The sequence below is a fragment of the Cupressus sempervirens genome, chromosome 3 (genome assembly GCF_028749045.1).
Source record: "Cupressus sempervirens isolate cs-2001-9-10 chromosome 3, ASM2874904v1, whole genome shotgun sequence".
Taxonomy (NCBI): Eukaryota; Viridiplantae; Streptophyta; class Pinopsida; order Cupressales; family Cupressaceae; genus Cupressus; species Cupressus sempervirens.
The window spans coordinates 280,937,627-281,009,715 of record NC_143120.1 but is presented as its reverse complement, the minus strand read 5'-3'; positions in this window follow the sequence as shown (position 1 = coordinate 281,009,715).

Sequence of the window (72,089 nt, the reverse complement as noted above, 5' to 3'; positions counted from 1 at the left end):
ACAAAAGAAAAAAAAATTGATTAGTAATAAGAAATATTTTTTTGTGAACTGTGTACTTATGCAATTAATGTAGATACCGATTTGGTGAGATATAAGCTATGCAAGCTAGATTGTATGAATTATTCAACCATGTGAAGGTTTAAGAAGAAATTAAGAGAAATTTGATCATGAAATTCAAGGAGAATTGAAGTTTCTCATGTGTGAAGATAAAAAAGCCCTAAGTTACACATCAAAGTGAGGTATTTTACTCTTAAGAAAAGACTTGATCAATAAATTGTGCTGAGAATTCAAGTGTTGGAATGGATAAGCCATTGATTCACAATGTTGAGGAGGTAGCTCAACCTAAGATGAAGAGAAATTCTTTGAAAGAAATATTTGATGACTGCAGCACCACATTATTGAAATGGCCTAAGAACATTATTAACCTAGAAGATGTGGGTAGTTACCTAAGAATCAAGTTTGAAACTGTAGGAGAAGAAAACATTTCTAATAAATTTAGCCAGATTTACAATTAGGACATGAGTTATCAACAAGGATTTGAATACCTAGAGGATAATTACCTGATCAAGTTCCTATTTTACTATGAGTTTGACAATGAGGAATGGACTAAAGTAACATTGAGTAGAATGTGTAATGGAAAGTTCTAGTTAGGAGATAGTGTGATTGAAATCTCAACTAACCTTATACATGAAGTTAATGGATTATGCAATGAAGTCAATATGCCAATAAATGAAAAGAATGGTAAAATATTAGTGTACTTGATAACACTAAATATATAATGGTAGAGGATTAGTCATTAGTAAGATAAAGCAAGATGATGTTATATTTCTATTGAGAATTATTTTGGCAAGGATATGCTATAGCTCTATAGTGGATGATATGGTTGTTGGATTTATTCAACTAGCTTACAAGATTTGTATTGACAAAGAAAGGGTCAATTTTTAAGAGACCCTTAGAGAACAATTGATAGAGAACCTCTAAATGATCAAGAAATTCAAGAATAACTAATTTAGATTTTTTTCCTTGATCAATCATATGTTCTTCAATTTGATCAAGAGAATTACATTTATGCGGAGCTTAAAATTTGATGAGTAGTGAGATGAGTACTATGGAAAAGATCTTAGAGGTATACAATATACATCCTACTGAGAAAGTCAATAATAATGCAAATTTGATTTTGAAGACCTATCATAATGAGAAGAGTGAATATTTAGAACCCCACCCTCCATGACAAAAAAGTATAAACATGACACTTTCTTTATGGTGGAAATAGACTTCTCATATATTGAGGTAGTAGAGCCTAGAATTTTTTATGTTGAACCATTAGGGTATGAAATCACTAAGGAAGAGATTGAAGGCTATCTAAAGGCTATCCTTGAGTTAGACAAGCATGAAGAATTTGAAAGATTAGGAACTTATGAAGACTTGGTTTAATCAACTAGCCAAGCATAATTGGAAAAGAGAGCTAAGAAGAAAGTGAAATCAGTTATGAAAAACATTATGAAATAAGTTGGGGTGATAATAGAAGAAGCAAGTTTAGTGTGTAAAATAATCACTAGAATGAGATAGATTGGTCAACAAGGGATGATGTACATTCCACCCTTAGCATATGCTAGACCATCAAAAGGAGTGACAGTGACTATACCAACTACCATACCACCAATTTCTCCATATACAATAGTGTCCCAACAACAAGCACTTATCACATCTATAATTCCATTGATAAAGGAATCATAAGTAGAAAAAGAAGTAGAAATAGTTGATGTAAAGAGAACATCAGTCAAATTGGCTGAGGTGAAGCAAGAGTCACATGACTTTCTCAAGAAGAAAAGAATGAAGGCAATGGCAATAGGACATTAAAAGAAGCAAAATGAATTAATTCCTAGTATGCCTAGCAAGAAGATGGTAGGTCAAGTAGAGATTGAGAAGAAGGTAGAGGATCAACCAAAATTTGCACCCTCAAGAAGAAAGGCATGGAAGCCTAAAATTTAAAAGGTAAATAGTGTAATCATTAATGAAGACAATTTTGTTTAGTTGAATAATTATTATCATTTATATATAGGAATTGACATATTAGAGTTAGAGAATGCTATTATTAGACACATAATACTATTTCATAAGAAGTTTGACGATATTAAAGATGAGATCCCAAAAGATCTATATGAGAGGTTAATAAATAGAAGGAAAATGGTAGTTGATGAGGAGAAGCGCATCAAACATAATTAAATAAGGAAACTATGCCAAATATAAAGTGATGAACATATGACTAACCTGATGAAGAATCTTGAACCTTATCTTAAGAACAAGACAAGGGTCATATTAATAATGGGAAGTAATTATCAAGAAGTTAATGAGGAAACAGAAAAGACTCTTATGTAAATGATGGTAGATATGAATAAGGTAGTAGTTGCAGCACCTTGGATCACAATTGGAATAGAAACAATAAAAATTGGTGGCACAAAACTCACAGTTGATACAACTAAAAATCCTTTTAAGGATTATGGTACAAACATTATTACCAATATTACTAGTTACTAAAGTTCAAAGGATGAAGAAGAGAAAGAAGAGGGGGGAAAGGAGGAAGAAAAGAAGAGAAAGAAGGAAGAAAAGAAAAAGAAGGAAGAAAAAGAGAAGAGAAAGAAGGAAGAGGACACAAAGAAGGAGGGAGAGGAGAAAAGGAAGAAAGAAGAAGAAAACAAGAGAAAATAAAATGATGTAAATGAAAAGAAAAAAGACAAGGAGAAGAAGAGAGAAGAAGATGAGAAGAAGAAGGAAAAAGAAGATGAGAAGAAGAATGAAGAAGAAGAGAAAAAGAAGAAAGAAGAAGAAGAAGAGAAAAGAAGAAGAAGAGTAACAATAAAACTTTTAAGTCAATTCAGAATAACCATATACAACATTCACTCGTCTAGCCTACTGCATAAAAGAACTATTAAACATTTAAACCATATATGCATAGAGATTTGGTGACCCAGAAACCTTCCAAAATAGAAAGTAAAACTGGGGTGCGGATGATACCCACAAAGCTTCGTTACTATAGTATGAAGTTGGCTGGTTAAGCCTTACAATGATCACTTCTAGTGATCTACCCTGTTAGGAGCATAGAGGATTGCTAGATCCACCTTGTTAGAGGATTTACAAACATACTTTACAAGTATGCATTATGTTAGGAGATTTGAATAAAGACAGTTAAGTCTACCTTGTTAAAGGATTTACAAGAATGATTCACCTATTAGGATGAACCAACATATCAACTTACAACTTTACTAGATTCTTTATTGTAGATCACCTTCTGTGATTGATGAAATCATTTTTGCTCCTTGTAGACGTTGCTAAGTATTCTTTACTGCTGATGAATTTGCATTATCATAATTCCATATATTTCACTTCTCATATCATATCTTATGTCCCTTTTTTGTGTAGTATTCTATCTCTTGTATATCTATTGAATGATATAATACATTACATATATATACCATTCCAGTTATTCATGCAAGGTCGGCCAAACATAAGTAAACAAAATATAACTGAGTCAGAAAAATAGTAAAATAAACTCGGGTTCTTTAGACAAACTTGATGACCTTCTGATGCATGACATCCACTATGTTACTCGGCATCATCATACACTCGGTAGAGGTAGGGGCTCAGTTCATACTAGTCATACAACGTTGCCTAGAACTCAATAACCATTGGTGACTTAGTAGATATAGTGTCACTCGGTAGAAACTAACTTCTTCATTAACCTCCTGAGCTTGGTTATCACTGAGTCCTTCACTCGGTCATCACTGAGTGCTTCCTCACTCGGTTAATACTGAGTACATCTTTATGTGGTTAACACTAAGTGCTTCTTCACTTGGTTAACACTAAGTGCATCTTCACTCAGTTAACACTAAGTGCTTCTTCACTCGATTAGAACTATGTCTTCGACGCTTAGTTTGGACTGTATCTTCGACGCTCAATTTGAACTGTGTCTTCAGTGCTTAGTTTGAACTGTGTCTTCAGTGCTCAGTTTGAACTGAGTTGCCATCCCTCAGTCTAAACTGTATTACTCGATGCTCAGTTAGAACTGTGAGATGAGTGTTGTCACTAATGGAAAATAACTTTATGCCAACAATCTCCCCCTTTGGCATTAGTGAAAAAAACAATTATGATTCAAAGTTTATGTGCAAAAATTGAAATACAGTTCTGAATTTTCAAAATTTATCTTTGCAAGTCTTATTACACATATCTTTCTTACATGTATCTCCCCCATACAATATGCACAGTTTACACATATCTCTTGCATAATTATCTCTTGGAGTGTGCTATCTCCCCCTTTTTGACAATAATGCCAAATTAAACAATATATATTTACAAAGAGATTCCAAAATGAGAGATAAACTCAGAATGTACCTTGAGAATAAGAGCCAATGTCTTATCCAAATTTTCTTGCAAAATTTTTCTGGTGGAGAGTGCTATTTGAACTTTTGCAAAGAGTTCAATCATATGATATGCAATTGAAAAGTTTTTGTCATGAATCAATGTTTTGGAATGGACAATATGCTTCTGCATTGTGTCCATGATAGGAAGGATATATTTTGGATGTCAATCAGAGTACACCCGATCCTTGCTTCCTCTCTCAACAATTTTGCCTATTTCTCTAACAAAAATCTTATTCTGAGATGATGGGATGAACTTGAACTGTGGTCAAGCTACAACATTTGGGCACTAAACTTCATATCCTCATTAATTTTATTCAACTTTTCTTTGATTTCCTTAGTATACTCGGTAACATCACAAAGGTTTCCAAAAAGTGAAGTTACATTATTAAAAGAATGTTCAAAAGTACTCAAAATTTTAGACAATTCTACCTATTTTAATGCAATATGCTGAGCAATGTGCTCAAGCACCTTATTTTCAAATTTCTTCTCTACCTTTTCAATCAATTTTTCTTGGCCGGAGGTATCCTCATTGAATTTATATACAACCTCTTCTAACTGAGTCAAAATGTGTTGAGTAGAATCTACTTCAACACCTATAGCCTCTATTAGAATATTCTTAGCACTTTCAATAATACTATATTCCTGGTCTCTCTAATGCCTCAGTTGTTTTTGCCTTGCCTTTTGCTCTAATAGCTAACTGATCATTCTCATTTCATTGACTAATGTAGTATCTAGATCTATCTTTGGAATGAAAATATCCTTATCCAAGTCTATTTCCTTATCCACTACCTTGCTGGAAAACATGTATCTCTTTGCTTTTCCTGTAGTGACTTCACATTTTCCCTTTGAAACTGAAACAATAGTTGATGAGGCTGGACTGGCTAACAAAACTGGAATAAGACTAACTAGAGGAAGACTAAGAGAAGTGCTAATAGTATCAAAAATTGATGTTCCTCCCAAGATTGATGTACAAGTTGGAATGGGAGAACTAGCAGATGCAAAAATTGGAGCAGATGAAATTGTCAAAATTGAAGTACCAGTGGGTACATTTACTATACACTCTGTAGTAGAAGTTGATATGCTTGATGAACTTACTACTGTAGCTGATGATACATCAGTCAATGAAGATGGCTACAACTCAGTTGATGAAGTGGTAGACACTTGTATAGATGGAACCCAGAGCTAAGAGGAGATAGGTGAAGATTGAGTAATTGATAAAGCTGTTGTGCACACAATCTCACCAGTAGAAGCTATCTCCATAGTTGATGTAGCTGCTTTAGGTGGAGAGTGAGGAAGAGATGCAATGACTTTGGTTGCAATTTTTATAGGACCATCTTCCTCCTTAGCTTTTTTAACTTCTTCTTCCTCCATTTCATCTTCCTTGTCTTCTTTCTCAACATTTATCATCATTGAATGAAGATCCCCTGGAATATCTTCAATATCATCATCATCACTGCTGTCATTGTCCTTGATTTCAACAATTTCCTCACTGGATTTATGTATATGATAGATATTTTTCCACCTGTTTGTTGCATTATTTACAACATGCTCAATGTCTTTGATTAGTATCAAACAAGTGTGGAATCTAATCATCATATTACCTTCATGATCTTTCAGTGATTTCTTCACTTCTGCATCAGTGAGACTCAGTAGGAGATTCTTTAGGGTTTTCTCAAAGCTATCCTTGATAGTCTTGATTGCAATTTCCCATCTTGGTTGCAACCTCTCCAATAGCTCTTTAGGGATCTAAGAGGCAATCTCGTCCAGAGAGTATTTCCATCTTCCCAATTTACTCAATACCAGTTCCTCAATCTGCATTTTCTCCTGTTTTGTTCTTGTTTCAAACTTCAATGCTTTGAAGTTTGTAAAGCTAGCACCTGCTTCTAATTGCTTCAACCTTGCCTCAAATTGAGTGGAGGCTTGACAAGTATAGGTTCCTTCTTCCCCTGTCTTGTTCTCCTAGAGAAAATTGCAGTAGCTTTCTTTTTAGGTTTGGTGATAATCACCTTACCTTTCTTCCGTTGAGGCTCCTCTTCTTTTTTTGACTCAGTTTCCTCTTCTTCTTCATCATCTTCTCCTTTGCCTTTAGTAATCATCAGAGGACCAACTTTTGTTTTTATCTTTGCAATCTTCCTCTTTCCTTTGCTAATGACTTGAGGGATTTTGATTTGAAGCTCAATTCTGGCCTTAGCTTCATCATAAGTTCCAAAGACTGGTTGCTTTGGGTCTACTGGTTCATTCACCAGTGCTTCTATGATATCTCTAGTTTCATCAATATTGACCTCATAAGGAAGAGGTTTCACCCATGCAACTCGGAGCCTGACTGCATGCATGTATACTTTGTCACAATCTACCATAAAGCATACATCTTCTTTGTATTCCTCAACCAATTTAGGTGGAATCCAGAACCTATTGTTCATTCTTTCCTTAAAATCTTCAAAGTAATTATCCAAAATACTATCAAAATTTTCACCTAACTCTGCAATGAACTCATTTATTTGATAAAGAACGGGAATATCTTTTCCCTATACTACTGATCCTTTTGATGGAAAAGACTTTTGAACATAGAAAAATAAACAGATCAAAAGTGAACCGAATTTGCAGGAGTTGTTCTTTGAAGTCCTTATGCTTTCCATATTTTTATTAAATTGAGACAAAAGCAATTCAAACAGATCAAACTCAACATTCTTCTTTACTACCTTATATGCTAAATCTACTACTTCACAAGGTACACTGTTTGGATGGCTCGAACTGTAAATTTTATTAGCAAAGACGTGAATACCAAATCTTAATTCAGCATCAGCTACTGTACTGAGCTTAAGTCCTCTACCATCCCATTCTGCTTGGGTTAGCCTTTGCAATTCTTCCTGACCTAGGGTTTTGGTAGACTTAGCTTTGCTCAACATGGGAAGGCCAGTAATCTTGTTAATCATTTTCTTTGTGATAAGCACTGGTTGCTCTAACCACAATTTCCCATTGTGAACCTGACTGAGTACATACCTAACCCATTTAACTTGAAAATTCCTTGGCAAATGTGAAATGTGGGTTAACCCTTTTTTTTCAAGATGCTTATGCTCGAGTTTCAAATTTCCATCTACGCTCATTTCTCCTAGGGCATTATCAATTTCTAGGTTTCCATGTTCTTGAATGGAACATTTGAAATGAGAGCGAATGTCATTTATAAGGAGTACCTTTGGAGGAATTTGAGACTGGTCACCGTTAGGATCAAGTGATTCTACAATTGTTGGTGCCAATTTGAAGTTTGACACTTTCCATTCCACACCTTTAACCAGCATTTTTGAGCCTCTCTTTGCCTTGGAGCTGCTACTTTTGGATGCCATTGCTTCTCGGTAACTGAAGAGAAATTTTGAACAGATTCTTCACCCTTTAAAATTTGTCAAAATTTCTTTAAGCTTGCTTTGGAATTGTAGAAGATAACTTAGCTCTAAGTTCATAGTGAAGAATGAGATCAAATTTTGCCCTTTTTGACGAAAAATTCCTCATAAATGCTTGGTACGACGGTAGATGAAATGACAGGTTGTCATCCACTTGCTCGGTAGATACTATCAACTCAGTGATCAAAAGAAAACATTGATGTACTGACCTAACTCGATAAGGTCATGAACTGACCTTGCTTAGTTGATATAAATTAGTAAGTGAAACTTTATTTCACCCGACCGAACTCGGTTAAGTCTAGGATCAAAGTTTATCTGAATACTATTCTGATCATCTTTCTTCTTGTGGAACTATTTAGGATAATTCTTGGAAGATGTAGTTCCATACTTTCTTTTATGAATATTAATTGGAAATGGTGGAGTCACTCATTTCTTAAGTGATATTGCCATTGCTTGACTTATCTTGTTCGGTAGATTTTGGAATCCATTGTTGCTTCATTTGCTTCTGAATGTTGTCTACTTTGATTTTCTTCTCATCTTCAATTCTTTCTATATTCATGCAATTTCTAGCTATATGACCAAGTTTTGTACATGTATAGCACCTTACAGTAGTGTCCTTCTTCTTTAGGTGATGTCTTGCACAATTTATGCCAGTATGTCCATATTCTCCACAATAATGACATCTGCACCAGGTGTTGTAGTCCTATCCAAATATGGCTTTGACAAGTTGTTCAGCTAGATTGAATGATTTGGATCTGCATTGGAGTGCCTTGTGACCATGTTTTTTGCATTTGTGACAATTGCCTTCAAATTTTGGTTTATCTTTGCACTCATTTGCTTTGTGACCATGCTGACATTTACCATTGAATTTTTCTTTTCCATTGTTCCAGCATTTGTTTGATGTATGACCTAACTTTCCATAGTGATTACAAGTGGGTTTTTGATTCCTTTGTTCACCTTGTTTGGAGGATTCACCTTCTTCCTTGTAACCAAGACTAGCTTTACCTTTATGTCTATAAAGATTTTCCTCATTTTGTTGATTTAATTGATTCATATCTGCTTGGGATTTCATCATTCTTTCATTGACTTTCCTTTCAGAGATTAGATCATTTTCCAAGCTCTCATTGATTTGTCTATCAGTTCTTAAATCATTCTATAGACTTTCATTGATTTGCTTTTCAGTGTTTAAATCATTCCTTATTCTTTCATTTTGTACTCTGAGAATCCTAATTTCTTCATTTGCATTAGAGAGTTGGTCTATAAGGTCTTCATGCTGATGGGATTGATTATGAATTTTATGGCTTTTATCTTCCAATTCTTCTTGTGCTTTTTTCCTTTGTTCCAAAACTTCACATAGCCTAACTGACTATATTTCTTGCTCTCTTTTAAGCTTTCTTACCTCTTCTTGCAGAGATCCATTCTTTTCTAGAAGTTCTTTGATTGCCTTGTCAGCTTCTTCTAAACTACTTGATGGTAACAAATCTTCAATCTTTTCTTCAACATAGTGATTGTCATTCATTTTTCTTGCAAGTTCCTTTCTTCTTTTTAGGGATTGAGAAAGATGCTCCTTTACTTCTTTGAGTTGAACCATGGCCATTTCTAGATCTAACTTTTCATTTTCAATAACTTTCTCCAGTCTGAATATCTCCATATTTTAGATCTTTCCTCAAGATATCAAACTTTGTCCTAAGAACCAAAATGCTCTGATACCAATTGTTGGAAATATTCAAGATATAATAGGTTATTGAGAGGGGAGGGGTGAATCAGTAACAATAAAACTTTTAAATCAATTCTAAATAACCATATACAACATTCACTCATCTAGCCTGCTGCATAAAAGAACTATTAAACATTTAAACCATATATGCATAGAGATTTGGTGACCCAGAAACCTACCAAAATAGAAAGTAAAATTGGGGTGGGGATGATACCCACAAAGCTTTGTTATTTTAGTATGAAGTTGGTCGGTTAAGGCTTACAATGATCACTTCTAGTGATCTACCCTGTTAGGAGCACAGAGGATTGCTAGATCCACCTTGTTAGAGGATTTACAAACATACTTTACAAGTATGCACTCTATTAGGAGATTTGAATAAAGACGGTTAAGTCTACCTTGTTAAAGGATTTACAAGAATGATTCACCTGTTAGGATGAACCAACAGATCAACTTACAACTTTACTAGATTCTTTATTGTAGATCACATTCTATGATTGATGAAATCATTTTTGCTCCTTGTAGACCTTGTTGAGTATTCTTTACTGTTGATGAATTTGCATTATCATAATTCCATATATTCCACTTCACATATCATATCATATGTCTCTTTTTTGTGTAGTATTCTATCTCTTTTATATCTATTAAATGATATAATACATTACATATATATACCATTCCAATAATTATTCATGCAAGGTCGGCCAAACATAAGTAAACAAAATATAACTGAGTCGACAAAATAGTAAAATAAACTCAGGTTCTTCAGATAGACTTGATGACCTTCTGATACACGGCATCCACTACGTTACTCGGCATCATCATGCGCTCAGTAGAGGTAGGGGCTCGGTTCATCCTAGTCATACAAAATTGCCTAGAACTCGGTAACCATTGGTGACTCTGTAGATATAGTGTCACTTGGTAGAAACTAACTTCTTCATTAACCTCCTAAGCTTTTTTATCACCGAGTCCTTCATCACTCGATCATCATTGAGTGCTTCCTCACTCGGTTAATACTGAGTGCATCTTTACTCAGTTAACACTAAGTGCTTCTTCACTTGGTTAACACTAAGTGCGTCTTCACTCGGTTAACACTAAGTGCGTCTTCACTCAGTTAACACTAAGTGCTTCTTCACTCGATTAGAACTGTGTCTTCGACGCTCGGTTTGGATTGTATCTTTGACGCTCGGTTTGAACTACGTCTTCAGTGCTCGGTTTGAACTATGTCTTCAGTGCTCAGTTTGAACTGAGTTGCCATCACTCGGTCTGAACTGTATTACTCGATGCTCGGTCAGAACTGTATGATGAGTATTGTCACTAATGGCAAATAACTTTATGCCAACAAGAAGTAGGAATAAGAAATGAAGAGAAGTGCACAAGACACATCCCTTAACCTTGAAACACTATCAGGATAAGATGATGATGATCAAACAAAGTTAGTATTATATCTAAGAAAGATAATAAACAAGAACAAGCAAGTGAAGAATTTGTAGAAAATTCTTATAGATGTAACTGAAAAGTTACAAAGTACACTTGGGTGAGAATATCAAAATAAGATCTAGAGGATAGAGAGAAGGTAGTGATTCAAGAATTTGATGCTAAATTCACTAAATTTTTAGATGTAGTAGTATTCCAAGCCCAAGTCAAGCATGACACTCAAATGTTTGACACTATGTTTCAAAACATTAAGAATGGCTTATGAGCTCTTGATGCATGAATCAAGGAGATAAGGAGATGCAAAAAAGAAGTGAAGGTAGTATATGCAACATTTCTATTTCAATCAATTTCACATAGGATGGTGATGATGAGATATAGAGGAAGTGTGACAAAGTAGAGGCACTAGTAAACCAACTTCAATAGCCAAGCATAAAAATTGAAGACATTAAAGGGAAGATAAGAATGACTTATGATGAGATAAGTCTTGGAAATATGGCTAAGTAGGATAAGGGTTATAATTTATAGAAACATATAATTTTTCAATGGAAGGCAAAATGTACAAGTAAATATTCTATTGTCAAAGACATAAACTTGCCTAAGTGTTAGACAATTTTAATAACAACAAAAAAATAGTTTTTGATATTGTGAAGTCTACGAAGTCATTTGTCACATGCTTAGTTACATATGGACAATATGGATCTAGTCATAATGATTTCATCAAGGGAACATATTAGTATGGGTTGTATGGAACAAGTTATAGGTTAATTAATAGTAAAGACAATGAAGAGAGAAAAATAAAGTATGAGAAAACAGAGTTAATTACAAGTTGAGGAATTATTTTGGGAACAAAATAATTTCTTAACTAATTAGGGATGACATCCTAGATGTTAAGCCTAAGTTAGCATGAGCTAATTTTATATTTTTCCAAATGTGTAAAAGCATCAAATCATCTGGACAAAGATTTGTAAAAAGGAAAAGTATAAGTAAGAAATCATTATTTGTGAAATGTGTGGTTTGTAGCCAACTATGCATGCGATATGTTAATTTATGTAAAGGTGATGTGATGTGAATTCTAATGAAAGATAAGAGATCTAAAAAGTACATTAATAAAAAATAAAGAGTTTTTTTTACCTATCTCTTTTGTATATAGGCATTATATTATATAATTGCTTGTTTGGGTAGCGGGCTCTTCTTGCATACATTTGTAATTGTACTATCAACTCCCAACAGGGTTGAGGATTTTTAAAAGGCCTAATCCTCAAACAAGAACCAAGAAAATATTTTTATTTCATAGACTCTTAATAGGGTCAATATCCTTAACAAGATTGTTTTTTTAGTTGATCATTCTATGGGTGCCATCCCCACTAGGGTTTTCCCTTGGTCAGGGTTTCCCTAGTTAACTAAATATGGTGTTAGGAGTTCTCTTCATGTATGGATTTATTTACTATTCAATGTTGCTGGTTTACTTGCATATGCTTTTTATAAAGTAAGTAATAATATTTATTTGTGGACGAATTTTTTTAGAATATTGATTTAGCTTCGCTCTACACCTAATATTATCTATTTCTAACAATTGGTATTAGAGCATAGTTACTCTGAACAGGCTTAACATCTAGAGTAAGATCCCTATGAATATGGAATAGTTAAAGAGGAATCTTGAAGAATCCCTTGAGCACATTGATCTTCTCACTAAAGAAAGAGACAACCTAAAACAAAGGTATGAAGATGCAAAAGATAACATTGAGAAACTGAAAGATAGGACTGATCATCTCAAATCTAGAAAATAACCTAGAAAGAAAGCTAGTGGTAATGATAAGGTAACAACCATAATGAAAGAAAATGAGATTTTGAAATATGAGTTCAATATTGTTGAACTAAATTTGAGTTTGAAGAGAGATGATAGTGTGATTGAATTAGATCTGAAATCTGAGAATGTAGATCTAAGATCCCATCTGACTCAAGTGGCATCTAAATTACATTCTATAAAAATAGAGTGTGTACAATTAGAGAAGTATAACACTATTGTGAAAGGAAAATTGATTAAGGATAAGAAATAGTTAGAAATTTTATATTTTAGTAGTGATAAAATTGATGAACAAATATTTTATCATAGATCTTATAAGATAGGTTGTATATTTTATTAGAGAAAAATTAGAAAAGAAAACTAAAGCTAGAAAAAAACCAGATTTGGTTATTGTTCAGAATGAACCTAAGGAGAATAACTAGAATATGATTGAACCCAGCATGTGTACAAAAGTACCTAAAGAAGTTGAGTAAGTCAACCTGAGAAATGTGATGAACCCAAACAAATAGATAAAGTTGAACCACCCAAAAAGAAGTAAGACATGAATTTAGAGGTAGATTTTTTGTATGTAATGAAGTTGGCTATATTAAGAGAGATTGCATAGGTAATTCTTTCAAACATATTTCTAATTTCTATTGTTATAATTTTTATGGTTTTGGACATAAAGTAGTATATTGTAGGAAACCTAATTTTGATGGTAATAATGGCAATAGTAGAATGTTTAGGGATACTTACCCCGCAGGTAATGAAAGAAGGAGATCTTCAAGTAGATCTAACGATGGATAAGTAGCTAATGGAATAAGAAGAAAAATTGTGTATTATAAGTGTAATAACTTTGGACACACTATGAAAAATTATAGAGCATCATTCAATTAGAATGAACCTAATTAGAGGAGTACACTTGTATGTCATTTATGCAATAACTTTGGTCACTTAGTGAGGTTTTCCAGAATGGATAGGAGGAACATCAACAAGAACCCAAATTTCAGAAGAAACAATAGCAAAAATAACAAAAGGAATGACATTAGTAGTAGAAATAAAAAAGAAGCACTCAAAGAGCATGTTGAATAATTCAAGTATTTTTGAAGAGAAATGATCCATCAAGTTTACATGTGGTTTTAGATGAACAATATCCTAATACACTTGATGAGAGATCTAAATGAGCCATTATGTGAGATTCATCTTATTTGAATTAAGAAACTTTCTATGAAAGATAGAGTATCATAGAGATGGAATAGAAGTTAGAGATTGATGTAGAGGCTGTGACATGGAAATGGGATTAGCATATAGTAAGGAATCTTTGATTAAGAGAGAAATTCTTTTGGAGATCATGTTAGGCCACAAGAATGAATACAAGTTTAAAAGATAAAAGATGACATCTTTTACCAAATTGGTAGTTGTGCAATCAATGTGAAGTTCAAATTGAAAATATTTAAAGCACGCAAAAAAGATTTTGAGTACCATTCAATCATGTCAATAATTAAGAATAAATTGAGAGTGAACTGACAATGAAGTAAAGGAAAAATTGGAGAATTTTTTAGTGTGAAGTGAGAAAGCCTTAGTACATGATTTTTAGGTATTTTATAGAGTTTTTCAAAGTCTTTTAAATTAGTTCAAGATAGAAAATCCAATTGTGTGTGATATGAATGAGAGGCAAAGGTAAAAATTCAAGAAGCACCAATTTGTATCTCTAATGGATGCTTCTTTAGGAGTATTTTCACAAGTTTTAGAAAACATATTGCATTTTTAAAATGTTAGGACATACATACACTAAAAGTTTGAAAGTGTTGGTGATAGTGACATTCACAAAGACCTAAAAATTATGTGTGATGGAGACCTATCCCTAAAGAAATAATTTTCACATTTTAAGGGTTTGAATATCATGAGTTATATGTTGAAGCATAATTATTTTGTGAAGAGTACATGAAGGCATGTTCTAGGTAGAAGACATCCCTGTGATGATTGTCAATAACTTGATTCACAAGGTCACTGGTCTATGTAATAAAGGTTGCAACATATTGAATAAAAATAATGTAAAGAAACTAGTGGAGACAATCTAAGAACCAAATATAATGGAAGAAATATGAGAATTGATCTCATAGCTAAGACTGATGTAAAGGTAATCGACAAAATAATTGGATACAAGGTGAACCATAGTTCAAGATTGAATTATGTGCCTATTGGATTTATCCATCTAGCTTACCTAATGATGGCCAAAAGAGGAAATGTGAATATGTGTGAGATAGTTAAGAAGGAATTGTTCACCAAAATTAAAAAATTGAAGAAAACTAAGAATGTGGTGTTTAGGTTTGAAGCCCTATTGACACATCTATCATTCTTTGTAATTAGATAATTCTTTGACATACCTAATAGGAAATGGGACAATAGTTAGTATATACTAAGTTTGGTGACACATTTATATAGGAAGCATTCAGAGGAAAAGGTGACAACGGATATAAGTAAGATGATGAAGAACTTCCAATTTGAAATGAAGAAATGATTCAAGATCCCCCATCACTAGTGGAAAAGTACAAGGATGAAATATGTTTCATTATTGAAACTAATATCACATGTATGGAAGTAGTTAAACCCAAAATTAAGTTCATAGACCCTATGGGCTATGAAATGAGTGAAGATCTTGTTGAAGGATATGCAAAGATCGTCCTAGAATTTGACAAGAATGAGGAGTGCCCTAGATGGGGTACTTATGAGGAAAGGATAAAAGAAGTTTGCAATGAACTTTATATCGAATATATTAAGGAAAAGATAGATAAGAAAATAGAAGCTATCTTGAAAGAATATGGAATGACTAGAGAGGAATTTAATGAAGTTAAATGGATATCCTTAGAGATGAAGGTAAGTGGGGAAAATGATGTATTAATAACTACACCTATTGCTATAGCAAGACCCTTAGAGGGAGTGATAGTAGTAAGATCTTCTTCACATACACCTATTGTCCCTTATGTTGTAGTAGCACAAGTGCAATCCACTATTGTACATCCATTGAAGAAGAATAATAAAGAGGAGGTACAAATAGTAGAAGGTAAATAATGCACTCCTCTAGCCAAAATGAAATCATAGAGACTTTCTAAGTTAAAACAAGAGGTTGAGTCACCCAACAAGAAAATAACTAATCTTATTTCAAGTGGATCAATCAAGAGAAGAAAGACCTTGCAAATGATTAACTCATAATTAGATGATGATGAAGAAGAGGAAATAGAAGATAGAAAAACTAAACAAGTAGTTAGTGAAGCAATGACATTAGCTAGAATGAAAACTTTGAAACCCAAGGTAGAAAATCTAAACATGCAAATTATTGATAAGGACAATTTCATTTAGTTGAATAAGTATTATAGCATGTATAATTATATCAATTGAATACAATTAGAGAATTTTGTATTTAGAAATATGATTTTGAAGAACAAAATATTTGAAGATATAGATAAGAATATTCCTCAAGATTTGTACAATAGACTAATTAATAGGAGAAGAAGGGTCCTTAAAGACGACAAGAAAATTAGAGAAAATTTAATAAAGAAAACTTGTTAAGTTTTTAATTGTGAGAATTTTCCTTAGGGAAAAATTCACCCAAGACCAAGGAACTCAAACACAAGCACAAAATAGACCAGAGTGTGATTAGAATAATTGTATAGTATTCAATTCAATGTACAAGTACACTAGGAGTGCCTATATATAAAATTCTTTGAGATGCATCTAGAAAGCCTAGGACTTAGCATCATGATAAGTCATACAACCAAGCACATGTCCACCAGATATGGGTTATCCTCCATTAAGCATGGAAGTTAGTGTGATGATGAGAGGATAAGCCTACAATGGTGTAGTATGCAAATTTATGTTGTAGACATCATGTGCTAATTTAGGAGTGTGAATAATTGTGTTGTCTACATCACAACTTAGTGAATGATGTAGACTCCAATGTTGTAGACACCATGTGTTGAATTAGAGTTGTGCACTTCTATGTTGTCAACATGAAAACTCATAAAGGTAAGCAAACTCTTAAGTGTCTCACAAAATAAATAATAAAATAATGTAAAATAATAAAATAATGCACTAACCTAAGTAAACTTAAGTAAAGTATGAATAGTAAATATCTATTTACCCTAACCACCCCGTTAAGTGCAACTTAGTGGAATGCACTTAAGCTCACAAATGCATGATGCATCCTAGACACTAGGCCATGTTAGGTACCCATGTACAAAAGTAATGCTATACATACAATGATGCAATACAATTTCTCATAAAGTAGAGAAAGAGGGAAAACCTCATGGGAAAACCCCTCCTCCAAAAAAGAGAGATAAGTACAATAAAGAAGATGAGAGAGAAGAAGACCTCAGATGAGGAAATAATCCCTCCTATAAGAAGGAGAAGAGAGAAGTCAATGGACTCCCCTTTTCTGCAACATCATGCGCCCCCAAGAGATCTCACAAATGAATATACTTGACCTCGATGAAGGGTTTGGTGAAGATATTGGCAACTTAGTTTGTTGTAGGATAGTACTATAGTGCAATGATCTAGTCATGCATCATCTCTCTGATATACTCTATATGAACTTCAATCTACTTGGTCTATTGATGCTAAACTAGATGCTTAGAGATCTCAATTTCACTTTGATTGTCATAATGAATAACTATAGGTTTAGGTAGATCAAATCCAAACTCCTTCAGGATGTGTTATAACCAGAGAACCTATGTAGCTACTTGACAGTGCCTCGACACTCAGCCTTTGTGGAAGAAAGAGCAATATTATTTTTCTTCTTACTCTACCAAAAAATAGGGTCAAAACCAAGGTGAAATATGTAACCTAAAGTAGACTTGTGAGAATCAAGGTCCCCTACATAATCTAAGTCTATGTATCCAACTAGCTGAAGTCATATACCTATTGGTCTGAATTTTTGCATGATAGAAGTCCTTTGTCCAAGAATAGAACTTTTAGATTGTGTCCATAAATGGTGAGTAGGGTCTTAGCTAAGTCATCCTTTTGTTAGCCTTCAAATTTTTTTGTGAAAACCCTACATTTCATTCCATTCGTAAATTGTCAGGCACAAAATGTTTGAATTTTCAAATTGGGTGAATATTTTGTTCCCTTTATATCTTTTGTGTCTCGACCAACTTTTCCTCTCAGATTCCCCAACCGTCTGATCTAAATAGATCCACCATTGTCATTTCCTTGCTATGAAAACATGGGCACTCTTTATGTATAGTGAGGTAGCGAGTGCCAAAAAGTTATAAGACAAGACTGCAAAATGAGGAAACGGTAGTCAAATAATTATTTTCTAGCTGAATTCTCAGTCACATACACCTTGCAAGTACTGTTAGAGCTAGAAAAGGGACCCAGTTAGAAATAGTCAAAAGTTGGCATCAAAATGAGGCTCTTTCTGATGCTTTGCTACCTCACTATCAGAAAATTTTAACATCTTGCCATTAGCAAAGTAGCAAGGTGCCATAAAATACAAGATATAGTGACCTCAAAATTTATCGATAACCATGATTTGTCCAAGTAGCATGACCAATTTGTTTGTAGAAAAAATCTGCAGGAATACAAAGGGAAACAAGGATGGAATTCAAGTAAGTAAATCTATTGTAATCTCTGTAGGTGTTTCAGTTCTATAAAGCATAATCAAAGATGCCTCAAAAGAAGGGATTTTTAGGTCAAGTAAATTATTTCGATAGAAATGTACATGATGACTTGCTTGAGTTGCTAGCTGAGTCTACTATAGAGACAGTGCAAGTTAAAAGGCTAACCTCTTTAAATCCTAGGTTGAGGATAGCTGATGGATTGTATGAAAAGGGTAATTGGGTCTAGGATGCTCAAACCTTGCAAATTGGTTTGAATTTGTTCAAGAAATGGTTTGCAGAAAGGAAATTGTATGCCCCACATGCCAATATATAGATTTTTGACTTGGGAAAGCTAGTTGTTCCTAGTGTGTTTATGGATTATGACCTCCTTGAGGCCATGGTGAAGAGTTATGATCAAGCCACTAGGGTAGTGAGAAGAGTAGATGGTGAAGTTTTAATCACCATCAATCCATAATTGATTAGGGAAGTTTTCTATTTGGAACCTCTCACTAGGTATCATGTGCCCATTGATTTTACAAAATTAGAAAAAGAATATATGTCAAAGAAGGATGTAGTTAGAAAAGGTGCACTAAAGGCCCGCATTGGTAGAATTGAAACCCTACCAAGAATAACATCATCCTCTAAAGAACCTTTTAACAAATCATGCTTCAATCCCAGGGTAGTAGAGATATATAGGACCCTGTGTAAAGTTTTTGGAGAGGATGAAGAAGACTTTATCCCTGTGAGTTTTATGTATATGATCACTCAAATCTACTCATTCTATGTGGAAATAATTTTTTATTTTGCTTCTTATCTGGCTGATGAGATTCATAGTGGATTGGTGGGGATTGCAAAGGGTAAGGTTGAAAAGGTTTGGGGCCAATATTCCCTATTGATGCACATGTTTCTATTTAAGGGGGCTACATACTTTGGTAAAGAAATGTTTTTGAACAAAGAACAAGAGGGGGAAGCACTACCAATTCAATTATGGAGTGCAGATATGACTAGAGAGGTAGAAAATGCTAGTTTTGTTAGATTTGATAGGCACTTTTCCTCCAAACTAAGATGCCTCATATTGAGTGACAATCCCAAAATTCCTAAGGCACTAATGCACCTTGTTAGTCCTATGGAAAAAGCACATAGTCTAAAAGTTTCACATAATTGGGGAGATGTCATCCCATATTTAGTTTCAACTGTCATTAGAGTTTATGGATTCAAAGGGACACCCCATGTACTAGCTTACTAAGTGCCCTTAAAAGTAGGAGTGGCTGAATTTTTGTGGTAGTTGGGAGGAGTGGAAGAAGCCTTTTTTCACAAAAGGGGAACATGATCAATTTTTCCCACTTGCATAGTAGCCCACTAGTTTGTAATAACCAAGGAAGGGTGGGTCTTCCTCTATAAATTTTTGGATCAGTATAAAATAGCAGTATCTCATTCTCATTTTTGTGATGTAGAAGATTTCTTTAATTCTTCTCTTAGGCATAGAATCAAGCTTCATCTAGTTCAGCATGAATTTTGTTTCCCTGAAGATGTAATAAGGAATGGGTACTCTAGACAGGAGCAAGAATAAAAGAAAGAAAAATGGAAAGTCTATTCAAAAGTTTTGGATTTTATTAATTTTTTTGATAAAGATTACAACCCTCTTAGTAATGTTGTGACTATTGTAGATAGGATAAATAAGCTTATGAGTACATTCCCTAAAATAATGGAGGTAATGAATGAGAAGAAGCAACATTTCATTGATTCTTTTCCAAAAAAAGCTAGGGAAATGATGAGAAGATTGGGTTTCACTCCCAATATAAAGGCAGGCCCACTGGTTTTGCAAAGGAGGATAGGATATACTTTCATTCAGGATCAAAGGCCCATTATGAATAGAGGAAAATAGATAGTTCAATCTACTAGTGCTGCTTTTGAAGAAAGGCCACCTGAACCCTCTCCTAAGAGAAGAAAGATAATAAGGGAAGAGCAACCACATGATGAAAGTTACTCACCTTCCCAAACCCCTATCAGAATTGAGGAGGAGCAGCTCACTAATGAGCAAATTGAACAAATTGGATCATAAGGGGGAGTCTTTATTACCCAAGCAGAGATTGATGAAGGGAACCCCCAGGAGCCTCCTATGTGAAGTTTTGAGTTAACTATAGAAAATTTTAGGGGAAGGGAATTAGACCCTATTTTAGAACAAGCCAGTCATCAATTTTTGTCTGATGGTAGTTTTGTAAGGTCTAGGCCTTTCCATCAGTTTGCCTGGAGAGCAAACATGCACATTTTTGAGGATAGATGTAAAACTATGAAGGAAGAGCATCCAAAAATGGATGAATCCTCCATTCAGGATCAAATAAAGGAACAAATGATACAAGAGTTCCAAAATATAACCCTTGAAGAGGGAAGACAGATGGTAAAGGCTGAAAATATTTTATTATTACCCAATTGGGAAATTGCTGATGCCTTGATTTTTAATTATGTGTCAAAAAATTTGGGATTGCAAGATCTAGATAAAAGAGAGTTCTTGGGAAATGCATTTAGTAATGACCAAGTTTCTCTTGTTATGTGGTCATTAAGAAGAGGATCTAGGGCTACTCCATCATAGCCTGATGATTCAAGACTAATAGGGAGTATCATTGTGAGGAGAGTTGCTGATACCTCACATGTATAGGCAACCCACATGAATGTGGATTATTCTCAATTTGCTTTGGCTACTATTGAAAGGGAAGAAAAGGAAATGACTAAGCTATAGAGAAAGTATAAAATAATGGTGGATGCATACTATAAAGAGGTGAAAAAGAGAATTGAGCTTGAGAACAAGCTATTGGGAAAATCCACTAGGCCAAGAATAACATACCCTCGCCCCCCAGTTGAACCCTTCAAATCCAACCCCCTCATAGAAATACTAGATACACTCCAAAAGCCACAGTACTACACTACTAAGGATTTTGAAGAAGAAAAAGGTAAATTTTGGGCCTTACATGTAGAATTGGAATCCAAATATGAAGATAAACTAAGAAAAGCTCTCACATATTTGAGGGACAAAGTTGAATGGCCACTAATTTATGATCAGTTGATCAAGGTGATCAATAGCTAGGAGGATTTGAAAGCCAATGATGAGGCTCTAATGCCTATTGTGAATAAATGGGTAAGAAGGGAGAAAGAAATAACATTTTTGTGTTTCTCTATTATAGATGATTCTTTTGATCAAATAGAAAAAAACATTTGATATTGTTTTTGATCTTGCTAATTTTGATAATAAAAGGATTCATTTACAAAAAATATTAGTAGGCTACTTGAACAAGTAAAAGAACTAGAAATTTAGTTTGTTTCCTCATGCCCTAGATAAAAAGAATAATTTGAGAAGGAAAGATGAATGGGAAAAGGAACTTGATGATTTATTCTATTTAAGAATGAATCAAGTCATTAATGAAACAGGGCATGCACTGTGGGCTACCACAATAGAAGAAATGGTGAAGGCTCAAATATTCTTTGATTCTTTAAAACAAGAATTCATTGCCATTAATAATGAAGCTGAATATGTGCTAGAAAGATAGAGGGATATTTTGCAATTCAATTGGCTAGATGACACATTATTTGACAAGTGGATGGTAGAAATGGCTCTTGGTGAACAGTTTGATGAAGGTGAAAATGATAGTGATGAGGTGCAAGGTGAGGAAATCCAAATCATTGATAACATCACTACTCAGGCCCAACTAGAAGAAGAAGACAAGAATAATTTGCCACTTTCAGTTGCAGACCCAGGACCACATGATGCCGATACAACTAAAGAAAGGGAAAAGGTAGATATTGTTCCTACCATATAGGATAAAGGTGGTGAAGACCCATAGGTGGAGATTAATGTGCCATCATCAGAACAAACTTCATCGTTGGCTAATTTGGCAGTTGCATACGAAGAGGGATCAGATCAATAGCCAACTCAGCAACACTAGAACATGTGATAGAAGCTGATCCACCTAAAAGAATGTTTTGATTTGGATATCTTCTATTACCCACATTTTTTTCATTTTGTGATAGGTGTATGTAAATATTCCTTGTAAAGGGCACCTATCATTTTCTCTTAGCCTGAAGCTTGTTGCATCTCACACTATATAAGTGAGATTCTAGGGCTAGAGAAAGGGTCCACATTCTATTTTTCTAAGTGATACTTAGTCTATTTTTTGTCCATCATTTAAAGAAAAAATTGGTGGTGTATTTTCTCTGTCAGATCTTGAGAATACATGAATATAGAATGATATATGTTTCTTCTAAAGGTCATTCTGATTCTACTGTAAATTGTATACAATTTTCAAGGAAAATGAATCCAAATTATGAATTGTCCGCATATCAATTCTTTCTAAACTTTGTCTCCTTTTGATTACTTGGTTATCTTGATATTGTATAAGTAAAGGCTTGTGCAATTGAATGCAATCCAGTCAGGTTGTATATCTGTTTATCATTGCTATTAATTCAATGGATTAAGTAAAAGCTTTGATGAATGTGATAAGATTGTTGTAGTTGTGGAAAGGGTTTTGAATGATGAATTTTAATAAGAATTGCTGATAAAATTTGTTGTAAGGCAACAAATTAGATCTAGAAATTTGTAGAAGACTCTGAACCCCAATGGATTAGGCACTGATCAAATTTGATCAAGCTGAAAGAGAAATGTGTCACAAATGGTTGTCAAAAATGTAGAATTAAATCAATTTTACTTTTATTTCCTATAGATCTTCAAAGTTGGCCAGTACTTGTGTGCATGGAATGTTTTAGCTTCAATTAGCCACTATTTCTTAGAACACCTATAGATCTATAGAAGAATTTTGGCCATATCTGTTAGATTGGATGTGTTTATCAAATTATCAAGAATTGTACATGTATTTGAGGATTTGAGATGAAAATCAAAATGAAACTAAAATAATCCTCATATAGTATTTCCCAGTCTTGAATCATCCCTAGGTATACCCCCCCTGGTTTTGTAGAGCCAGAAGAGTAGAAAACCACCATTGGTTTTGTTGAAGTTGGATCCAAATGGTTTGCACATACAATTGATGATAAGAAGTGGCTAGTCTTTAGATTGTGTGAGTATTGACATCTTGGTATTAAGCATTTTGTTGCTTAGAAGTTTTAAAACACCAATAGTACCTACTAGATAATGTATCCCATGTGTATGTGTACCTTTATGTAGTACAAGATGTACTTGGCAGCCTTCCAATAAAGCTCATGTGGATCTTGCATGAAGTGAGAAACCATGCCAACTACAAAATAAATATCAGGATGTGTATGTGTCAAGTATATAAGGCTACCAACTAACAATCTATACAATGTAGCATCAACAAGTGAAGTGGTGCACTTAACCTCTAGCTTGACACCTAAAATAAAGGGAGTAAGAGAAGGCTTGTAGTCACTCATGTGAAACTAAGAAAGCAAGTCAAGAGCATACTTGGGTTGTGAAAGTGTGATCCCTATTGAAGACTTTGTGATCTCAATACCAAGGAAATAATGTAGCAAACCTAATTCTATCATAGCAAATCTGTCCTATAGAGAGGTCTTGACACTAGCAATGATGGATAGAGTGCTCCTTTTAATGATCAAGTCATCTACATAAAGCACTAGTATCAAGTGTGAGTCATCCTTCTAAATAATGTAGACATTTGAATCAGAATGACACCTGGTGAAGCTTGCTAAGAGTAAGAAGGAATCCATCTTGCAATACCAAGCCTAAGGAGCTTGCTTAAGACCATAAATAGACTTCTTCAATCTACTAGCCATAGTAGAATCCTGTATGAACCCCTATGGCTACTCCATATAAATCTCCTCATGAAGATCACCATTCAAAAATGCACTCTTTACATCCATCTAGTGTACAACCCAACCATGAGCTACAACAATAGCTAGTGTCAAGTGAATAGAGTTCATCTTGGCAACTGGTGTAAAAGTCTCTATATATTCAATACCTAGAACTTGCGAGAAACCTTTGGCAACTAGTCTAGCATTATGCTTATCCACACTTCCATACACTAAAAATTTGGTTTGATAGATCCACTTACATTGAACCACCTTTTTTCCCTTAGGAAGGGGAACTAAGTCCCAAGTGTTATTTTTCATCAAAGAGTTATATTCTTCCTCCATATCCTTGTCCCATTCAAGAATACCTAATGCTTCCTTAAATGACTATGGATCTATGGAAATGGCTATATATGCATGTGGAAATGACCTGTGTTGTGACCTTGTCCTTTGAGTGTCTGAAAGATTTCCCACCAAGGATCCTACTACATCAAGAGTTTGATGTGCCCAACAAGGTTTAGTGGAAGAAGAAGAAGGAATGTACTCAACTTTTTGTTGACCCTATGAAGGTGGTTTCCTACGAGTCAATGTTGAAGGAATCTCATCTTCTAAGTTAGTATCATCACTATGATCACTATCCATGAAGGAGGAAGAAGGAGGAGTTAAAGAAGCTAAACTTGGACAAGTTTCTTCAAAGTGAACACTCCTCTCATAAAATATTTCATAAGTCTCTGGATCCATTAATTTGTATGCCTTGAAATGGTTAGGATATCCAACAAATATACATGGTTTTCTTTGTGGTTCTAATGCCTTTCACTTTTGTGGAGGTATCCTTGCCCGTGCTAGAGAACTGAAAACTTTGAAGTGCTTTACACTTGGTTTTCCTCCACACCATGCCTTAAAAGGTGTTATTCCATCTAAGGCCTTATTTAGACTTTTTTTTTGGATGTAGTTGGCACAACACATGAATTCTGCCCAAAACACTTGATCTAGAGACTTTTGTTGAAACATACAAGTGGTCATTTCCTTAAGGGTTCTATTCTTCCTTTCAGAAACACCATTTTGTTGTGACATGTATGTAATTGAATGTTGAAGATCAATACCCTCATGTGTGCAAAAGAATATAAGCCTAGAGTTAGCATATTCCCTTCCATTATTTGCTCGTAGAATCTTGATGGCTTTCCCTAATTTTTTCTCAACTTGAGCTTTGAAGGTGATGAGGTTATCAAATACTTCACTCTTATGAGCAAGAAAAAAGACCCAAGTGTACCATGAAAAGTCATCAATAAATGTGAGAACATAGTGGGCCCTACCAAATGATGGTACTAGAAATAGGCCAGATACATCACTATGAACCAATTCAAGAACAACAATTGCCTTCCAAGACTTTCCCTTGTCATATTTCTCTTTGGCATGCTTGCCTACTTCACAACCTAGACATACACCCTTTGAATACTTGACTTGAGGTAGACCAATGACCATATCCTTGCTACTGAGTTGTTGAAGGTAGTAATAATTAAGATGTCCAAATCTATCATGCCATAGTTTACTTTGTGTATTTGAATGAGTCAACAAGGCAAAGGAAGTGGACTTAGGCACAAAATGTGAGAAAGAATAAAATCTTGTTTCAAGATTAGCCTTTCCAACTATCACCATAGAATCATCTTGGAGATTTTTCACCATAACTGTATTAGGGAGGAACTCTACTTTTTTGCACATCCATAGTGAGTTATCGGGTAGATGGAGAGAAGGTTGGTGCTAAGGTTAGGAACATGAAGTACATCCTTGAAGATGTGATTTTCCAACTCAATATTTCCTTTACCTTCTACTTCCACTTGAGTATCATTTCCCACATAGATGTAAGGTACATTTGATGGTTTTAAAGAGGAAAATTGCTCCCTTGAAGCACCCATATGATGTGTTGCTCCTGAATCAAGAACCCATTCCTCAACATTGTTTGTACTTGCTATCAAACCTTGTCCCTTGCCATTTGAAGTGGATGAAGATCCCTTATCCTTATAGGCATTTGGTACATCAATTTTTTGTTTCCTCATTATGTTTACCAATTCATCAATCTACTTATCCTTGTACTCATCTTTATTGTGACCATTCCTCTTACAATAGGAACAAGTTTTTTTCTCCTTTTTGTTGGAATTGTTCCCCTTTCAAATGGCTATTTTTGGAAGAAGACTTTCCTTGTTGTGAAGAAGATTGTTTAGTAGAAGAATATTGATTTGAGGAAGATTTTTATTTTGAGGAGGATTTTTGTGTGTCATCTTGTGGCTTAGCCTTCTACTACTTCTGCTGCTTGTTGGAGTTTTTACCACTTCAATTACCTTCATTTGCTACCAAGGCTTTGGTCTTGGAAGACCTAAGAATTCTCATACCCACTATATTGTCATGTTCTAGGATCAACATTTCTAAAAATTTCTCAAATGAAGGCTTAACATAGGCACTACCCATTGTTAATTTGTGAGTATTAAAACTAGAAACAAAAGGAGAAAATTTAGGTGGAATATGAGTCATGATGTGTTTGATCATCTTTCCATCCTTGATGGGTTCACCACAATCCTTAATTTTTTCCCTATACATGTCTACTTGAGTAAGATGGTCTTTGATGGTGTCAAAATTCCTAGGATCTAACTTGAGAAGTTTGTCCTCTATGGTGTAAGCCATGTCTTCATCTACTATCCCATACAATGCTTCAAGTTTAGCCCAAACCTCTATTGGATTGGTAAGCTTCCTAATTTGAAATTTTATAGGATCAAAGATATTTTTCAACAAGGTTCCTAGGGCCATCTCTTGTTTGGATTCCCAATCTTCTTTTTGAGCTTGATTAGCATCAGTAGGAGGTTTCTTTGTTACACTAGTTACATAACACAGTAAACCATTTTCTACCAATGGTTGCTTAATGTTTTCTTTCCAAGTAGCATAATTATTTGGAGTTTACCTTGAAATGGAACCCATAATCCAAGAGCACAAGATCAAGGAGACACAATACACAGTACACACCCCCCATTTTCACTCAATCAAAAAATCCCCCCCACCCAAATGAATGATTTTGGCACTTTATATATATTGCATTTATAATAGGCCACTTGTCAAAATAAACAAAGTGGGCTTCTACTTTTTCTAATTAAAACCTTTGTATAGAGTAGAAATCTAGAATTTTATAATGTAGCTCAAAAATACAACAATTGTGAAGCAATACAATTCAAAATAGGACCTACATCTGAAAGTGGTATTTTTGTCCACACAAGCCTACAATTTGACTGCATATCAAAAAAGTAGTTAATAAAATATGCACTTTCAAAAAAATAGAGCCTAAAAAGGATTATAGATGAGCCCTTATGATGCATTTGAAGTTACAAAATGCAAGATTGGGTAGGTACAGTCAACAAAAAAGCTTATTTTGAAAAATCTATGAACAAAAACAAAAAAAAAGCTGCAACGCTAAAAAGTTTACGAAATTTTACCCAAAATCATAAAAGAATTCCACCTGATTTGGATTTTGGATGACCGAGATATGGCCTCTCAAAATCAGGTTGCCAGATCAAAATTACATCTAAAGAGGGGTTGCATCAATAAAAGACAAGGTTAAATTTGATGGTCATATGGCTATCATAGTAGTTCAAATTTGCCTTGGGATGATGGTCAAATATCCATCAAATTTAGGCTAAGAGAAACTATGATGTCAGTGAAAACTCCACCCCTGATGATGTCAGGATGACATGTCTTGTAAGGATGATGACATCAATGTATGAAAAAGTACATAATTGTATGAAGTAGTTATAGGAAGGCTACTGATGTAGGTGCCATGTGTTTGATGACTAGGCATAGATTGTGAGGTGACATGGATGCTACATAATCACTGATAGGGAAATTACCAATGACATGACTGCCGATGAATAAAATGGCATTGTGTGACACTTGCTGGGTGGATCTAGGTTACATGGATGGTTGGGCCTATCGACACATGTTAGATCTGCAATATTTAAAAAAACTTTAGACATTGGCTACCAAGACATATTGACAAGTCCAAAATTCCTATTTGTTTTCATGTTGTCACCAAAGAACACTTTGCGGGCCAAGGTTTTGATGCCACAAGTAGGAACTCACATGTCATGATGCCAAAATTTCAAAAAACTTTGCCAAAGATCAAAACATGCTGGTGGGAGGAAAATATCATGCCACAGAATTACTGTCAAATAATTATTGTTTGACCCACATTGAGTGTAGGAAAGAACCCACAACTCTTTAAATGCAATAAGCTACATAGAAAGAACTAAAACCTACCCCACCAGTGTTGACCGCTAATCGGTGAAGATAATGTTGTTGGTAGTTGGCCACTAGTTGTGTGGGTTAGGTTGGAATTTATGTTATGGCTCAGTAGTCAATACATGCTAGAAATATGAGGATGTCGATGGTTTATTCCTATAGAATATTCTATGGAATATTCTTTGCATAGGGCCGAGGTGTGGCTACCCAATGCCCGTGAAAAAAAAAATTGTTTGCACACCCAATCAGGCTAAAATTTTGAAAAAAATATTCCAAAAATTTTAGAAATAATAGATATGAAAAAAAAATTAGCAAATCAAATAAAAGACCATACCTAGCTTGCAAATCAAGACTTCAGGTTCCAATTTGAAAGAAAATTGCCTCACAATCAACTTTTGCCTAGGGTAGGAAAATTTATAGTTGATCTTCACCAAATCATTGCTCTGGATGTAATGGGGAGGTTCACTTTAGCTCTAGACACTCCCAATTGTTGAAGATGCTCTGGATCTGAATCAGGTCCCTTCGAGAGATGAAGCAACAAGGTCTCCAATGGCTTTGTGACAAGAATCTCCCTTAGTTTTGATACCATGTAAGAATTTTCCTTAGGGAAAAATTGACCCAAGACCAAGGAAATCAAACAAAAGCAAAAACTAGACTAGAGTATGATCAAAATAACCATATACTATTCAATTCAATGTACAAGTGCACTAGGAGTGCCTATATATAAAGGCCTCTAAGATTCATCTATAATGCCTAGGAATTAACATCATCATAAGTCATACAATTTTCACATGTCCACTAGATATGGGTTATCCTCCATTAAGCATGGAAGTAAGTGTGATGATGAGAGGATAAGCCTACAATGGTGTAGCACACAAATTTATGTTGTAGACACCATGTGCTAAATTAGGAGTGTGCATAACTATGCCATTTACATGAAAACTCAATGAATGATGCAAAATCTAGTGTTGTAGACACCATGTGCTAAATTAGAGTTGTGCACTTCTGTGTTTTCAACATGACAACTCATAAAGGTACACAAACACCTAATTGTCTCACAAAATAAATAATAAAATAATGAAAAATAATAAAATAATGCACTAACCTAAGTAAACTTAAGTAAAGTATAAATAATAAATATATATTTACACCAACAGTAATGATGATGACATGAATAGGATAATGAAGGGTATTGAGCTCTTATTTAGAAATAAAAGAAGAGCTATTCTCCTGATACTAGGTAATTATGAAGAACTAAATAAAGAGATAGAAGAAGCCATTGTCAAATACATGGCTTACACACCCAAAGTCAAAGAATAGAGTGTGAAGTTAAGGGGAGAAATCCCTATGTCTATTGAGTAGAGTACACCCAAAGTAGTAGCAATGGAAGTCAAGGAGACTCAAATGATAGATCTATCTTTGTAGATCTCTATTGGAATTGACATGATGGAAGTTAGTGCTACAAAGGTGATAGTAAACATCACAAAAGATCCTTTCAAGGATCTTGGGACAAAGATTATTTTCAATATCATTGATTACTATAGCTCATATGAGCAAGAGGAGAAGATAAAGAGTGAAGCAAAAGAGAAAAATAGAAAATAACATAAGAAGAAAGAAGAAGAGAAGAGGAAAAAGAAAAGAGCAGAAAATGAAAATAAATAGAAAGAAGAAGATAAGAAGAAGGAGGAAGAAGAACAAAGCAAGAAGAAACTAGACGAAAAGAAAAAGAAGAATGATGAATAAAAGAAAAATAAGGAAGAAGAGGAGAAGAAGATGAAAGAAGAAGAAGAAGAGAAGAGAAAGAAGGAAGAAGAGGAAAAGAAGAGGAAAGAAGAAGAGAAGAAGAAGAGAGAAGAAAAAGAAGGAAGAAGAAGAGGAGAAAAGGAAAAAGGATGGAGAAATCAAATGAAGGAAGATGAGAAGAAGAAAGGAGAGGGGGATGAGAAGGAAAGTGCACCCATCACATATTTCACCCTAGCTACACTAATAGGATTAGATGATGATGATCAAATTGAATTAATACCATCCCTAAGGAAGATCATTAGTGAGAATAAGAAAGTAAAGAGTTTGCAAAAAAATCTTATGGATGTAACTAAAAAGTCACAAGGAACATTAATAGTTAAATCTCTTGGTCCTAATCTAGAGGATAGAGAAAATTTTATGATTCAAAGATTTCATGATGAATTAAAAAATTTATCATAGATAGCAGTAGCTAAAGCACAAGATAAACATGATGCACATATGTTTGACATGTTAGGATACAACAACAGATAGGAAAAAAAAAAAAAAACCTACATGCAAATATAACCGATAACAGAAAATAATAGATCACATAGAATTGAACACAAGGCACCAAGATTTATCATGGTTCACCCAATCATTGGGCTACATCCACAAAATTACAAGTCCAATATTATTACAATCTAGTGATTACAACCTGATTACAATCTGTAATCCCTTACAGCTCAATACCGCCACAAGAAGCAATTTTGCATCACAACATAATGAAAATACCTAACCCTAAACCCTTTTATACAAGTATTTTATGCCATTTTAGGGTTACAACATGTTGGCCATATGTCATCCATATGTCTAGTACTTTCCTGATCAGTCACCACAATCGAACAATCTCCCACTTTAGGACTGATCAAGCTCCACACTGAACAACAATCTCCCACTTAGAGACTGATCCTAAGGCATTGCCACTACCACATGGGGCTCCCACTGGATCAAACCACCCTAGAATATGTTGTTCTTTTATTCCTGTTCAGTCTAGAAGACCAACTAAAGCTAAAGAGGAGTCTAGCTTCTCCCTTGTTACAACCTTTTTCAACATATCTACTAGATTGTCATTGGAATGTATCTTCTCCAACTTTAACTATCCATCCTCCTAAAATGATCGACTATAATGGTACTACAACTATATGTGTTTGGTCTTAGAATGCAGAGCTGAATTCTTTACAAGATGCTAGCACTCTGACTATTTGTAAACAAATAATTATCCTTCTGAGGATCTCCCAATTCTTCCAAGAAGAATTGAAGCCATATCATCTCCTTAACTACCTTTGTAGTGGATAGAGCATTAATCTTCTATAACCTAGAAACCCAGCTCATGGCTATCCCACCAATAATAAAGACATAACCTGTAGTACTCTGCCTAGTATCAATATCCCCTACCAAATAAAAATCAACATAGCCCTATAAATAAGTAGTAGAGCTCCAAAAGTGTAAACACTTATTGGATGTGCCTCTCAAATATTTGAGAATTCATTTGACTGCATTACAATGCTGAATTCCTGGATGACTCATATACTTGCTAACAACTCCCACTGTATGTGTAATATCTAGCCTACTGCATACCATAGCATACATCAAGCTTCCTACAACTAAAGCATAGTGTACCTTGGACATCTTATCCTCCTCTTCTTGTGTCTTGGGACACATCTCCTTAGTCAACTTCAAATGACCAGGTAAAGGTGTGTTGATAGCTTTAGTATTCTCCATAGAGAAATGTTGCAACACCTTCTCAACGTAATCAGCCTGAGATAGCATCAATGTTCTATTCTTCTTATCTTTGCAAATATTCATACCAAGAATTTATTTTTCTGCCCCCAAATCCTTCATAGAAAATGCATGTGCTAACTAGCATTTTAGGTCCTTAATATGATCCATGTTAGACCTAGCTACAAGCATATCATCAACATATAAGCATAAAATAATGTAACTATTATCATCCAACTTCTTAAAATAAACACAATAATCTGAATGATGCCTATTATATCCATGCTCATGCATAAAACTATCAAATTTTATATACCATTGTGGAGGTGCTTGCTTCAAGCCATATAAACTTTTCTTCAATTTGCACACTAAGTTCTCCTTACCTTTGACCTCAAAACCCTGTGACTGAGCCATATATATTTCTTCATCCAAATCACCATAATGAAGGTATTTTTAACATCAAGCTACTCTAAATGAAAATCTTCAATAGCCACAAGACTTAGAAGAGTACTGATAGAAGTCATTTTAACAACAGGAGAAAATATCTTGTCAAAATCAATTCCCTTTTTACATGCAAATCATTTTACAACTAACTTGGCTTTAAATCTATTCTTACCTCCTTCCTCTTCTTTCAACCTATAAACCCACTTATTCTGTAAAGCTCTTTTACCTATAGGAAACTTGCACAAATCCCATGTCTTATTCTTCAACAAAGAGTCCATTTCATGTTTCATCGTAGACTCTCACTGAATCTTAGTATCCACCTACACAACTTCATAATAACTTTCAGGTTCACGAGCATCAGTAAGTAAAATAGAATACAAAGAAGGAGAAAATATTTGTGGAGGTATAATTTGTCTCGTTGACCATATAACATTCACTGGTGTGTGTGGTATTTTTTGTTACAGTTGTTGCACATCATGAGGAATGGCTGGAACATCAACTTTTGGAGTATCATCCAACACTACATAATCATCTTCTTTCTTCTCATGTTCCTGCAACAGATCTTTGTACAACACTTTCTCATTGAATATGACATCCTAGCTTCTTATAATTTTATGATTTTCAAAATGCCAAAGCCTATAACCAAATTCATTAATGCCATATCCAACAAAGACACATTTATTTGATTTAGCTTCTAGCTTGGTTCTATTTTCAAAGTCTATATGAGCAAAAGCTTCACAATCGAAGGTCTTGAGAAAAGAATAACTCACCTTCTTACTAGTCCATTCCTCCTCTAGAATACCACAACCCAAAGGAGTAGAGGGACCTCTATTAATTAAATATATAGCAGTATTGACAACCTCCACCCACATGTGTAAGGGAAACCCAACATGCAACCTCATGCTCCTTGCGAGCTCCATTATAATCCTATTCATGCATTCAGCCACTCCATTTTCCTGTGGAGTCCTTGGAATAGTTTTCTGTCTATGAATACCATTAGTGGAGCAATAATCTTCAAATTCATGACTGCAATACTCACCACCATTATAAGATTTGAGACATTTTAATTTCTTACTAGCCTCATTTTCAACCAAGCATTTCCATTTCTTAAAAGTTTGAAATACGACAGATTTGTCTAAGCAAATAAACCCATGCTTTTCTAGTTATGTCATCAATAAATGTAAAATAATGAGAGCCACCAAGGGAAGATAGCTGAGCCGGTACCCATACATCTGTATGCACAAGCTCTAATTTGTCTTTTTTTTTTTCCTTCCCAGTCTTTACAAAACTCACTCTCTTTTGTTTTCCATACACACAACTTTCACAGAAATCCATGTTAACACATTTCAGAGCTAGTAAAACTTTCTTTGAATGAAGTACTTTCATACCTTTCTCACTCATGTGCCCAAGTCTATTGTGCCATAGCACTATATCAGAATCTATAGCAGCTATTTGTTCTCCCTGCTCAACTGCAATAATTGTTCATGAACATTCATTTTTCTCTGAAATAATCAAAGTAGAAGGAACAATATGAGCATGCCAAATCATAACCATGGTTGGGTTTAAAAAGATCGAGATCAAAAGACATGATCATGACATCACAATCACCACCCTCAAGCCTCTGGTAGTTGTCCTATAATTGGTCAACAATCTAGTCAACCCAAATCCCCAAATCATATAGCATAGAGAAAACAAAAGATGTAAGCACATATTTTGGTTTGCCAAAATCACGTAGTTGAATTAATTGTGGGGTTTCAATTTTCATTTTAGATTTAAATATCAAGTGAAGAAACATTTTGTACGTTTTTCCTAACCCATATATTGTTTTGATGGATTAAAGTTTTTCCCAATAGCTCTTTTAAAACAATTATCTAAAATGTTTTAAGAATATTTTACTTAATCACTATATTGATAAATGATTCCTCCTTTTAAAAGATCAATTTCCTCTAAATTACTCTAGCAAGAATTATCTATTTTAAATTGTTATAACTTTATAATCTCAATAATTTATAAAACATCCTCATAATTTATTAAACTTCCATATATTAATTCTAATCCATTTTAATCTTTTTAAATACAAACTACATCAATAATTGACTTTTGCAAATTTAATAACTAAATAAAAATTTCATCAACAAATTATATAATAATATATACTAATAATTATTATCAAATTATATAATAATTATTATTATACATTATTAATATATAATACTTAATATATAAAATAATTAATATTAACAACAAATTTTACAAACGCATAATAATAAATTTGTTCCCCCCTACGGTATGCAGTAGCATTCTCTACAAAGTGTGGTCGTACCCCCCTGCGACACTATTGCTATTTTTAGACAACAAAGCCATGGTTGCCTACTGATGCAGGCCTACGACAGCACTACTGTCGCAGTGCCTATGGTAGTAGAGCTGTCGGAATTGCCTTTATTAAATGGGGGTGGGGGTACAAGTTTATCCCTTCCCGCCCCTTTTAAAATTTGTGATTTTTTTTTATATTAACAATTTTAAATAAACATTTTCAAATGTGCTTAAAAGCATTTTTCATATAAAAAAATTTTATAAATTTTTTTTTATAAATGTTTTTGGAGTTTATATTTATGTGCATTTAAATTGAAACATTTCCCCAGATATTTCCGTAGGTATAAATATATATTTTCATAAACATATTCAATAATACCTATGAATACATAATTTAATGGAAAGGCTTTCTTAATTTTTTTGTAAACTAAGAATTCTCCTATAATGATTGTTCTTTACATTTACCTATTTAATCCATCTAATAGGTTTGTCTCTGAGCATTTAAATCCCAATCCCATAAACCCTCAAATCTACGCATGTGGAGCTCTTCATACAGAAATTTAAATATTCATGACAAGACTACATATAATTAAAACATGGAAACCTTAGAAAGCATTCGGAAGACATGAAGAAGACAGGAAGTGCAAGAAGTGAAATATCATATGCAAAAATCATGAGTGTCTACCTAGACACTAATGCTAAATCACTTCTCCTCAGAATCTATAGAGCAACTCCTTCCTTCTCCAACATTCTTGGGTCCTCCAAACACGCTCTCCCTGAGCTTCTAGGAGTGCCTAAATATAAAGAACTCTCAGGAAGCACCTAGAATGTCTCTAGAAACAACCAGAAGATGAGATAAGGATTGACAACTAAGCATGAGATTTTTTCCAACCTTCTAGATGAGTCACAAGGTTGTAGACACCATGTGCTTAATTTGTGTGCTAACTCCTGTGTTGTAGACATATGTGCAATCAAGAGGTGTGCATACTCCTAGGTAGACTTATAACTTTTATTTTAATTCTTTTAATATTTTTATTATTTTTATTTTTATTTATTTATTATTATTATTTATTATTATTATTAATTTAATTTTCTTTTATTTAATTCTTTTACTCAATTAATTTCTCATTTAATTAATTAAAATCAAAATATCATAATATCATCACATTATATTAATTTTTCCAAAATAACTAAATTATTAATTAAATCTTTTAATTTTTAGACTTAATTAATAGAATATTCACCAAAGACCTTGAAAATAAAATATGAAAACCCATCATAGAACAATCCACACAAAATCAGTCTAAGGGGTTAAAAATAATGAATTACATCATTCGACACATTCGGTGGGTAAACATCTTAGATACTTGTCCTACCTCTCTAGGACAATTGGTTTAAGGGTTTAGGATTTGGACTTGAGAATTTATCTCCCTTCTCTTACCATTGAGATAGTGCAATAAGGTACGCTCATCCTGGCAGTTCAGGGAAGTCGATACCCGGTACCTGCAACATGCATGTACATACTATATATATATATATATATATATATATATATATGCTAAGTTAAATAGGCAATGGGAGAAAGTGGTTCATTGTGTAGATGTTGACTAGCAGTTGACCATGACTCTCTTCCTTAACCGCATTAGAAATGCCATACATAAGAAACAAACACGCACACCATACATATGTAAGTATGGGGTAAGTATCCATAAAAAACACATGTGATAATAAACCATCTAACTAATCATCATCAATACTGAGAATAATGTAATAATCATCATGCACACATGAAATGTACAGTCTAAGTAATATCATCATATATCAACTGAATCCATAGCACAATATCTGATAGTCTCAAAACAATGCTACTAACCATCAACATATAACTAGTCTAACAGAGTTTGGCCATGATAGCAAAAATGTATCTAGAAAAATGTAAATGAGAGCAGGCACTACATCCACCCCCCCTAGGATTAGGCTTACTCCTTGAAGCCTACAAACAAGTAGGGATATAACTCCTACAATCTAGCTGCATCCTCCCATGTAGCTAAAGAGTCATCAATAAGGTCCCATTGGACCCTTACCTGCTCTATGGTTCGACCCCTGAGGGTCAATTCCCACTACTCCATAATACAAATCGGCTCCAAAGCCAGCTGCCCATCCTCTACCTGCAACACATTCCAATCAAGAACATGTACAACATTATGGATATACTACCTAAGTACTAAAACATGGAAAATATCATGAATGCGAGCTAGGCTAGGTGGTAAAGCAAGGCGGTAAGCAACTAGGCCAATCCTCTCAAGAATCTCAAATGGTCCCACAAAGTGAGGTGCTAGCTTTGAACCTTTTTTGTAATAGATCAGACTATTTTGCAGACGCACTCTCAAGAATACCTTATCTCCCACAACAAATTGCTTTTCTTTCCTATGTGCATCAGCATATGTTTTCTGCCTATCCTGTGCCATAGTCAAGTTCTCCTAGATACGCACTACCTATTGCTCCATATCTTGAAGCATCTCAAGACCCAATATAATGCGATCCTCAAGACTATCCCAACTCAAAGGTGTATGACAAGGACATCCATATAAAGCTTGGAATGGTGCTATGCCAATAGAACTATGATACCCAATGTTGTAAGCAAATTCCACCAGGTAAAGATAATCCTCCCAATGTGTCTGCCTATCCATCACATACATACTTAACATATCTTCCAAAACTTGATTCACCCTCTTTGTTTGACCATTTGTCTCTGGGTGATATGCTGAACTGAAATTCAATTGTGCTCCCAGCTCATGCTACATCGATGTCTAGAATGTAGATGTGAATACAGGATCCCTATCTAAGATGATCTTTCAAGGAAAACCATGTAGTCTCACAATGTCATGCATGAAGACATTATATTTAGAAGCTACTATGTAGGAAGACCTTATTGGTAAAAAATGTGCCACCTTAGTCAACCGATCAACGGTGACCATGATAGCATCATGATGATGAGCAGTCATAGGTAATCATACTATGAAGTCCATAGAGATGATTCCCACTTTCACGAAGGAATGAGATTTGGTTGCAAGAGTCTTGTCAGATGTTGGTGTTTTACCTTAACTCTCTGACACTCAAGACACCTAGCCACATAATAATCAATGTCTCACTTCATCCTAGACCAAAAGAATAAGCATCGCAAATCAGCATGCATCTTCTTAACACTTGGATGTGTCGAGTAAGGTGCACAATGGGCCTCTGCTAGAATCAAGGTGTGAAGCTCATCCTGTAGCAGCACATAAATCCTTCCTAAATGTCTCAAAAGACCATCTAGCTCAAGGACATAGCCTATAAACTTACCCTCCAAAGGTATTCTTGAATCTATATCTTAGCACACTTCCTGGTACCAAGAATTTGTAGGAAGTGCCTAAAGAATTTGACTCCTCAAATCAACACTAAGAGTCATAGATGATATCACATGTCTCCTACGACTGAAAGCATCTACCACCACATTGTCCTTTCCTTGAATATATTTTACTTTGAAGTCATACTCACATAGAAATTCCATCCATCACCTTTGGCATGCATTCAAATTAGGCTGAGTGAAAATGTACTGAAGATTGCAATGATCACTATGTAGTTTGAATTTGTACCCCAATAAGAAATGTCTCCACCTTGTCAAAGCATGAACTAATGCTACTAACTCAAGATCATGTGTAGGATAATTTAGCTCGTTATTCTTGAGCTTGCATGATTCATATGCAATCACCCATCCATTCTGCATCAAAACCACTCCAATCCCTTCAAGGGAAGCATCTGTACATACCATGAAATCACCTTCTAGATCAAGTATTGCTAAGATCAGTGAACTGGTCAAAAGCTCTTTGAGCTTTCAAAATGCTTCCTCGCATTTCTCCATCCATATAAACTTCTTTCCTTTCCTCTAAAGGGAAGTGATAGGATGCACTATTCTAGAGAATTTTTGGACAAATCTGCTATAATAACTAGCTAGACCAATGAAACTATGAATCTTTGACACATTATTTGGTGTAGGCCAATTTACTATTACCTAGATCTTTTCAAAGTCTAAAGAAATACCATCACCTAAAATGACATGCCCTAAATACTGAATCTTTGATTTGAAGAATTCACACTTAGTTGCATTGGTATAAAGTTGATTGTCTCTCAAGTATTGTAAAACCAATCGCAGGTGTTCCTCATGCTCCTTCTAAGACTTAGATTATATCAATATATCATCAAGGAACACAAGTACAAACCTGTCAAGATAAGATCAAAACACCCCATTCATCAAACTCATGAAAATTGATGGAGCATTTGTCAGCCCAAAAGGTACCACTATGAACTCATAGTGTCCATAACGAGTTTGAAAGGCGGTCTTGTGAATGTCAGCTTCCTTAATGCAAAGATGATGGTACCCTGGCTTAAGGTCAATCTTGGAGAATATTGTAGCTCCCTTGATCTAATCAAATAAGTCATTGATCCTTGGTAGAGGATACCTGTTCTTTATAGTCACCTTATTCAACTATCTGAAATCAATACAAAGGCGCAAAGAACCATCTTTCTTTTTCACAAAGAGCACTGGAGCTCCCCATGGTGACACACTAGGTCTAATGCTCCCTTTAGCCAAAAGTTCATCTAGCTAAAGACGCAACTCACCCAATTCTTGTGTAGTCATATGATATAATAGCGATAGGCTCTGCTCCTAGAATAATATCAATGCTGAAATTGATGTCCCTTTTTGGAGGCATACCTGGAATCTCACTCAGAAAAATATCTACATACTCCTATAAAATCGGGTGATCTAAAGTCTTCCTCATAGGATCTTCCTCATCAAGCTCATTTAGTGTGACAAGAAATATATGACATCCCTTATAGAAACTTCTATTCAATTGCATGGCAGAAATCATCTGTAGAGATATAGGCCTCGGTATCCCAACAATCTTCACATCATTCCCTTGGTCATCCTGACACATAATAATCTTCTTCCTACATTCTATAATAGTTCTATGAGAGCCAAGCCAATCCATTCCTAAAACCACATCATAGGAACCAAGAGGTATAACCCAAAGGTCAACTTTAGTATCAATTCCTCATATGCTAAGCCCACACTTATGAACTACAAAATCTGTGGAGACCTTAATGCCAAAGGCTAGTTCCACTTGCCAACCATGATGCATGCTATTGTATAGCATAAAAGGGAACATGTTTTACAAATAGACTAAGTTCAGTTTTAGTTTGCCTATGTTTAGGTTTATGTAGAATTTTCAATTTTGAAACCTAGGTGTTGAAGTGTGAAACATATGCAAGTAACAATTTTAAATTTTGGTTTAGTTCACCTAGTTTCAAGTTTGAAAGAGATACACATGATAGTTCAAAGTCCTTGTTTTGTTCCAAAATACCCAGAGCTCCCAATGTAGAAACTCAGGCTCTGATACCAAATGTAATGCCCCACAAAGGGCTCCAAAAGAATTAACCTAAAGTTTCACTAAGTTTGGTAGCATTTTTTTATTTTTTTGAATCATGAAATTTAAACCATACACATAGTAATGGAAGCAATAACAACAAATTAAAAGTATACATAAACATACATAATAGGTTACATTCTTCCAGGATCCCTTAACGTTGAGTCACAATTAAAATTAACTAATATTGATTCTATCTAATTCCATCTAACATCACATCCTCATGAAGTAATAATGATAAATCCAACATTCTCAAAATAATATGCTTTGTTCCAAATGTCCCTTTAGTACATTACATTTCAAGATGCTATCAATTGTACATGCCACAGGGTATGAATGACATAAAAGAATATACATATGTGAATTAAAGTACATCATCATCCTATTCTAATCCATGATGTAGGTGCAATAAAGTAACTGAAACCACATTTTTTACATGATACATCATCATAAAAGATACAAACATCCATCATAAAAGTATAACCATAATCATAGCACATAATTGTCTAAGTGCACAGTTCCTCCCAATCGTAAATAGAATCATTAGACCATCATGGGCCCTAGCCATCCCTCTATGTGTAACATCCCAAATCACTGAAGAAATCATTGGTATTATCATAGTAGGAATGTCACTCCTAAAACATACTACATCATATGCAGAAAGAAATTTAATCATGCAAAATAAAGCATAAGATAACATCATCTAACATATGCTAATAATCAATGTAAGGATACGTGTCCACCATCATAATCCATGAGCAGAATGAAGATAGATGCCAACAAAGAATGCATCAGCCACGGTGTCTCAGATGAATCTCAAATGGTAAGAGTGAAAAAGCGCTACCACTCAACCGCGTGGAACCTAAATGGTCCACTCCCACCGCATTGAGGAGATAATGTCAAGTCCCAAATAGGCTATCAATCACATAGCACAAATACTTTCTAAGTCCAGGAATCCTAAAAGTTTACTAACTCAAAGGTTCCAATCACAAAATGACATCAAATCTCAGATGCACAACAAAGACATGTAGGAAACCTACTATGCAAGCGGGAAAGTGTCATTGCACATATCACACTAGAGTTACCCTAGTAGTCTCTCTATAGACCCTAGCTCCCTAGTGATCCCTATGTGGCCACTAGTATCCTCTCATACTGACAAGGCATACTATGGAATGCAAGGTCAAAAACAAGCATTCTCCCTACTCCCATCCTAGTTTGTACTAGCACTCGAGGCATGGGCAAGAACAAACAATTATCTTATTATGTTCATTTAAGTCAGCATTAGGTGTAATATTTTCACTTATTAAACAACTTACAATGAGTTACCCTGGCAGCCACTTAGGGCCCCAACCCCCATTGCAAGCCACTTCCCGACACTACATGTAGGTAACCTACCCTAAGCTCATGGAATCATAAATCACAAAATCACCACAGTCATATACAAGTGACTAGAAAAATACCAAAAGATAATCCACAATAAGAGTATCAAATCTCCATGAGCAACTGAAAAGCATCCATAGATAATCATGACCACAACAATTCTCTATTGGAAACTAAAGGTATCACTGATAATCACAATATCCATTGGTTCTCAACAAGCAACCAAAAAGGCATATCAAGCAAATAATACTGATTGAAGACTCCAAAATGGTCAAGTTGAAACATGTCACAACATGACATCATCAAGATTAGATAAACAATTAAATCCCATCAAGGTGACTGGAAAGTAATCCAAATACAACTGATTGATACTCATAAAAAGGTTATATATAACACAGCTTACACAAGAAGACCGAAAGCAATATCAATCAATAAACCACACACACCATAGAGCATGCCAGATCATAACCATGGTTGGGTTTAAAAAGATTGAGATCAAAAGACATCATCATGACATCACAATCATAACCCTCAAGCCTTTGGTAGACGTCCTATAATTGGTCAACAATCTAGTCAACCCAAATCCCCAAAACATATAGCATAGAGAAAACACAAGATGTAAGCACATATTTTGGTTTGCCAAAATCATGTAGTTGAATTAAGTGTGGGCTTTCAATTTTCGTTTTAGATTTAAATATCAAGTGAAGAAATATTTTGTACGTTTTTCCTAACCCATATATTGTTTTGATGGATCAAAGTTTTTCCCAATAGCTCTTTTAAAACAATTATCTAAAATGTTTTAAGAATATTTTACTTAATCACTATATTGATAAACGATTCCTCCTTTTAAAAGATCAATTTCCTCTAAATTACTCTAGCAAGAATTATCTATTTTAAATTGTTATAACTTTATAATCTCAATAATTTATAAAACATCCTCATAATTTATTAAACTTCCATATATTAATTCTAATCCATTTTAATCTTTTTAAATACAAACTACATCAATAATTGATTTCTACAAATTTAATAACTAAATAAAAATTTCATCAACAAATTATATAATAATATATACTAATAAGTATTATCAAATGATATAATAATTATTATTATACATTATTAATATATAATACTTAATATATAAAATAATTAATATTAACAAAATTTTTTATAAACACATAATAATAAATGTGTTCCCCCCTATGGTATGTAGTACCATTCTCTGCGAAGTGTGGTTGCACCTCCCTGCGACATTGTCACTATTTTAATATGGTAGAGTCATGGTTGCCTACTGATGCAGGCCTACGATAGCACTGTTGTTGCAGTGCCTGCAGTAGTAGAGCCGCCAGCGTTGACTTTATTAAAGGGGGGTGGGGGTACGGGTTCGTCCCTCCTCGACCCTTTTAAAATTTACAAATTTTTTTTTATTAACATTTCTAAATAAACATTTTCAAATGCACTTAAAAACATTTTTCATATAAAAAAAATTTATAATTGTTTTTTTATAAATGTTTTCAAAGTTTATATTTATGTGCATTTAAAATGAAACGTTTCCCCAAATATTTCTGTAGGTATAAATATATATTTTCATAATCATATTCAATAATACCTGTGAATACATAATTTAACAAAAAGGATTTCTTAATTTTTTTGTAAACTAAGAATTCCCCTATAATAATTCTTCTTTAGATTTACCTATTTAATCGATCTAATAGGTTGTCTCTGAGCATTTAAATCCCAATCCCATAAACCCTCAGGTCTATGCATGTGGGGTTCCTCATACAAAAATTTAAATATTCATGACAAGACTACATATAATTGAAACATGGAAACCTTAGAAAGCATTCAGAAGACACGAAGAAGACAGGAAGTGCAAGAAGTGAAATATCATATGCAAAAATCATGAGTGTCTACCTGGACACTAATGCTAAATCACTTCTCCTCAGAATCTGTAGAGAAAGCTCCTTCCTTCTCCAATGTTCCCAGGTCCTCCAAACACACTCTTTGCAAGCTTCTAGGAGTGCCTAAATATAAAGAACTCTCAGTAAGCACCTAGAATGTCTCTAGAAACAACTAGAAGATGAGATAAGCATTGACAACTAAGCACGAGCTTTTTTCCAACCTTCTAGATGAGTTACAAGGTTGTAGACACCATGTGCTTAATTTGTGTGTTAACTCCTGTGTTGTAGACATATGTGCAATCAAGAGTTGTGCATACTCCTAGGTAGACTTATAACTTTTATTTTAAATTTTTTTTTAAAAATTATTTATTATTATTATTTATTTAATTTTCTATTATTTAATTCTTTTACTCAATTAATTTCTCATTTAATTAATTAAAATCAAAATATCATAATATTATAACATTATATTAATTTTTCCAAAATAATTAAATTATTAATTAAATCTTTTAATTTTTAGACTAAATTAATAGAATATTCACCAAAGACCTCAAAAATAAAATATGAAAACCCATCATAGAACAATCCACAACAAATTAGTCTGAGGGTTTAAAAATCACAAATTACGTCATCCAACACATTCGATGGGTAAACATCTCAGATACTTGTCCTACCTCTCTAGGACAATTGGTTTAAGGGTTTAGGATTTGGACTTGAGAATTTATCTCCCCTCTCTTACCATTGAGATAGTGCGATAGGGTATGCTCATCCTGACAGTTTAGGGAAGTCGATACCTAGTACTTGCAACCTGGATAAAATACCATGCATGTACATACTATATATATATATATATATATATATATATATATATATATATATATATATATATATATATGCTAAGCTAAACGGGCAATGGCAGAAAGTGGTACATCGTGTAGATCATGACTAGTAGGTGACTATGACTCCCTTCCTTAATCACATCAGAAACACCATACATAAGAAACAAACACACACACCATACACATGCAAGTATGGGGTAAGTATCCATAAGAAAACACATGTGATGATGAACCATCTAACTAATCATCATCAATACTGAGAATAATATAATAATCATCATGCACACATGAAATGCAGAGTCTAAGTAATCTCATCATATATCAACTGAATTCATAGCACAATATTTGATAGTCTCAAAAAAATGCTACTAACCATCAACATATAACTAGTCTAACAGAGTTTGGCCATGATAGCAACAATGTATCTAGAAAAATGTAAATGAGGGTAGGCACTACAATTGCCCTATTGAAATTAAATTCCTACTTAGCCTATGAACATGTCTTACCTCATATAGTAGCCAATGATTCCCATTCTGCAACTTAATCTTAATTTTCCCTTTTTCAACAATCTAACAGGGTTCATTATCCCCCAAATAAACAAGCCCATAATCCCCTTGGACATAATCAATGAAATAACCTCTATGAGGTGTAGCATGAAATGGAGCACTAGAATCTGAAACTCATGAATCATCAACACTTTCTAAAGACAAAAGTAAAGCATCCTCTTCAGATTTTTAACTTACCACATTTGCCTCCTTGTCTCCATCTGATTTATCTCCTTTATTTTTCTTTCAATTCTAGCAATCTTTCTTGTTATGACCTAGTTTCTCATATTACTAGTAGTCATTTGGTTCTCTCGATTGAGACCTCTTCCACTTTGACTTTCCTCTTGATTTTCCATGATTTCCAGAGTTACTTGCTCTCTCAGTCATTCTGTCCCTACTTTGTGTATTCAAAGCACTTCCTAATGTAGATCCACCTGAGGATTTCCTACGAGTTTTGTCACTCAAAATAACATTGATCACATCATCATATTTTAGGGTACTAGATCTAGGAACAGAATTACTCATTTCCATTACCAAGCCATTCTAGCTTTCAAGTAAAGAACACAAAATCAAGAGAGCCCTAATTTCTTCATCAAAATTGATACCCACAAAAGATAACTGACTAGTAATAGTATTAAACTCATTTAAATGATCTGAAATAGATCCACCTTCTGCCATTTTCATATTAAATAAATGCTTCATGAGAAATATCTTGTTTGAAGTGGAGGGCTTTTCATATAGTGTTGCTAGGGTTTTCATCAACTCTTCTATGATCTTCATTTTTGTAATATCAAATGCCACTAATGGTGCTAGGCATAATTAAATGCTTCCAAATGTCTTTCTGTCCACAAGATCCCATTCATCATTTGACATGGATCCCTAATTCCTTGCTTTTCCTTTCAACGGATTCCATAAATCCTTCTAATAAAGATAGTCTTTGTCATGTCCCCTTTTCAAATAATTAAAAATAATAATCTTTTCTAAGGCAGGCAAGCCCAAAAAGGTGAAGTTTCAGAAAAAGGGGATAATCTTTGGAAGAGAATGGACTAATAAATGAAAATTATTATTAAAATATGTTTTATTAACCCCTCTTGGACGTGATTTAGGGTTATGCCCTCTTTTAAGGGGTTTGGAGGCATTTTGGGCTCATTCCAGAACTTGATTTTTGCGCATTGCTTTGTTGTTCTTCAGAGGCTGCCAAACCTATGGAGAAGGAGACCTAAGAATGGGAGTTTGCAAGTTTTCAGGAAGGCTAAGGATGGGAGTTTGAAGCCATTCCATGTGCATGCTCATGTAGAGTTTGCCTTTGTGTTGAATAGTGCAGATTTGTGGGTTTTCGACTGTGTTTTTTGTAAGAGTTTAGTGTTTCCAGTTGAGTATTTCATATCAGTTTGGGTTGCTATTGTATTTCAGACTTTTAGATGTTAAAATAGAGCTGAATATATGTATTTGGTCATGATTATACTTTTGTGATAGATTATTAGTGTTTTTGTGGTATTTTTGAGCTATTCTATGTTGTTTTCGGGAGCTCGATGAACATTGTTTTTATCCTCTGTTTGGGAGCTGTTGTGTAAATGTTATATAGATCTAGAGATGTCATTTTGTAGGCTCTTATTCTGCTGAAATTTTTATAAAAAATGTCAACTTTCATATTTATTAATAATATGTGAAGCTGTGAAGTTTTTGGCACTATTTCTGGCATACCTGATTTGGGGTTTATTGAGAAATTGGTGGATCTTTGAAATATTGATTGTTTGATCTTAAAGATCTGATTAGAGGCTTGAGAAATCATATAAAATCAGAAAAGGGACATTTCAGTGGTATCAGAGCTATGATCTTGCCAGCATGAGGGTTTGTAGAAGTTTGCATGTCAGTTTTGACAACTACCCAAATCTTGCATGTCATAATTTATGGTTGCATGTTGCTTCTAATAAGCTACATGTCAAAATTTATGGTTGCATGCTACTTCTAATAATTTGCATGTTAGTTCTTGGTGAACTTGGTGGTTGCATGTTGCTTCTAATCAGCTGCATGTCAAAATCTATGGTTGCACGCTACTTCTAATCATTTGCATGTTAGTTCTTGGTGTTTGAAGAAGTTATAACCTATTGGGGTTACACTCTACTTTATTCAGAATGGACAGGTATAGTATAGAGTCTCAAAGGACACGATCTTGGACAATTGATATCTAGAGTCAGAATAGTAGAAAGGATGGTTATTTAGACATTCAAGATAAACTTAGAAAAATAAGCCATGACATGTCTGAACAGTTGGTTGAGCACCACCGTATGATGAATGACATGTTGTCCGACCTAGCTAAGGTGGATAAGTTGACTAGATTTCTATTTGGAAAATTTTCTCATAGGGCAGGTGACACAATTACCAAGAACTTGCATGAGAAGTTTGAGAAACTAGCTTATAGCCAAGCAGAGGTCTCAGATTCTACTCCGCCACAGGAGGTAGTGAGAAAGGATATTACATAGATTGATAGTAATGGTCAACTTGATACTCAAATTGAGACAATTGTATACAGGTTGTTAAAGGGTGATATCACAAGTATTCAGGATGGTATAGTTACAATAGGTAGTGACTACAGCGTAGTGGGTTCAGATGATGATTATGAGGATGTTGTTGTGCATGATGGTGAGATACTTGGTAGAGATGAGTAGACATTGAGCATTCATGACTTTTTTGAGAAAGAGTACCAGGTATAGTTAGATGCTTTGTCACATGAGGTTGAGGCTGGTAGTACTTCACATGATTTTTCCAGCCAGCTAAAAGTGAACAAATATAGTATTGTGACTTCATTATCTCATCATGACAGGTATGTGGAGTTAGTTGGTATTGGTCATATTACTCAAGTGAGAATTTTGCTTGAGTTACCAGCTGATTCTAGTTTACAGATACAGACTCGAGATTGTTATATTGGCATTTGGGATTCAGTTGACTGGAGATCTTTAACACTTTTTGGTAGCAGTGTTTGTTTGGGTGTTATCATGGATTTGATTAGCAGATTGCACAGTGTTGTCTTTTCTTGTGCTAGCAGCTTGTCCGATGTTGGTATTAGTTTTTATACACTAGTGTTGGGCTTTTTTCATATATCTAGTTGACCATAATTGCTGGAATGTGTTGATGATCTTTCATATTTGGCAGTGTGTACAGATGAGTCCCAGGATCATATTGGCATTGATGACATCCAAGAGGATGCAGTGGGCAGTTTTGAAGACTTAGTTTCCTTGGGTACAAAGGAGTTGGATAGTAGTGCTACAGTTTTTGATACTCAATTTATTTATGTGAGCTTTAGAGTTGATTCACAGGATATGAATGGTAATACTCTAGAGACTAGTAACTTTGAGGATACTCCTTTAGACAATGCATCAGAGGAGGTTTGTAGGAGAAAGTCAAGCCAGTGCCATCATGTGTCTAATCAGTTGAGAGTTAGTGAGCAAGACATTGCTATTGCTTGCCAACATTTTGATGTTGCTCGTCAATTATTAGTAGTTTATGGATGGGGCTCTCCTACTAGTGATGAGTAGGGAGGCAATTATCTTTCCTTGATAGAGTTCCACTCTTTATGGGAGGCTATCCAAATTCTAAGATAGGATTATATGCAGTTGGTAGCCGACAAAGATTATCTTATGGAGTGGGGTAGTATAGCATATGATGCATTGTTGGCCAAGGAAGATGAGGTGAGTGAGCTTACTGAGTAGCTTGAGGTGACTTCTAAGATTTTTGAGAGTACATAGTTGGCTTTCAAGGAGTCATAGTTTCATTTGGCTAAGGTGACCATGGAGTTAGAGCAACTACAGTCTTTACTAGATTCTGTATAGTCACAAGCTGTGGTGTCTGATGATCCAAGGATGTCCATGGTTGAGATTGTCAAAGATAGTGGAGATGGGGATGCATCCATCCTTGATACTAACATTGGCATATCAGGTTCATCCCCACTAGAGTCAGGTTTAGTTGAGTTGGGTGCTGCAGCAGATTGGTGTGGTACACCTGACATGGTGGTGACCTCTAGCACTAATGGCACAAAGACTAGAGATGTTGTATCAAAGACCATGTGTGATATTGGTGAGCCGATAGTTGGCATGGTTCCTACTAGTAATACTACTCCCTTGGCGATGTCTTTAGAGTTAGTAGTCAGTTCCAACTTGGTTAGTGATCAATTGTAGTTAGTTACATCTGGATTGCAGTCTGAGCCGCTGACTGAGATTGGCACATTCTATCAGCATTACGTTGTGAGGTATGCTCATCAATTTACCTTTGATGACCATGTTGATGAGATGATGATATAGAGATGTACTTTGGTTCCCAGTGCTTATCATTAGTTATGGGATATTTTGATGCCTCGGGATGAGAGTTGTGATGGGAATGACATGGTGATAGGTTCTATAGTTGACAGCTTGATAATACGTGACTTAGAGTAGGAGTTTTGGAGTGATGCTTCAGTGGGTGTTGTTATTGATTCTACTCCTTTGGCTATGACATCTCCTGACTTAGCTAGTGATCAGTCACAGTGGGTTGTATCACTTGTTCATGGTGAGCTATTGACTAAGGTTGGTTTTTTTTATCAACATTATATTGCAAGGTATGTACATCAGTTAGCATTTGATCCTTGTGTTGAGGAGTTGATGGCAAGAAAATTTGGTTTGGGTTCCAATTCTTGTTGTTTATCTTATGATGGATTTTCACCATCAGGGGTGCATGGGAGTTATGGTTATGAGATAGTGTTCGGTGATCTATAGAGTTGTGTTAACTACAGGAGTTGTACAGTGTGTGGATTCTCCATACTTGGTACAGTTTCATTCGGGAGCATTCACCATTGTTGAAGAGTTGAATTGTACATTCCATATAGGCCAGTGGAATGCGTTGATGGTATTTATTGTGTTGGTAGTTTGATTTGTCCACTTTACTTGGGTTTTGATGTTCTAAGAGTTTGTGTCTCATGAGTTTTTGACTGTGGAAGTTGTGACTTTGGAGTTTGGTTGAGCAGTAATTGTAAGTTTGATTATGGATTCCACTTGGTTATATTGCAAAGGATATTGCAAGAGCTTGTGTTAATTGACAATTGTATAGTTCATGACTATATTTGGGATCCAGGTGGATTGATTGGTTTATTGTTCAGCCATTGCTTGAGAACAAGCAATAATTGGAAGGGGAGGACTTGTCATGTCCCCTTTTCAAATAATTAAAAATAATAATCTTTTCTAAGGCAGGCAAGCCCAAAAAGGTGAAGTTTTAGGAAAAGGGGATAATATTTGGAAGAGAATGGACTAATAAATGAAAATTATTATTAAAATATGTTTTATTAACCACTCTTCAACATGATTTAGGGTTATGCCCTCTTTTAAGGGGTTTGGAGGCATTTTGGGCTCATTCTAGAACTTGATTTTTGCGCATTGCTTTGTTGTTCTTCAGAGGCTACCAAACCTGTGGAGAAGGAGATCCAAGAATGGGAGTTTTCAAGTTTCCAAGAAGGCTAAGGATGGGATTTTTAAGCCATTCCATGTGCATGCTCATGCAGAGTTTGCATTTGTGCTGAACAGTGCAGATTTGTGGGTTTTCAGTTGTGTTTTTTGTAAGAGTTTGGTGTTTCTAATTGAGTATTTCATATCAGTTTGGTTTGTTGTTGTATTTCAGATGTTTAGATGTTAAAATAGAGCTCAATATATGTATTTGTTCATGATTATACTTTTGTGATAAATTTTTAGTGTTTTTGTGGTGTTTTCAGGCTATTCTGTGTTGTTTTCAGGAGCCCGATGAGCATTGTTTTTATCCTCTGTTTGGGAGTTTTTGTGTACATGTTATAAAAATCTAGAAATTTAATTTTTTAGGCTGTTATGCTGCTGAAATTTCTATAAAAAATGTCCATTTTCAGATTTATTAATAATATGTGAAGCTATGAAATTTTTGGCACTATTTCCAGCATACCCAATTTGGGGTTTACTGAGAAATTGGATGATCTTTGAAATATTGGTTTTTTTATCTTAAAGATCTTATTAGAGGCTTGAGAAATCATATAAAATCAGAAAAGGGACATTTTAGTCTTCCATTTGCATCTTCCATAACTGGAGTTCTGCCCATTTAACCTATCAACCCTCAACTTACCCTCATCTGCCATCGCTCCCACTCAACTATGAGAATTTCCTACAGAGGATAATTGAAAGACAACTAGGCTCTAATACCACTTGTTAGGATAAAACCATAGATATAAATTTAAAAAAAACTACATGCAAATATAACCAATAACAAAAAATAATTGATCACACAGAAATGAACACAAGGCACCAAGATTTAACATGCTTCACCCAATCCCTGGACTATGTCCACCAAACTACAAGTCCAATATTATTACAACCCAGTGATTACAACCTCATTACAATCTATAATCCGTTATAGCTCAATACTGCTGCAAGAATCAATTTCACATCACAACATAATGAAAATACCTAACCCTAAACCCTTTTATAAAAGTATTTTATGTCATTTTATGGTTACAACATGTCAGCCATATGTCGGCCATATGTCAACTACAATGCCGGCCATGGCCCAAATTTTTTTTTGGGGTGATGCCCCGAACCCTAAATAATTTTTGAAGTATTTACAGTACTTTCCTGATCACTCACCACAATCTAACATGATACTGTATGTCTAAAAATAAAAAATGATTTGGCATCTCCTGATGCTTGCGTCAAGGAGTTAAGAAGGTGTGAACCTTTGAAAAAAATTCAGTGCTCCCCTTGGGATTTGTGACAAGGGCTTAACTACCTCCTATGTACTATAAGTTGAGTAGTTATAATGGGCATTGAAAGATCAATCTTTTGGTTCAATGAAAACCCTACTCTAATAAGTGATATCAGAGTTTGGTCACATGTATGAATCCTTAGACCCTCGGGTAACACTAAGGGGGAGATTGTTAAAAATTTATTCAACACTCCCCTCAAGATTTGTTATAGGGACTTAACCGTGTCATGTGTACTATAAGTTGAGTGGTTATGCCAAGCATTGACAAATGGATCTTTTGGTGCAATGACAACCCCACTCCAACATGAACTTGAAGGAAAGGAATTATTTACCAAATGTGCCATGTCCTTAAAATTTACCAAGGACATTGATGAGGAACTAAGGAAAAAGAATGATGGAGTGAAAGCATTGACAAATCTACTGAGCTAGCCTTGTATGAAGATTGCAAGAATTGAAACATAGGTTAGTAAGACTTATAATGAAATAAATCTATTAGAAGTTAGCAAGGAAAGGATTATAAAGAGGATACAACTTCTAAGAGAACATCTACCTATGAAGATAAGCATAATTGAGCAATGGTTTGAGGATTGCCTAACAACAAAGGCATCATTTGACAAGTTCATTTACTCAAATTTGAATGTAGTGGAGATTGCATCTTATGGGTTGTGCACTCTCCTCAACATTTCAGAGGGAATAAAAGACTCATGGGAAAAAACATAAATATTCTAACAGTCAATTTTGCAGACTGTATTTCTCACTTATCAGCCTAGTGCAGAGGTAATAAGCCAAAATTTTGACATGTAAATAATTTGACAATATTTTCATTGATGTCAAAGGGGGAGAAGAATACATAAAATTGCATGGGAGAAGAGAGAAAAACTTATATAAAGTAATAATATGTAGTAAGGGTAAGAAATGTTACTTAGTATTATAGTATTATTAGTAGATATAAGAAAAGATGGAACTATAAGTGTAATGATCTAGAAATATTTGTAATTTTGAAATTTAATAAAGTTTTGAAGGCCTATTTTTGAAAAGTTGTTTTGCATAACATTTTTTGACTTAGCTAATTTTTCCATATGTTGTCATCAATGCCAAAGGGGGAGATTGTTGGCAATATGGCTAATTAGGAAAAAAAGGTTTGTCATTTATGGTAACATATAATTTTACAATGGAAGGCATAATGTACAGTTGAAGATTCTATGTTCAGAAATAGAAAACTAAGTGCTAGACATTTTAATAATAATACAAAGACAATTTTTGATAATGCAAAATCTACAGAGACATTTGGAAAGTGCATAGTTAGGTATGCATAGTACATATATTCATGATAACATGGTTAAGGGCATAAACTAGTACATGCTATATAAAATAATATACATGTTAATTAGTAGTAAAGGGAGTGAAAAGAGCATAAAAGAGTATGACAAAAAGTAGTTAATTGCAAGTTGAGGAATTATTTTTGGAATAAAATAATTTCTTAACTAATTAGGGATGGTTTCCTAGACATTAACCCTAAGTTAGCATGAGATATTTGGTATTTAGCTAAACTTGTGAAAACATCCAGCCAAATGGATAGAGTTTTCTAAAAATGAAAGGTATAAGTAAGAAACCATTATTTGTCAAATGTGTGGTGTGTTTTGAACTATGCGTGTGATATGTGAATTTATGGAAAGGCTATGTGATGTGAATTCAAATGAAAGATCATAGATATGTGAATTACAATAGTCAGCAATAAAGAGGTTTTTGTATCTATCTCTTTTGTATAAAAGAACTATATTGTATAATTGCATGTTTGGGAAGTGGGCTCTTCTTGCATATATTTGTAATTGTATTATCAAATCCTAACAGGGTTGAAGCTTTTAACATGGACTAGTCCTCTAGAAAGGACCAAGCCACTATATGTATTTCATAGACTCCTAATAGGGTCAATATCCTTAACATTATTTGTTTTTTTGGTGGATCATTTTGTGGGTACCATCCCCACTAGGGTTTTCACTTGGCTAGGGTTTCCCTAGTTAACAAAATAAGTCGTTATGACTTCTCTTTTATGTATGGATTTATTTACTATTTATCATTGTTGGTTTACTTTCATATGATTTTTGTAAATTAATTAACAATATTGAGTTGTGGGAAAAAGTTTGTAAAATATTGATTCAGCCCTCTCTCTTAGTATTATCTATTTCTAACAATAAGTCTCATAGAACTAAATAGGGAAAGGATAGAAAAGAGGTTCTCACTTCTAAGAGAACACTTATCCTTAAATATCATTACACTTGAATAGAAAGTTTAGGAATGCTTGACAAAAAATGTATCCTTTGATAAATTTATTTATTTAGACTTGAATGCAGTGGAAATTTGCATCCTATCGATTGCGTGCTCTCCTTAGTATATCAAAGGGAGTTAAGGACACATGGCAGAATAATATGAATAATTTAAAGACAAGTTCCAAAGACTATATTTCATGCCTATTCACATGAATGTAGAGATAAAGATCCATAATTTTGACTTGTATACAGATTTTGACACCTTTGTCATTGATGTCACAGGGATGAAATATAAGGAAATTTGTATAAAGGATAATTTAAAGGGAACAAGTAGTAATAGATTAATAGTATGATGTATTTAGAAAGGAGGAGTAGTAAATATGTGATGTATTGAAGTATGATATATAAGAAGAGATGGTTATATATTTAATGGTCCACAAATTTTGAATTTTAAAGTTTTTGTAAATTTTACAAAGGCCAATTTTGTAAAAAAAAATTTAACAACATTTTGAGACTTAGCCAATTTTCCCATATGTTTCCATCAATGATAAAGGGGTATATTTTTTTAAATATGGATAAGTAGGATAAGTTGGTATAATGTAGGATTTATCATTTATGGAAACATATACCTTATGTGAAGAAGGCACTATGTGCAAATGAAGATTCCATAGTTAGACATGGAAAATTGTCTAAGATAGTTATGCAACAAAATAGAGACAATTTTGATGTGTATAGATTATAGATTTATTATTGGAATGTGTGTAGTTGGGTAATTATAGTACATAGTTGTTAGGATGGCATATGGAAGTGTGCAAGTACGCAGCAATAGTATGTAATGAGTTACAAAGTAAACCCCAATAAAGGTAGTGTATATGATAGAAGAGAGGATAATAGAAAAATGACAATTATAGGTTAAGGAATTAATTTGGTTACAAAATAATTAGTTAAAAAATTAGGGATGAAACCATATATGTTAATCCTAAGAGAACAAGAATTAATTTTTTATTTTTCCAAGCATGTGAATTGTTGAAGACCGACATGACAACTTTGAAAAATGTAAAGGTGGAGAGGAAATATTGTAATGTGTCAAGTAATGTGAAAAAATAAAGAGATATGAAAACTATATTGATGTGAATTATAATGTATGATTAGAGGTATGTGAAGAGAATCAAATGAAAGATCAAATATTGAAGATATCAGTAGTAAAGAGGTTTTTGTATCTATCTCTTATGTATAAAGAAGTATATTGTATATTGTATGTTTGAGTAGTGGGCTCATCTTGCATCCATTATGTAATTTTATATATCAAATCCTAACATGTTTGGAACAACTCCTAATAGAGTTGAGCCTTTTAAAAAGGCCTATTCCTCTAACAAGGACCAAGAAACTATATGTATGTAATATACTTCTAACATGGTCAACATCCTTAACATAATACTTTTGTTTAGTGGATCATTTTGTGGGTATTATCCTCACCTAGGTTTTCCCTTGGCCAAGGTTTCCCTAGTTAACAAAATATGGTGTTATGAGTTCCCTTTGTGCATCATTATGTTTACTATTCAATATTATTACTTTAATTTCATATACAAGTTATAAGTCAATTAACAATATCTAGTTTTGGGCTAAAGGTTATAAAATACTACTTCACCCCTTCTCAATATTCCCTATTTCTAACACCTTATGCCTCATTTTCTTATCTACCTTATCCTTATACCATGTGTTCATCTTTATAATGTTCTTCCTTACCTCCTCATGGATGTTGTTCAAGTGTTCTATAAAATACTTAGGTTCAACACTACTTATCTCCCATTTATCAAACTTCCAAAATTCAGAAGTGTTTATGGGAATACTTCCATATACAATCTTGAATGCTGATTTACTAGTGCTCTTATTGATAGAATTATTATATGAAAATTCTAGCTAGGATAAAATAAAATGTCATCCTGTTAGCTTATCTCCAACAAAATAATCTCAAGAAAATCACAAAACTCTCATTTGCCACTTCTATTTATCTATTAGTCTATGGATCATATTATGAGATGAACTTCAGATCTCTCTTTAATTTATTTTAAAATCTGGAAATAGATCTAGCATCTCAATCTAAAAATATACTTTATGGTAAACCATGTAGTCTCAATACTTCTCTAAAATAGTTCTAGCATACAAACAACATTAGTAGTATTCTTGCAAGGAACAAAATGCACTTTGAAAACCTTCTAAGAACCACTAAAATAGAATCATGCCCTCTCCATGTCCCTTGTAAACAAAAAATAAAGACCTTACTAATATCCTCTTATGGATTCTCTGGTATAGGTAATGCTTGATATAACCTAGTATTCTACCTTGCTAATTTTTCCATTTGACATACTCTGCAATTTGTACAAAATTATTGACATCTTTCAAAAAATGTGGCCAATAATAATTCTAACTAACTAGAGAAATGGTTTCATCTTAACCAAAATGTCCATATAACCCTCCACTATTCTTATGATTGATGATATTTTCCCTCATAGAAATTCTTGGAATAAATACTTGTATTTATTTAAGTATTATTTCATATGGGATGATGAAATCAAACCACTTTGTCCTATCAAGTGTAATTGGTGCAGAGCCACCTAAATTTCAAGAAGACAAAGATATAAAAGCTAGAGAAGCCATTTGTAATAAGTTGTCAAAGGAAGTCTTAATATGATAAATAATGTAAAAATGTTTATTTAATTGGTGAATGGATCTATTGACATCCATCTAAATTCATTTGAGTCATAATGTTGGTCTATGTTGGGTCTATATGAAAGTTGAAATGTAAAAATGCATAAAATGCATAAAACATTGTCAAGAATGCAAAAGGGTCAAAAGAATGTGAAGGGTTAGTTTAAAGGGTGGTTTGGAAGTTATAACCAACTAAAAAATTTATAAAAATGGATGTAAGGTTGAACCAAATCATTAATGAAAGGAATAGATACATTTTGAAACAAATTTGGTATTATTCTGAGTTGTTATTTTGATTGGTTTTCAATTTTAGTGTTGGTTCTAGGTATTGTACGGACATGTACATCCTGAAAACCATGTAAAATTTGTATATTTGGATAGAGAAGTGAATAAAATTTCTTTTTTCTTTGGTTTGAATTTATTTTATGAAGAAATGAATAAGTTATGGGCATTTTGGTGATAATGGGTATTTGCAGATTTAAGATTTCCTAAATACAGTAATGTTGTAGCATGTGTTACAGACAAATTTTGGTGACTCAGGACCTCTAATAATATTAATTGGAAATATATGTGAACTAAATTTCATTTAAAACTGGTTTGGATCATTTTCATTTAAATTTGGGAAAGTTATGAAGATTTGAGTGGAAACTGGTTTTTAAAGATATCCATTCAAGATGAAGGCAGGGATTTGTGCTTGAAAAATTATATATGAATGGGAAAAATAAATGGCTTACAGATTTGAAAATTATAATCATATATGGATAATTTGGAATTGGTTTGAGATTATTTAAAATTTTTTTGTGAAAGATATTTGATGCCCTAGGCAGGGTTACCAGTTTTGGTTCTGGTTTATGACAGAGAAAATGGGTCTTGATACAAAGACCATAACTTGTAATTGGTTTATTGGATGGGTACTATCTTTGAATATGTTTTACTATACCTAGTTTTTAACAATTAATCCAAAGGGTTTGGAAAGAAATATTATATATTGAAAGTTATGAACAATGAAATCTGATATAGAAATCAGGATATGTGAATGGAGTAAGGTTGATATTTTTGTGTTGGAAAATGTTTTGTTCTACGTTGTAAGATGCCTCTAATTATGGAGTTTATTTAATTTATTTTGAAGGTATCAGCATGGATCCTATTATTTGGTTGATTTGAAAGATGCTCTGCATCAGTAATATGTCTTTTACAAGATTTACAAGCTTAGCTAGAATTATAATCTTTTGGATAAAAACTCTTGAGTTCCTTGAACACAACCACCATTACATCTTTGTCAGTAAAAGTGGCCTCTCATTAAGATAATTTTCAACCCTGTTAATCTTCTTTCTTTTGTGTTTCAACATACATACATACATACATACATACATACATACATACATACATATATATATATATATATATATATATATATATATATATATATATATATATATATATATATGTATACATATACATGTATATACATGTATATAGATATATATAGATATATAAACATGTATATCTATATATATATATATATATATATATATATAGCTTTGCAAAAAATAAAACCATTTCAAATACCTCTGATTCAACCTTCCCTAACTATTTTAGTATTCCAAAGCTTGATGATCAATGTACAAAAAAAACTCCTTAGGAAGAAGATAGTGTCTCCACTTCTTCAATGTGTGAACCAATGCATAAAATGCATGATCATAAATAGAATATTTTCTCTTGGCATCATTTAACTTCTTTTTGAAGTAAGAAATAGGTCTACCTTCATCTCTCAAAACAACTCGTATTGTAGTACTACTAGTATCACAATCTAATTTAAATGCATTATAATAATCTAGAAGTGCTAAAATAGATTCTTTTGTATCTTTTTCTTTTAGCAATTCAAATAAATTATCTTCTCCTATAGTGCACTTGAACTCCTTCATATGCTCTCTCATTATTTCAGTCAAGGCTCTACATACACTACTACAACTCCTAGAATTTTATTTTTTAAATCTAGCTAGACCATGAAAAGATCTTACATCAATAGCACTCCATGGAGTAAGCCATTTGAGGATAGCCTTCATTTTCCTAGTTCTAATTTTAGACCTTCTACTAAAACTACAAATCCTAGATACATTAACTCCTTCAGAAAACTAAACTAATTCAAACTAATCAATGATTTCTAATCTTTTAACTTCTCAAACAAACAAATAATATTCATTTAATGCTTCTCCAATGTCTTACTAGAGATTAAAATATCATGTAGGAAAATAATGCCAAACATGCCTAGAAATTGTTTTAGTAACTCATTTAGAAGCTCCTTGAAATTTCTTGGTACATTGGTTAGTCCAAAAGGCATGACTAATCACTCATAGAATCCTTGTTTTTTCTAGAAGGAAATCTTCCATTCATCTTCTTCTTTCCTCCAAATTTGGTGATATGCACTCTTTAGGTCTATCTTTTTGAGATACACATGTCTTCTTAAATAGTACATAGTATCAGTCTCCATCTTTGGCAAGGTAGATTTGTACTTGATTTTGATCTTATCGATAGCCCTAGAAACTATAGACATCCTTCCTTCTCCATTCTTTTTTGGTTCTATAAAGTTAGTACAAGATAGAATCATACCCTCATGCATCAATCTATTAAGCCAAAACCCTTATAATTATTTTTTCAACTCTTTACTTTTCACTACTATTATTCTACATATGTCCTTCTTTAGAAAATTGGCTCATAAGCAACCTCCAGAGTGACTATATCAGTCTGTACTTGAATCTGCATGACATTATTATGAATGTGCATGTTTTAGAATACATAAAAACAAGTATATCAAGAAAGATGTGAGAGAATAAAATAACATTATGGTCCTTCCAAATAGGTTTTCTATGTGCCTCTAGATGCTTTGTCCAATGATTTCACACCTCCCTGTAGTTGTCAACAAGGTTGGAGCTGATCTACACATCATTCATACACTCCCCAGCTAGAGCCTCATCACTGCTCTCCTAGTGGTAGTTTTGGTGGCCATAGTTATTGGGCCTCACCTCCATGCAAGATGGATTTGGGCTAGTCCCTGGTGGCTCCTCCTACTACCCATAATGTGGGTTGGTTATCTACACCTTGAGACCCTAAGTGGGCTTTCCCTTTTCTAGACTTAGCCATCTCTCTACTTAAGTCATAGGGAGATAAAGAAACAAATGCTAGTGATGATGACAATTTGGCTTCCCCTAAGCCAACCACCAACCCCAAGAACTTCAAGGGTTTATATGATAAATACCCTCCTTTAGTTGGCACAACACTTGTAGCTAGAGGGTTTTTATTTATTGCTTTATTTTTTTGATCAATATTTATTTTTTCAGTCTTGTTTTGAGTGAACTCATGGAGTGATATTGTATCCCCCAACCCCTTTTTTTGTCAATATGTATCATTAACTTTTAATTTATGGAAAAGGTCTATTCATAAATAAAATATTCTCCTAGAATGAAGTCTATATGATGACTAAAATAGTTTATTACTAGTGGTAATCCATCATGTACATTATTAGATAAAATATACTAAAACTCATTCAACAAATCTACAACTTCTATAGGTACATCTCCTACTTCTTCTTTATCATCTTTTGGGATTATAGAAAAACACACATGTCCATGCCTCGTACCCTCTAGGAATTTTCTTCCATCAACAAAACTTATTTTTGAATTAATGCATACCTTCTCTTCTATGTTCTTTAATGGATGTGGCTTATGTTTCACTCCATCCTTTGTCAATGAATAGGTATTAACATGACAATCATGTACAATATGCCTATCAAACTACTAAAACCTTTCTAACAATATATAATATACATCTATGGACATGATTTCACATACTACCTCATCATAATAGGTCCCAAATCTTGAACTTTACTAGGTACTTTTCAATGACCATGATCTTGTTGTCATCCTATACCTAGTCCAACCCTAGGTGGAAAAATAATGGATCTTCTACCACATTCTTGCCATGCATGCATGTCTATACTTATTTCTAAAATCCTAAACTATAGTCTTGGTATAAACTACCTAATAGTCAATGCTCTATCTATACCCTCAGGAAATCCTACTCTTTAATACCACTCAATGAAGGGTACTACCCTTATTACCATAGACACATAACATAAATAGAAAAACAACAAAAATTTGCAAGGAAAAAATGGGGTTCTTATTATCTCTGAAAGTATAGAATTATAGATTTTAGAAATACAATATACAAAGTCACATGGGCATTTTCCTTACAATATTATGCAAGGAAAATCCATGAATAACCACCTAGAACTACCCTATACAGACCTATGGGTAGGTTCCTTATATAGGCAATTTTCCACTACATGAGAAGGTTCTAGACATTTATCCCTAACACTTGGCCCAAATAAACCTAAAAATTATATGATTTTATTACATAGAATTAGTTCAAAGCTATTTCAAAAATATATTTTAAGGTAGCACAACTTGTGGAGGTGATAATTTTTTAACCATACAATTTATTGGCTATTATAATCACTTTTTAAAAATGAAAGATCCTTATCTACAGTGGTTGTTTGTGCAAGCATCCATTAGTTATAGTTTGACCTCATTTCAGAACCTATAAGGCCTTCAAACTTGATCTCAAATTGTTTTATAAAATAATTATATACCAAAAAACTTCAATAAATTCACCAATACATATGATGGAAATGAAAATTAGAAAACAAGCTCATATATCTAAGATGAACCTCCACCTATGAAATTAGAATACATTGATCTCATATGACTGACTTACTAAACAACTAGTAGATTTCAATAAATAAAACTCTACAGTGAAACAACTCTTATCGAAAAGTTAGAAACAAAATATTTTCTAGGTGATGTAAGATTTCCCTTACACCCAACATGCACCTACCTCAATAAATTTACTTTATTAAATATAAATAAAATAATGGTTTCCTTAGGAAACCAAATGAATGAAGCTAAGGTTCTATTTTATTATCATTTTAAAACTTTTTTCCAAAGATACATTGTTTAATATCTAATCTTGCTAGCATGAGTACATTTATTTTCATAAATATAAATAGAATAAGGGTTGCCCTATTAAACCCAACCAAAGAAGTTCAGGTGTGTTTTGGTCATTTTTTGGAATAAATTATTTGTATGCTTCCTATGGTGAACCCTATTATTTTTCTATGAAATAGTATTGTATATAAGTATACAAATTAATGGCAAATGAAAGAGAGTGTGTAACAAAAAAAAAAAAATTATTAGTGGATTAAGTTTAAATAAAATTTAAAGTCAATAATGAAAATTAGAATTGGGAATAATCAAATCATCAGAGATATTATAAATGTTAATCATGAGAACCTACATCCTCTATTTTTATATTTTTCTCTACACCCCCTGTAATTCTATGGATCCTTTTAGCATATTTCTACAAACTTGAATCTTCCCTTAAGATTGAGAAAGTCTTATTAGAAATAGTGAGTTCCTTGGAGGTATGCCTAAATGTTAGGGATAATGAGTTCCTTTGACTGTTTTTCCAAAATTTATAATCACTTATTTTGTATAGTAAGTGTGATGCTCACTATGTTATCACACACACACACACACACACACACACACGCACACACACACACACATATATATATGTATGTATGTACATATATATGTATACATATATGTATGTATGTATACATATATATACATATATACATATATGTATACATATGTATATATATACATATACATATACATATATACATATATGTATATATGTATATAGATATGTATACATATATACATATATATCTATATATGTATATGTATATATGTATACATATATGTATGTATGTATATACATATACATATATACATATACATATATATATATATATATGTATGTATGTATACTTATATATATGTATATGTATGTACATGTACATACATATACATATATACATATATATGTGTGTGTGTGTATGTGTGTGTGTGTGTGTGTGTGTGTGTGTGTGTGTGTGTGTGTGTGTGTGTGTGTGTGTGTGTGTGTATAATAGTTTGTTAGATTAATAACATGCAACTGAAAATTGTGTAAAAAATTAAGTTTATTAATGGAGATTCACCCCTAGCATCTAGAGGTGTTCAACATTACTTAGAATTCAACCAAAAATAATAATAATATTACACCAAAAAATTCTATTTCATGCACGTAATACATATGATACATAATACATGAAATCATCAAAAGGTATTATAAAGAACATGGGCTAAAAGTACCTAAAAGTAGAACCCAGTGTATCTTGAGCCCAATATTCCATTTAATGTTCCAAACCACACACCAAAATGAATAGGTCATTTTTAGAACTTATTTATGTGTCCAACGTACATTTATATTTCCTATTTTTGGAGAACCAAATTTTAGAGACCATAACTTTTGAGCCATCTATCAACTTATGAACTATTGAAAAAAAATATCTCTTAATTCCTATCAAGCTTTCTATAACTCTTTGTGCTAGGTATATAAATTGTTTGAATGCTTCAGAGCCCTTCTGGCCTTCAAATTGAATTATTTGGCTTACAACTTTAAAAATAGACACTTTGATATCTTCAAATCTATACATGATCTTGCAATAAAATCTATCAACATGATTATAAAGTCAATCCATAGTATTGAAGTCAATTTTAGTCCAATCCATTTCTAAAAACAAAATTAGTTAAAAATAGTAACCTCATGTAAATAGAAGTATGAGACACCATTTTTTAAACTATTGTAACACTATGGAACATAGTTCTCAAATTTTTCTTTATAAACAAAAATACTCAATGAAATATATTGATTTCTAAAAATTAAATCTATCTTTTGATCTAACTAAAAGAATGCTTCTAACCATGGTTAAAGGATAAATCAATTTAAAAATGTTACATGGTTTCTATATCCATTTGGAACAAAAGTTTTAAAGGTGAACTCTTCATAATGTCTCAATAAAATCCCTCATCCATAGAAAAGCATGCACTTGTTCACTTTCCCAAAGTTAGTAGTTTTCTACTTGATTGCCTAACACCCAAAATAACACTAAGTGCAAAATTTACACAATTCAAGGTCAAATGAAATTGCACTAACTAGTTACTCTAAACATTGAAATAAATAAATAAGAGAAATACCATTTAATTTCCCCCAAAGTCATGGATAAAACCCAATCATGCAAATGGCGATAAAATGAAGAAAAATAAGACATTTAATTCTTATGTATTTAAATTGTAATAAAACATATAATAGTCCATTAAAAAAATTAAAATTAATAATAAAATATAGTTTAAAAACCAATATAGCCACACTCTTTACTAATTAATCACAAGAAAATCTTATGATATTCTAGGGACATTATTAAACATGGTATCTAAACCTATAATACAAATATTATTATGGGTAATCTTTAGTTAGTATGATATGATTGATATAATGCAGCATAAATTTAGCCAATGCATTATTTTGATTTATCCACTCTTGGAATGGTGCACTTAATCTTATTGATCTTGAAGGATTCAATATCTTATGCCTCAAGCAACTCAAGAAACAAGTGTGTGTCTGTGTGTACCAAATAGTTTCCACAATAATGGTGATGATGATATTGAAGGTTGAAGTAGTTCTTAGTCTTAGCTCAATTTAAAAAAATCATTGAGACTAGTCCTTGAAAAAATGAAAAACAAATTTTCTATGGATGATGGTGAAGAGCTCGAGGAGAAAGATAGTAGAGACATTCAAGATTAATGAAATGTAACAAATTTTTGTATTGTTCAATCCAAACAGCTCACATTTCATACCAAGACAAAGGTTTTGGACCTCACCCATATGGTATTCATTGAAGGGAAAGTACAATATTGGGTGCACACATATTAGGGCATTTGACATAGGGAAAAAGCGAGGAAAATATATTTTCAAAATAGTGGGAGGGTTATTTTGGAGTGGGGGACAAGGGTTTATATAGGGAAGAAGGTGTGGGGTATCGATGAGTATCTGATGGGGTGGAAAAAATGAAATATGGGCTCTTAAGTATATCATGAACGCACATACTATGATTCAATTTTTGTTAAGTCAAGAAATTATGACCTAACCTAGGATATCATGCCTAAGTGAGAGGGAACCCATCATGCTAGGGAGATTATCACATATACCAATAGTTGGGCAAGTGTTGTGGTCTTGGAGGCCCTATAGAAGGTCTTGAAAATGGAGAAGAAAATAGTGATAATGTTACATTTCAATTTGAGGCTCATTCATTTTTCTACCACTTTGCATGTCTTGATGTAGGAAATGGTTCTTGCTAAAAATATTGAAAAGAAAGGGACCTATAAAGATCTCTTTAAATTCAAAATTGATGATTGTGGTGGTATGTTCGCTTCTACCCATTTATCAATAATTTTTATAACTGTTAAAATATTCCAAATTTTTTATTTTTTAGAGTTTTATATTTTTAGAATCTTTTTCATATTATGGATTACTTTAAGTATTATTAGGATACTATTATTGGGTTGTTGAAACCACCATTAGATTATTTTGTTTATAGGGCCATCTCTCTTTTTCACTACTTTAAATATTAAAAAATATTAATAAAATAAAATATATAAATAAAATACTACTAAAACTAATTAAAAAATAATAATGTAATGGTTAAAATTGAACCTCTCATTTGAGAGGTCTTGGATTTGAGGAAACTTGAACTTAATAAATAATTATAATAAGTCTAAATAAATTGGCTTCGACCCATTAACCATCAAAATAAAAGAAATAATATTTTTTGTGAGTTACTGTACGATGAAAATAAGTAATAAAATATGATGACATATTATAAAATTTCTTACATTATTCTTTAAATTTGACAATCATTTATTATATTCTAAAGTATTAATATTAAATATTATTAAAATAATTACATAACATTTCATCTACATGTATTAAGGGCATATGCACCAAGATGGTGTGCAAAAACATGGACACCATGAAAAAAAAGCCAAAAGACACATACCATGATCATGTTATGTGCATTTTTTATCAAATTTAAAAATGGGTCTTGGCTCATTATTGAGACAAGAAAAATATTAAAAAATTCAAACTTTGAAATAACATGATTGTGTTATTGAGAACTAGAAGCATTGGTTCTTATTCTCCATAACCCCTTCAGGTTATGAAGAACTAGAAGAATTGAGAGTGATATATAGAGAGAGTGGGATGAAGGAGATGTGTGTGTGTGTGTGTGTGTGTGTGTGTGTGTGTGTGAGAGAGAGAGAGAGAGAGAGATCATATTTCTCTATGGTTAATTCCATAGCACTTGTCACTTCTCTATCTTTTTTTTTATTGAGTGCATGTGCACTGAAGACATTCTACCACTACATAACCTACTAATAGATGGTGAGTATTAATCATCATCATCATCAAACATAGGCTAACATTCATAGCTTACTAAACTTTCCTTTGTTGCTTTCCACTTTCTATCTATTTAGGTCCTTATCTATAACTTTTTTCATGGGTCCAAGAAGCTCTTCCCACTCTTTTTCCTTATCTAGGTAGGATTCATCTCTTAATCCTAAGTAATTGGTTAATAGTTTCATTCTTGATAGAATTCATAACTAAATTATCCATAGCTAGTTTTCTTCTTAATCATCGTAATATTTTCTCATCAACTAAATATTTTCTAATCAATTGATATACTATTACAATTTTCTCTTGGCCAATCCTTTAGACATGTGATTGAGCCTGTACATCCATAAAATAGTTGAAATATAGATCTTGTAGAAGAAAAGTATTAGATCTATGAAGTATGCCTTAAGGGTATGTAAGACCCATTAAGGAACACTTAATGTCAAAATGTGTTTGACATGGTCATATGGGGTTATAATGGATAAGATAATGTCCCTTTTGAGAAGTTCTTGGACCCCTTATGGCCCCTTTTGACACATTATAGTCATCAAGTGTGCCCTAAGTGGATCTAATACTATTCATCTATGAAATTTATATTTCAATCCTTTTAAGGATGTACAGGCTCAATTACCTACCTAAAGGGTTTGCCAATAGAAATCTATGATTGTATATCAATTGACTACAAAATTTGAGTAAAAAATATTGTAGTCATCATGAAGAAAACTAGCTATGGAGAATTTGGCTATGAATTCTATTAAGAAAGGGAAATGTCTGAAAGAAAAGAACTAAGATATGCATGTGAGCCTATGTTAGATGATGATGAATACTCACCATCTAATAGTAACTCAAGTAGTGACAGAAGTTCTTTAGTACACATGCACTCAAAAAAAAATTAAGGGATCTTATGGGATCTTAAGGGGTCCTAATGTCCCTTTCAACATATTAGGACCCCTCCTGACCCCTTTTGCTACATTAAAGCCAAAAATTATTTGGAATTACTTACACCTATTAGATTTGAAATGAACTTAGATATCTCACCCCAATTGATGTCAGTGATTTTGAAGATTTCTCTCAAGTAGACCTCCTTGTCCTTTTAAATTACCTAATGAAAATAGAAATGTGAAATTCAGTGATAGGATTTACAAACCTTATAGGAGGGATGACAACATTAAAAGCATTCAAGTTATCCAAAACCATATCAAACCTATCCTAATTAAAAAAATATTATATCTATCTTGGCTTGATACCTCTATCCATCTCTATGTTATTCTTCTCTTGTTATTTCTATTTCAATTATGAAGAATTTTTTGAATTGGGATCCAATGGTTTTATTGAAGCCTCATGAGAAATCCAAAATAAATATTTATTTCAAAAAAACTAAAGTATTTACAACATACTAATACTAATGACAAAACTACGCACCCCATTAACATAAAGAGTCATTACTACATACTTGAACCCAATTAATTATATAGATATTTGTTACAATGGAAAAAAGATCATGTCTACAAGTGAAAAAATGATTGCAACATATGAAATTAAGTGTACCACATAGGATAATTTTGGATACCTTTTCATGCCCTTCAAATCTAATAGTGGTGTCCTATTCATAGGCTCTAATGATTCCTCAGATTGTTGATACTGGGAAGACCTAGTAAAAATTCACATTGGTTGCACTTAACACATGATATGCATGTGAGCCTCAATGTCTGATGATGATGATGAATAATCACCATCTAATAATAGGTCAAGTAGTAACATAAGGTCTTAAATGCACATGTACTTAGAAATAATATTTTAAGGGATCTTATGATGATTCCTAAGATTGTTGAGATTGGGAAAACCTAGTTAACATTCACCCTTATTTTACTTAACACATGATATGCATGTAGTCCTAGATGTCAAAAGATAATGATGAATACTCACCATCTACTAGTAGCTCAAGTAGTGATAGAAGGTCTTTAGTGCACATGTACTTAGAAATAATATTTTAAGTGATCATATGATTATTCCTAAGATTTTTGAGACAAGGAACACCTAGTTAACATTCACCTTGCTTTTACTTAATACATGATACCCAATACTTGTGTTAATATATGCAATATATATTTCAAGGATCACCAAACTTCATAAACAAAGAAAGAAAACATCATAGCATAGAAGTAGCACAAACACATTTCTAGTGATCATCTTGTGTTGGAGTTCATTTTTTATTCCATTATAATAGCTAAAGACAGTGGTGCAAAATTTACTTCATTAACCAAACTTGTGATGAAAATTACACTTGTAACTACTGAAATGTCATGTATATAAGTGAAAAAATGATTGCAACACATGAAATTAAGTCTACTGCATAGGATAATAATGGCTACATTTCTATGCCCTCCAAATCTTGTGGTAGTGGCATAATGAATTGACATACCTCGTATACTTTACAAGAAGTTTTTGTCATTTCTTTGAAAGTTGATTTATATTTTTGTTCAACCACAATAGTCTCTCTCATATATCCCAACCTTACATTGTATTTTTGCATTTCAATTAGGTCTACCCTAGGTAAGGGTCACCATTTGGATGAATGAAAAACTATCATAGAAAATTTTTATCATAAGGATGGCACTTGTAACTACTGGACAGTCATGGAAAACTTGTGATGAAGATGACACTTGCAACTACTAGACTATCCTGGAAAACTTGTGATGAAGATAGCACTCTAAACTATTGGAATCTCATGGAAAACTAGTGATAAATATGATATACACAATTAGTGGACTATCGTAGAAAACTTGTGGTGAAGATGACACCTACAAATACTAGATTATAATGGAAAAATTGTGATGAAAATGACACCTACAACTACTAGAATTTCATGGAAAACTTGTGATGAATATGACACTTGCAACTACTAGACTATCATGAAAAAATTGAGATAAATATGACACCTTCACCTACTATACTATCATGGAAAAATTATGATGAAGATGGCACTAGAAATTACTAGATTTTCATGGAAATCTTGTAACAAAGATGACACTTGCAACTACTGGGCTACGATGGAAAACTTTTGATGAAGATGACACCTACAACTACTAGACTATCATTGAAAATTTGTGATTAAGATAACACCTAAAAATACTATAATGTCATGGAAATTTGTATCTCTCTTGTTTCATATTTGAAGAAAGAGAAGAGTAACTGGATCACCAGAATTATATCCATAGATTGACTAGAGCTCTTATCAACAAGTTTCATTGTTTCAAGATATACACTAAATTGGCTATCAATGTCAAGCATAAAATTTCCTTAAAACTCACTCAACTTGTGCTAAGTCATTTACCTCAAGATCCTCCACAAAAATAATGTAGACCAAGAAAAATGGGTAGAGTTCACAAGAAATTTCACAAAAACATATCATAGCAGATTGTTTTAGAAAGAAACAAGCCATAACCAGTTAATGGGTCTAGTTGTTGATTAGTTGGGTTGATACATATGTATATTTAACTGGGTTATTGCTTCTACAAGATAATAAACCTCTTTATTATGTATATGTGCTTCATGCATTTTGTTCCTGTGATATATCTCTCCATTATGTTTTCATGCCCTTGCTTTGTGATTTAGTTGGCATGCCCTTGCCATCTCTATGTTTCATTTCTGTGCCCTTTCTTTGTGATTTCATTATCATTTTGTGGCCTTGCTTTGTGATTTTTTTTCTATGCCCTAGCTCTATGATTTTCTTCAAGGGTATGTAAATGTTCATTTATTTTCCTTCTAAATAGGTATCTTTGTATGTCTCCTTTTGAACATGTATATTTAGAGATATTTTTTAAGGTTGTTATTACATCTTTTAGCTACACAATAGAAAAATTGATCCCATTGCATACATATTCTAGAATCCAAATAATAAATAAATAAAACACACTCAACCCATGAAAGTGACTTACCTCAAGATCCTCCACAAAAATAATGCAAACTAGGAAAAATGGGCAGAGTTTGCAAGAAATTTTATAAAAAAAAATATCATAAAAGATATTTTTATAAATAAACTAGCCATAACCAATTAAATGGATCTAGTTACTGATTATCTAGCAGGATCAAATATAGTTTTCCAAGGTGATAAAATTGCATATGCATGGAATTGAAGAATAGCTTTAGTGAAGAATTGAGCGTAAGCAGTCAAAGAAGCAAGTTTTGCTTCTGTGTAAATGTCATAATCACGAGGCTCATTTCCTTTAAAAAGTATTTTCCATAATGATATTACTTCTAAACCGTGCAAAGGATGTTGAAGTGGTCCCCAACCTTGAAACACTTTTATAAACATTTGATACTTAGTATCATCATAGGGAGACTGTGCCAATACTTGAAACACTTTTATAAGAATTTGAAGAATTTGACATTTTGATTGTAAATTCTCAAAGACACTTGAAAGTGATTTGAATGTCATAGTACCTACCATAACACTTTCCTAGATTCTATCTAGTGGCTCTCATAATATCCTCTATGTTGTCTAGTCATTGTTTCTACCATGCAGTCTCTTTCTAAAGCCACTCCTTCTTGTTGTCTTTCTAAAGTCACGCCTTCTTTGCTCTCATGCCTTAAATTTTGAATAATAAACTTCTACATATATTCCTCTGCCTTATCTAAAATAAATTTCACAATGTGTTGTAACACTGGCATAGGTGTTTGATTATCAATATCTTTCATTTCAACATTGTATTTTTCAAGATTGGTCAACATCCTCACTTGCAGACCTCTCATGTCAAGAACATTTTGTACTATTTCAACACCATGTTCTTGCTTCTAAGCTAATAGTTCTTCAAATGCATTTTCTTGTTAAAAATAAATTTTGTTGAACAATTATAAACTCTTAGAAAGTGTATTATTATTTTCATGTATATATTTATATATGTATGTATGTATATATGTATGTATGTATGTATGTATGTATACACACACACACACACACACACACACACATATATGTACATATACATATATATATTTATGTATATATGTATATATTTATGTATATATGTATGTATGTATGTATGTATACAAGGATATCTTGTGGATTGTGGATGATGGATTATAAAAAATAAAAATAAAAAAATAGGACATTAATCATTCCTCATTTGTTTTGATTAATTGTGGAGAGTTGTATGCAAAAGGGGGTGGAAAGCTCTAAATGAGGGTGGAGAGCTCTAAATGTTGGTGGAGATCAATGAAGATCTGGGATTTTGTTGTCATTCCCTTGTGATCTCCATGCCCTTGGTCTATGATTTTATTCATGAGGAGAAGAGGTACCTATGTGAATTGTATTTTATTTTCCTTCTAAAAATCTATCCCTTGTTCATATATAATAGCTTTGGTCAAATTCAAGGATAACTAAATATGATGATTATATGCATATGTCCATGTATGTATGTAAATCGATTCATTAAGTAAACTGCTTTACATGCATAGATACACACTTGCATAGTACGTGTGCTAAGTTAAATTAATCATTCATGTCTTGAATTCACACAAGCAATTATCCTTGCATTCAATTGAATTTACTCATATCAAACTAAGTATGCATAAATTTGTACTTGCATATTATATTATCTCTTGGTGATTGAGTAACGATCTTGTGCATAATATCATCCAAGTAATGATCAGATGCATTCACATTAAGTCATAATAGGATCAAGTAGATGATCCATTTATGTTACTTCACTTGTTTTATTGAACATTTTGTTTAACATCATCAGTCATACTAGAAATATATAGCTATAGCTAGTACTCTTGTTTATTTTATTTAATCATATACATTTAAGACTATTATTTTTCTTAAAATTAGACTGTATATTTGTTATCACTAAAACAAAAAGATAGATTTGTGATAGTTATCTTTTTTAATTTCAAGATCTTCATATTTAATGTGAAGAGTTTCCACTATTGGATAGTGGAATAGCCACAATGTGGATCCACATAGCTCATGGGCTTTTCCACCAAATTATATTTTTGTCCTTGAATAATATTATAGATGAATGTTCTTCCAATTTTCCACATATTTAATAATTTTTCATTTATCGTTTGAGGTAATTTTCTATTATGAGATAGAGACATCCATAATAAGGATTAACATGCAAATTTTGATCATCCCACTTTCAAAGTCAATTCCCTTATCAAATTAATGAAACTACTTGCAATTGACACCA